We start from the raw sequence: 51174 nt of genomic DNA, 5'->3' as shown, positions 1-51174 counted from the left end.
GGCTCGAGCCAAAGGGTAGCGGAATTTGCGAAATCCAATATTGCCATTTTTAGGTGCACAGTATAGGTGGGACACTCCCTTGTGGAGTACGTTAAAGAACTTGATGATTGAACTAACACTATTTCTATAGCACGGTATGCATACATCGCGTACCCCTCACAGCCTTAGAGGGCTACAGTCGTTAACTCCAATCATTTCTATAATCAGTAGAGACATTGTCCTCTAAGCTGCTATATATTTTGGCCAATTTTGGTGTAAGTGAAGCCGATGAGTTTTAGTGGAGCTATTTTTTATTTTGCTTGCCGAAAGAGGGGTTATGCCGAAAGAGGGGACATTCCCTCGACACTCTTCGAGGTTATTCGACATCAGATGAGCCCAGAAGACGTCATTACACTGCTCAGCTTTCTGAATCTACCAAACAGGAACAGTTTATTTGCTCGGATACGCACAAAGCATATCCAAGCGGAGTATCCCGTTGACATCGTGGACATGACACACCACCTCGACAAGAATCGCCTTGGCAATATGATTGAAGACTTCAAATCTTTGAATGTGGAAGCGCCATCACATGAAAGTGAGAGTGAACCTGGAAACGATCAACCTGAAGTATAGTCGACCGTTCGTCGCCATTTGCCCTGCTCGGCGTGAAGTTTGCGCAAATGTTTGTCTGGACAATATGGAAATGCGTCGCGATAAGTATCACCATTACACCGCTTGCAAAGTCGGTCGCCGAGGCTGTAGCTGCAGTACTAATCAGCCCCGGCATGCGCATCATGATTATTCGCATACAAAATCACCGAAAAAGAGTGTTGACAAGTTTACTAGCCGTCTCTAAACTGGACCTCGCTTGGAAAGAGGCACTCGAGCCGCTCGACGGGATTCAGGAAGTTCTTAGTGGCTCACAAATTCTTGGGACGCGACCATGCTTAGGTGCGTTGGAAGTGGATCGTGAGGAGGATAATAATAATGACCTGGTGTTTACGTGATTGTTGGAAATGACCTAAACTAACCTACCAAGTTGATAGAGCCTTGGTCATAGGACCGATATGATAAGAGAGCGCTAGAGCCAATGCACGATCACGAGCGAGGCAGGTGGTCTCAAGTGGCAGAAGGGGCCTCATTAGTTACGTTTTCGATTGTATATTCACTTTAACTTCCGAAATTTAAGCTGTCATGACTCGTGCTGTTACCGACTATTTAGGTATTCTCGTCTGTGACCAAAACCGTGTTAATCCGCCGCCGCGGCCATCCAACTCATCCCCATTTCGCACATTCGATTTGACATGGACCTGTGGGAAACGATGTTGCTCGCTCATCTGACAGGTTTCTGGAGGATCCCTTCACAGTGGTCGTCAAAGTGGAGGTTGAAGTGCCTCACGCTGTGCATAAACTTCTCTGTCATGTCAAGCTTTTGGTCACGGCCAAAGAGAGTCTCGACGAATTCGACACCAGCATTCTCGCCAAGGCCAGCTTGGCTCCGCTTAGCAACCTTAAGCATGGGTGCTTCACAGATTTTGAGAAGGGAGCGGAGCTTCTCGGTAAGGCAGCAACCGGCCTCGATGAACTTCTCAACACGGTCACGGTCGGCGGCACTGTAAATGTGGCCCACTATTTTCTTTGCTCGCTTCACTTTATCGGCAAGTTGGATGAGGAGGAGCCACATATCACCGGCCATATCAGAAATAGGAGCGCTAGGACCATGACAATACGTGGTCCAGTCATAAATCCACTTCCCGAGATTGTTGGCATCAAAGACGCTGCCTAGGAGTAAGATAGGTTCCTCGCTAGGCTCCCAGTGCTTGAGCGAGTATCCGGAGGGGATGCGATGCTTGCAAGCATCGGCATCAGTGGCCTTAGGTGTATGGGATGAGGATAGGTGTCTACTATGGTAAGATTCAACGGAGCGTATATTCTGAATTTGAGTTCGAGAAATACTAGCGATTCGATGGTTGTCATTGCCAAAGCTCTTGTAAGGCAGATGTTGAAATGAATCGTATATGGAAGGTATCTGCTTTTTAGAGATAGACTTATTGCTGACGGTGAACGCAGCATCATGCAGATTCACGTTCTGGCCCCTACACTGTCCTCCGCCATTGTTGAATAATTGGCAATCAGTAGCGAATCGGGTACCAGTGCCTCTTCCATATGCGCCGGAATTCGAGCCATAGATGGATGCGACATGATATCCATGGCTGTTGTAACGAGGGGATCCCGTAGCAGGCATGCAGAGTTCATAGTCGTAAATTCTCATCTTGTTGACATAAGGATATGTTGTGGCAATCGACAACAGTTCTACCCTTAGGTACGTATAGTCGCAACGACTTAGTCAAGTTGAGAAGAACAGGAGGAAGATGAAGAGGAGTGTGGTATTGACAGAAAACTTATTACAGCGTCTTGCGGATTAACCAACGCAAGCCACCATCTGGTTACAACATACTAAAAATAAGAAACTCGACGTCGAGTAATTCGAGAGTTCAGAACATAGGATTAGGTCGAGGAGTGACGAGAATATAGTTGACTGATGCCACCAAACCGAAGTCAACTATTTGCCAAGTGTCGAGACAAGGGGCGACAATTGATGTGGCAGATTCTGCTCGGAGTCTGAAACCAGAGGAATATTGAGCCAGAAGCTAAAAACGAGGCGCTATGCCGCTCGTAAGCATGCAAAATTGTTGGGGTATCGTGTTTTCACTACTGTGCTCGATAGCGGTAGCAGATATGTGAATGGTAAATAGAGGGTACGCGATGCACAGAAACTGGCTGCTCGGCTTATCATTGGCGTGTGAGTTAGGGGGGTTGGTGGGGTGGGCGGCGCGCGGGCTTGTGAGTGAAACCAATACTGGGGTCAAGTCAACCGACTGAACCTTAACAAAATACCCCCGGCTCGTGCCGGTCCTGAAACCTCATGCCATGCCTCGTTCCGTCTCATCAACGTCCCGTTCTTGCTACCCTATGTCTATGTCGTCACGCCCAGAACAAAGTCCTGAAGGGGGAGCGGGATCAGGCCCAAGCATTCAGAATAAGCTTTTACAAATGCTTATGATGCAGACGAGGCACACCGTGTTGACCTGATACGGCATCAAATATGAATGGTGGCCACAGCGAGCCGTGGAGGTTATTGATTATCTGCAGACATCTATTCGGTGCCATGACGTCGAGTGTACGTATTTTTTACCTTAACAGAATAAAGTACGAAGCCACAAGGCTACTCTTGCACTCACCCTCCCCAGCGACGATGTAATCATTGTCTTGTCACCATGCCATTCCCGACTTTGGCTCTTTCCCATCACCGCCCGCTTTGACCCTTACTTCCGAATCTAGACCCACCCCAAGCATAAGCCCATGCCCCCGCCTCCCCGATGTGCTGGGCGGTTGAGAGCAGCAGTACAAAAAAGTTGATCGGTAGCATTTTTTGCCATACTTTGACTGCATTTCCAAATGGCATCGTGCTGTGTCAGGCTGAAGGCTGAGGTATGATAGAAAGCCACCCTGATGTTCGACGAAACCCTGATCTCCCATGATCAAATGATAAATAACGCCCATAGATGACCTCATCCATGGCCGTTAGTCCCATGGTCGATCAGGCTATAGAGAATTCGCAACCCCCTCCCGTCCCCTGGCGCCGATGCAGCCGCCTGGGTTAGCCCAACAGCATATCACGATCGAGATCCTCCCGTCGTAACTGAACACAGCAATGGGTGACTCCCAAAACTGCCATGCTCCCGAATGGGACCTAGCACCGTAATAAGATGGTAGTAGACGCCCTATCCTGTATTAGAGTTTAGGACGCAGGGAGGGCAGACGGGTGAAACCTAACGCTCGGGCATTCTTTTTGGTCCCCTCCCCACCCATTTTCCCCAACGCCCATTTAGGCTTATTTCCAGGACCTGGAGTCTGGAGGCTAAAACGAAGACCAAACGACAAATTCTACCCAACCATTCCAGGTCTACAGTACTAGATGAATACTGCTTCCCCAACGTCGCTAACTAAACATGAGCAAGGGTGCACGGAACTTTCGCGACAAGGCGTCACCCATACGACTTTGTAACGACATGAAATGGTAATGGCGAACTTTCTGAAACCAGCGCCTACCACAGCAAATACCTGGACGTTTGAGATTGGTTCAGCATCCTGGCTTGGTTGACCAGAGCAAGCTTCCTACCACCGTGCAGACACAACATTACATTGCAGCCGGCTCTATAAGGCAAAATCACTTAGCAATTCTTGAACTAGCGTTCACGTTTAGCGTAAATGGCAATGGCCACCCGCCAATTGAACTCAGTATTGCCTAATCAATACAGCCAAACCAATCGCACCCACAACGGTACAAGCTGGCGGATTTTGCCATCAGAATGACATCCGCTACACCTGTTGGGCCATTTGTTAATTTATAGACAGTATGTCACCCCTTCCGGCTGTGCTGCGTTGAAGGCTGTACTAGGAAGATTTCATACCCTGGCCCTGCGGATACTTGATCTCATTCTTTCTGATCCTTTTTACACCTTTCCTCTTCGTTCCCTTGGAGAATCCACATACAGTTAAGCTATCTTTGATCGATAATATTTTCCCTAAGATGACCAGCCCCTGTGCGAATTACTATGTAAGCTTCCATTCCTGACTCAAAACCTTAAGTATTGACCACGAACAGGGCTCTGCCAAGTGCCGCAACAGTGTCCTGATATTTGGTGCCTGGTGCGATTTCTGTCTGGTTTAGTCTTCCTAGGCGCAATTGTGTCGTTCTCACGCTAACCCTGAATATGGCATTAGACCGCAGGTGCTGGGATGCCTATGAACAATTTACTCCCTTACCCCTCGACTCCATCTAGCGAATATGTAAACCCGATGAATAAGAATGTACAGAAGAATAAGGCAGCTGCTAGTAAGGAGGGTGTGGCATGCTGGAATAGAACCTATGCCGCTCCTTGGTCCGTTCAGAAACTTGTATATCCGGATGAATTGGGGATTCTGAGACAACAATGATTGCATGTTCTTTCTGATATTTAGTGCTAGCAACAACCATTACCATCGCACTTCCAACAATGGGTCCCGAGCAACCTCATCCACTTGAAGCCCTCGAAATGTTGTATTGATAGATAGCCCCGATCCACGTCTAGTAAGGGGTGATATCGGAACTGGCCAGGCAGAGGATATTGAATTAGGGGGCCATGGTGGCCGTTTGAAATGTTTCTAGACCCATGTTAGAGTAAGTCACATTTAAATTTTACTGAAAACCGGTCACGAGGCCGGGAGAATCACGTCTTCAAACGCTCTAATGTAATATTCATGGTTGAATGCCATATGATTCTTCAGTGACGCGTATGTCTTCCGGGAGAAAAGGAATCCTTGCGCGGTCTATAGCCCATTCATTCGAAAATCGACCACATCAGGCTGTTGGGAAAATGAGGCTAGGGTGAGGGGAACTACCATAAATATTGAGGAACACAGTCTCTCCTATGGGGTGAAAATATCGGCATCCCCAACAACTCTCACTGTCACATTCTCATCCGTCACGACATCATAGAATAATTCCTGTCTTCAACTAAAGCAATGTGTGAGGGAAATTGCATTGATTTTGATTCAGTTCAACTGTTCCACTCTTTATTTCCCGATGGTTGCGAGCAGGTATATTTTCTTCCGAGTGTGTCACATTGCAAGGCTCGAGGCAAACTTGACCTCAATGTTCAGCTCGAAACGTCGGATCCTACATTTCAGTCATTGACAGACCGCTTGGAAGCAATTAAGCCAGCACGCAGTGCATAAGGGACAGCTACTAATGAATAGCTACCACTGGAGAAAGTCTTCAGCCCAGCGGGCTGACTCACTGATTCGTACACGGCTTATCGTCCTTTCCTTCTACCACGATAGCTTCATCTCCGGCCGGCCCTTCAATTCTATATCGTACTCTGCCTTCCGATGTCGTATTCGCTTGTCCAGCAATCACGCTCCTGAATGGTCTTCATAAGTGGCCTTCAACGTGAGGCCATTGAGAATCATGGCTTGACCATTGAGGGTTGATGCTTCTGCACATGTTCGACTATTTTTCTTTTTGTCTTCCTTCCTCCATTCTGTTCTTCTCTTTCTTTCTCTTTTTCTTCTTCCTTTTTTTAAAAGAATAAAAAAATAAAAGCATTCCTTTAGGGACTGGAATTCACCCTCTCATGAGCGGAGGGCTCAAATTTGCGTTACTTGTCGCTGGCTGGCCGCTCGAACGAGGAGACGGATTCCTAGAGCTCTGGTTACCGGCTCTCGACTTATAGACGCATTCGGGAACAAAGGAACCCTACAGAATCAGACAATAGCAAGTTGTCGTAGCAGTCAACGCACACATAAGCATGATTCTTCGTCGGTCAGCAAGGATGCTGTGAGGTGCGACGTTAGATTTGTAACTCACAGCACTTCGTGTCTTGTTTTTTTTTCCAGCTCGAAACGCCAACACCAGCGAGAAATACAGGTCTTGAAATACGGAAATGCCCCACATTTTGCGAGTCGAAGGTGACCGCAGCTTCTAAGCTTGTAATTGAGTATCTGACAATGGCTCGGTTTTATAAATGGAGGTGCTAACTAGGCATTCCAGGAGGAGCCGCTGTTCTCTATCTGAATAAGCGAAGAGAGCAAAAGACAACATGCGTCAGAATGATGACAGATTGCAGATTCGACTAGAGCGGGGTCTGTCATGGCGCAGACAGCAGCGAGCTTGGGCAGCTTTATATTTCAGTCCCTAAAATCACCAGCCCCATCCCCTTACCATATTTTCTTGGCATATGCTTTCCTCCCATCTGCTTTAAATCACCGACTTATTCACTTATGTTTGTCAATCTTGCCCCAGGACACCACTTGCATTGAACGACGTGCCTCACCATCATAGGCGATTGAACCTGCATCATCGGCAAGCCAGAATACGACATCGACTGTACAAAGAGATGAACTTAGATCAGCCCCTTCATCGAGACGAGGTGGATCCCCCTCCGTGCAAAACCAGCCGTCGCCTATATTCTATCTCAGTGAGCCTCTGAAATCACAGGTGCATTTGCCTCCGCCTTTCCCATCCGCTTCGTCGGAGTATTACTTAAAAACCACATGCTGTTTGGGGCCTTGGAATAAGCCGCCTAGCCGGCGGCATCGTCTTTGTGTAGTGACGTGTCATTATTTCCGGTGGGACAGTGCCAATGTGTACCCTAAAGTGCGCTCGAATAGGCCATAGTAGTACGCCATCAGAATCTCTAGGTTGGCACAATTCTCCGGTCCACACGGTATAGAAACTCAAGCTCCAGCAACTTCATTTCTGCGACCTGTGCCCCTAAATATGGCGCAAAGCCTTGCTCCAGAATGAGTCTGAATCCTTTCGATGAATATTAAGGCTGTTCAGGTACGGTATGAGCAGGCTATCATCGTGGGGGATGGAAGCTGCGCTGTAACTAACGTATTCCTCACCACTCCACACCTTGAGTTGTTTTTGCAAGATGCTTAGGTCTTTTTTTGGCATGTTGTTGGTATTGTGACATTTCCATAAGGTCATTCATGGCCTGGATGATGATCTCAGGAATATGAGAACTTATTATCGCGCCTCTTCCCAAGTTCTTGGTCGAGATGAAATCAATTTCGAGGTGCACAATGGCTGTTATCAGGATGAAATGAGGGAAAAGCGACGATGACCTGCGCAAGGAGTAGAGCTTGATCTGGCACCATCTCGCGTAGCTGCCGGATTGTATAAACATCTCCATCGGGGTTACGGATCCGGCGAAGCGTGCCGGTCCGGCGTGCCTCCAGTTCGAGTTTTTCCTTCTGTCATCTTACGATATCCTTCTGTGCCGATTTGGCGATAATTGCATAGTCTAAAGAAGACTCTACATCTTCTAAGATAGCTCTCGTTGGACTGCTGAGAATTTGAAGCTTGTCTCGTATCGAATTGAACTGTTTTTTGGCTTTTCCTGGAGTAACAGGATGAAGAAGGTTGGGAAATACAGGCTCGGTTTGCTCGTGAGCTGCTCCTCGTAGAGGTTCCAAAGGACCCAGAAAGTCGAGCAGCTGAGGGCTGCTGGTGTTGTTCGGGCAGCCAAAGCTGCAGTGGTCGGTCGAGGCAGTGTTAAACTGCAGGCGAAGGTGAGGGTGAGGGTGCAACGATCCTGAATGTCTAGCAGCAGGGTGCTGCGAATATCGTCTGGGCAGCCGAGGCGGTCTGTCGTACGGGGGAAAATCGAGGGCGCAGAGCCCGAAATGTCGAGGTAGAAAGAAGTCGCAGATAACACATAAGGAATGGCGCCCGGAGGCGATGTCAAGAGCTCGCGAAGCTCAGTGTCGTTGGACACTCGTCACGAAGGTCAACTCTCTGAATCCCTTTCTACCAGCGGCTGTTAGGGTTCCGTTAGCCCCACAGTTGCTTTTCCTGCCATTTTGGCTTGCAAAAATTCTTGACCCTAGCAAGACGCTAATAGCGGGTGCCAAGGAAAGTTTTTTACAGGAGACAGTTGACCAGATTTGTTGTATTTCGTCGACTGCGCATAGTAGGGTAATTGGTATAAATAAGACGATCAAAGATAGCTTCTCAGTCAGGATTTAGGAGATCTGGGGGGTTTGGTCTCCTTCATCAGATTAACTCATGTGAATTTCCCAGTGATGAAGTCCAGCAACGCCGCTTCAACCATGTCCTTTGATTGGATATCATGCACCATGTCGATATATCTACTAGAAAATGGCATTATCAGCCTATTGCCCTCCAGATATCCCTCGTCATATAGCTCCCACATGTCCTCCACAACTGTTGAACTTGACGTAGAGCCAGATCCCGGACTCGTTAGAGTTGAACCATCCCAACATGGCCGAACAATCCATTGCGACCGAATTACGTTTCCATTAGGGGCGGACACGCGCAGCCGAATACCGCCAGGCACACATTTGTAAACTGCTGACCATTGCATCCGCACCGTGAGCCCGGGGATCAGCGTGTACAGCTCATCTATGTGGTATGTGCGAACAGTGGCGTCCCAAGGCCCAATAAAAGGATCGTCTGCGATCGACGCCGGCAGAGTTGAGATCTCCACAAAGCTGAGTACGGAGAAATTGTGTTTCAGGGTCGTGGTGTATTTCTGTAGCCAGCCAATGAGGAATTGAGGCGGAAGGTTGCCGGGAAGGGGGACCGTGACAGAGAAATGGTGTTGTGCCCGCATTAGTGGACTTGGTTTTATAATGCGAGTGGTTCGATGGTTGGTAATGCCCGTGAGCCTCAAAATATCAGCCGCCGCAATGACGAGTTTGCTTTTGCCACAATGTGTAATGATTAATAAAATCAATGCGGGCTGACTGATGTGCGGGGTTTTTCGTATTTCTTGGCCTTTTAGCCGCAGCGACGAGGAGGTCAGCCCTGTCGAGATAAGATAAGAAGCAATTTGAATGAGCCAAGACAGACTGCCATATGGTGAGTAACATTTGGCGTTCGTTAACACCGCCTGATTGGCTGTTGGTTTGGTCGGATCTGTTTCGAGCTATCCTACGCTGATTGGGCAAGCTTAGCCCTTATTGTGTGGGGGGGGGGGGGGGAGGGCCGGCTAATTCACAAAACCAGCACCTTGTCTCGCAGGCCGGGCATCAATGATCCTCAGCAACAACAGCCCTTAGTAATCAAGCTGGATGATTTAAAGTAAAACCTGTGGGATGGAATACCCCACACAGAAGATAGATCCAATCAACTCACTACTGCTGCTCATTATGAATGACCCGACCTTCAACCCATTTTAAGCACATCCAGTGCGACATGAAGCTTTTGGTACCCCGCTTGTACTGGTGTGATGACAGGGATAAGGTGGGGCGGGTACGGATTGGAGCCCCTTGAGCTCTTAGGAGATAACACCACATACTTAACCTGCGGCTTATCGGTCGGAAACACGGAGGCGCCTTTAAACCGCAGGTGGGTGGTCTGGAATTTCATTGGCTGCTTTGCCATGTCCCGGGCTCCGTGAACAGTCCGGGCGTCGAGAGTTGCAGACGATTTGCCTCTGGGCGTAGACACGCGAGATGGGCAGTAAGAGTCCCCTATTCTTGATCGGCGCGATTTGTCTGTCCGGGCTGGATCGGAACCCGAAGGTTTTGCCTGGGTACATGGACATGATCCACTAACTCCTTACTGGCCGCTTGCAACGAATGCGGCCAGTGAGCGCCATGAAACTTTCCATTTCCGGGAGGTCTTCAGCTGAATCCTTCAACTGACGCAACCACGAGCAAGCACCGGCAATAACGTCGCAAGCAGCCTCTTTTCATCTCCGTCAAAAAGTGTCGCGACCACCCATATCGGATTGTTTAGAACGCTCAAAGCCACGTCTTCCAATTGTTGTTTATATTGCGCATGATAAAACGAATAGGCTCATTGTGTTGTTATTGTTCTAAGTTACATATGTCCGAGAGGAGCACAGCTCCTTACATAGTATCCACATCCCAGCCACCAGCAGATCGGACCACCTTCGCCGCACTGTCTCAACAGCGCAGTAGTGCTGGGTGAAAATATATATTAACGTTCGTCACCCACAGGCCGGCCACCCCCACAGACTGGCCACCTCATTTCTTAGCCAGCCACCCAATTTGTACACACTTTAAACGGCCACAACTCTACGAATTTAATTCCAATTAATTTCAAACCAACACCGATCAATTCAAAATGCCTTCTTTTACTGAAAAAGATATAAGTACCGCGCTCCAGATGGTTGCAGATGGAGTTTCAGTGAACAAAGCAGCCGAAGCTTGTGGCATCAACCGTTCCACTCTACAAGGTCGGGTCAAAGGAAGCACAACACCAAGAGAAGCCCAAAAATCACGGCAAAAGCTCTCTGATATTCAGAAAAAGCGCCTGTGAGATTGGATTATCGTCCAGGCTGATCTAGGATGCCCTGTATCGCATCAGCAAGTCAGAGAGTTCGCCAGTAAGATTGCCGTCCGCAACGGCTTCCCAGAAGGCGTCGGAAAAAACTGGTTACAGGGCTTTTCAAGTCGAAATACAGATATTAGGACTTTAAAAGGCAAGAAAATTGATTCTGAGCGATACAATGGAGCATCTTCTGAACTGATAAAGGCCTTTTTTATGCTGCTGATGATGCCGGCGATACGAATAATCAAGCAGAAGAACAGATACAACGTCGACGAAGTTGGAATGATGGAAGGAATAGGAATGAACGGTCTATTCCTCGGTCACAAGGGCAAGAAGTCAGTACTTATTCGTCAACCTGGTTCCAGGTCTTGGATTACAATACTCGAGTGTATCTCAGCAACCGGGAAAGTCCTGAGACCTGCAGTTATCTTCAAGGGGAAAACAGTTCAACAACAACATTTCCCTGAAGATTTGGACTCCCTAGATGACTGGGAGTTCAGCTGTAGTGAAAACGGTTGGACAAGCAATAAATTGGCGTTGGTTTGGTTGAAAAAAGTTTTTATTCCATCGACAAAGCCCGAGAATAAGAACGAACCCCGACTTCTTATTCTTGACGGTCATGGAAGTCATATGACTGAGGAATTCCTTTGGAAATGCTATAATAACAATATATATCTGTCATTTCTTCCTGCTCACGCTTCCCACGTCCTACAGCCACTGGATGTTGCTGTATTTGGACCGCTGAAGAGAGCATATCGTCGACTTCTTTCAGATCTCGCTTGTATCGCTGATAGCAGCCATATCGGCAAGATTACATTTCTATATACTTACGACAAAGCTCGGAAAGAAGCTATCACGAAGTCCAACGACCTCGCCGGCTTCAAAGCCACTGGACTGTGGCCTGTCAATCTGGCGAAGGTCCTGATGAACCCAATGGTCACTGAGACACCTTCTCCCGCTGCCACAGCGATTTCGCCCGCCAAAGAGCAGGATTCCAGTCTCTTGAAGACTCCCCGGTCGTCTGTACAGCTTCGGCGAGCTCTAGAGGCTGTCCCAGCGACTGCTACTCAAGATCCGACCGTCAGGCTGCTGTTCAGGAAGATTGGAAGGCAATTGGATAGTCAGAACTTCGAAATGGAAAAGCAGAATAGAGAAATATGTGTTCTGCAACGCGAAAGAGAAGAATATCTCCCGAAAAGGCGTAAAAAGGTTATCTATAACCCAAATGCCGAGTTCGCAAAGATTCCAGCGATAAAGAAGGCTCGTGAACAGATGTGGAGGACTTTGCAACCAGAAAGAACGGCAAATAGGGTCCAGAAATTAAAACTTGAGGATCTTTGTACTCAGTTTCATTTAAATATTCACTGACCAGACTTTTATTTAATATAAAAAGTGTGGTGTTGAGATAATTAATTAATTGATTACAATATCTGGTTCTTGGTGTTTTGGCCGAGGTGGCCAGTCTGTGGGAGTGGCCGGTCTGTGGGTGACGGACGTTATATGAAACTTGATTGTTCATTATTGAGCTGAGAGTTCTTCTCGGGTTTATATCTCTAGATGATGGTATCTAGGACTTTTGGACTTTAAATCTAGGACTTTCAGACTAACAGTCTGAATCCTGAAGATAAGGGGAATTCCCAGTTTCCCAACATATCCTCAGCCAGTATCTCGGCTGGCCTGCGATTTTCTGGTTCTGTGCCATTCTCGCGGCCACCTGGCTTGTCATCTTCACCCTCATGGTCCCCGAGTCGTGCCGCAAGGTGGTTGGCAATGGGAGTATCCCAGCACAGCGCTGGAACCGGCCCTTGATGGATTTCCTCCGCAAAAACAAAGGCGGGGCTCAGGAGGAAGTCGCCTCTTCGATCGCGAAGCTCCGGTTTCCCAACCCTCTTCGAACGATCAAAATTATCTTCGAACAAGAGATGTTTCTGGTATTGGTGTACAACTCTATCTTGTACCTCGACTTCATCACTGTGGCTGCGACTCTGTCGACCCTGTTCAAGGAGATCTACGGCTTCAACACCCTCGAGTTGGGCCTCTGCTACCTGCCATATGAAGCAGGTTGCTGTATAGCCAGTCTTGGGCAAGGGTATCTCGACTGGAATTACGCTCGCATCGCCCGCAAGATAGGCTTCTCCATCGATCGCCGTTGGATTGTGCATAACGGGGAGCTTCAGCATCATGAACACGCTGATCGTCGACCTAAACCCGAACTCGCCTGCCACTGCGACGGCAGCTAACAATCTTGTCAGGTGTCTGATGGGCGGCGTGGGCACTGCGATAGTCGACTACATGATCTCCAGGTTGGTAAGAGGATGGTCATTTACATTGCTGGCTGGTCTGCCTGTGGTTTTGTTTCCGAGGATGCTGGCCATTGAGAGGCGAGGGCCGGAGTGGAGGAAAAAGAGAGGCGGCAGGCAGAGCAAGCGCAGACAGCGTGATAGCTTACAGTAGACTGCCTGGATTTTCTTTCTAGTTTTTATAACTTCTTTTTTGTCCTCTACTGTACCCTACACTTCCGTTTTAATTGAACTTGGCATCATGGAAACGAAAAATGCCAGCGACATGAGGGTCGAGGGTGTGAATAGCGACGATGAGGGGGGCAAGGAGGGGAGACGAACGCATGGCGGCGATGAACCAATTCCCGCTGCGTTTCCCTCAGGTCTTGGAGGTATCGCCCGACCAGGGAGACTGGTCGCGGGACATTTCGCCTATAAGAACAATCTGCCGGCTGTCGGAAATGATATTATAACCTTTCGCGCCAGGCCTTGGATGCACCTTCCTGGCTCATCATCTAGAGGATCATTTATTAGTAGTCGTGGTCCACTCGCAGCCATCGACACAGTGGCCCAGGACCCTGCAATAGGTGCACCAACTCTCCTCATCCGTGTGAGCAAAAGGGCACCTTGTATCCTGGCGACAGCCTACACAACTGCATTTTCTCGTCTTCCACCATCTCATATCCCGGCCTGGGTTCCCCTCAGGACACTGCTGCCTTTGGCGCTGGTGACGGCGGTGGTCCTTCTCCGGGTCAGATCGTCTCACCGCCTCCCATCCGTTGTGGCCCCCAGGTCTGTCGTAGAGGCCTCCTCCCTCCACGTCTTTGGTTCCATCGCCAGGTTGCAGGTCCGCGTCCCCAGACCTGACGAATTCGTACCTAATGTAATGAATGGGCCAGGACCTTGTTGCTGTGGCTACGCCAATAGGCGCGAAGTGGGACTGGAAGAACAACAAAACTCTGATTACTGTGGCCTTTTCCTTCCTTCCTTCTTTCCTCAGCTTGAAAGTAAATGGCATCGGAATAGATACTTGGAATCCAATTACTATAAGCCATGCACAACCAACACGATGACGTCAAAAATCTTCACATTAAGGAATCGAACCATATGACGGTCGAAAGGTCCTTTATGATGCTGAAAGATAAAGTCTCGAGCGAAGCCATGCTGACGGGCAAAGTCACTGGATAACATCAGTGCACGTATGAAATGGCCGTTCGATACTGGTTCTACAGTTCATATCTGCAATAGGCGGAGTCTCCTCCGCGAATTACGATCTGCAACGCGAACTGTCCTTGTTACTGGTGGCGGGAAGGTTTTCCCATCCGGTAGAGGAACAGTAAATTTTACCTTTATAAGCAAGTGGCAAGAAGGAGTCACCATTAACCTCAAGGACACCTTGTATATCCCTGAGTTTCCAGTCAACGTCATGTAAGGCTCATATGGAAATATAAATAGGGCCTTCACGTTCATTAAAACAAATAATTACGGTACAATCAGTACAATATTAACCAACTTTCTATCAAGTGCACTCAGCATCACTGCGCAATCCAACAACAAAACGTCGCGGAACGCTGTATGTATTGCTCGCGTGCTGTTGAAGAGTAGCCTAAGATAGGAGCTCCTAATGCCCAGCCTCGATTTGGTGAATCGGATACTTGAGAGCGAATTAGCATATAGAGCGGGGGTTTCCCTCCTCTTTGGGGGATATGAAAGTGGTTCTCAACATTGTCTATGTCATTTATTGGTATGGTCTATGAACCCCTCTCAGTTGCCATGCTCGCTGAGATTCGTCGCGAGTTCCTGACTTGAAGAACAACGCCCATGACTTTATTCAAAAGGAGTTCCTGGCTCTGCCATAAAATCAGACGATAACACCGGGAGAAGAAGTAATCCGTCATCATCGGATGGCTATTTCAAACCAAGATTTCAGTGTAGTACTCAATCGGTCTTCCAGGCCTCGGTCAGCAGCTCCTCGACCTTGCGGACCTTGACTTCTGGGAAGTCATCCTGAATGGCGTGGCCATACTTCAGATCGAAAGCGCCCGTGCCAAACATGATGCCAAAGGTCGCCAAGATGGACTGAAGCATCGGCTTGGGAATGAACTTGTAGGCCTCGGGATGACCCGGGAGTTCGGCGACGGTATGCGTCTTGAGTGTATCCAGGGTGTCGTACGTGACCTTGAACTTTGTCTTCTTTACCTTCTCGCCAATGGCAATCATTTGGTCCCAGGTGATCTTTTCGGCGATGCAGTACGTCTCCGGCTCCCACTTCGGGAGGGTCAGGGCCTTGGCGACAAGCTTGGCCATGTCGACCGTGTGGGTGAGTGCGACGGGGATATCTCCGCGGATGGGGATGGCGGCGGTGTTATGGGCAAAATCGACAACGATGGAAAAAGGCTGCATATAAGTCTTGACACCGGGGTAGGTGAACCAATCCAAGAAATAGCCCGGAATCCAGATGCTGTACTCGAGGTTGCTCGCGGTCACCGCGTCAATGACATCAGTCTTGAACTTGGCGGGAGGAAAGATGTCGATGATCCTGGCACACTGATCAGCCTGCGGCTATAAATTATACAGCAAGAAGGAAATGGAAGACCGCCAATCCGAGAGCGATTGTGGTAAGAAATGCTTACTCTTGGCCGAACTTGATGCCCCAAATGGCGGGAATGTAGCGCTTGGTGACGCTGGAAGCCTCGGCGGCCTTGATGAGGCTCAGCTCTGGATCGGCGCCAGTGACGAGGTTGAGAGTTGAGATGACGACCTCAACTTTCTCATCCTCGAGAAGCTTCGTCAGAGCTTGCACGTTGCTGTAATCGACGGCAATGATACGAGCGCCGATCTTCTCCGACAGCGCGGCGTCCTCCTGCAGTGGCATGCCGTCAGCTTCGCCGCGGCAGTCAAGCGATTGGTGCCAGCCTACCTCGCGAGCTAGGATGATGGGCGTGAATTTTCCGTCTTCTAGAATGGCCTCGACGATGGTGCGGCCAAGGTTGCCACGGCCTCCGGGAACAGCGACGACGGGAAACATGATGGTGGTGATTGAAGTGTGATCAAAGGTGTTTAGCAAGCTATCAAGGAGGGTCAGTGGTCCAAGTTGTTCAGAGGGTGACGATGGGCTGTTTTAGCGATGGACTTTGCTCGAGGAATGGTTGTAGATTGCAAAGAGGCATCATGAAATTTGTTGCTCCAGCTTGGATTTTAAACAGCTGGCCTTATACCAATTCCCTCGAGAGTCGAGCAACGATTCTCGGAGTCGGGAACATCATAAAGTTTCAGTACTCTAGAAATCCGCCGCATTCGAGCGGAGTTTGGTAATCATCCCGGGCTTTACAAATCTGTAGCCAGTCCTTTTGGCTGAGACACGCCGGATACAGTGGAACAAAGCCGGGCCAACTCCATCATGCGGCTGTCGTCTGCATGGCACATGGGAGTCCAGGAAATCCAAGCTTACCTAAGCGGATGTTGGATGGCTGAGCCGTGTCCGACGCCAAGGGGCCTACAGTGGGGGGGGCAATAATTTTGAATCCAACATCACGTACCGCGCCTAGCCGGCCTAGGCCTAATTGAGCATTTTTCTGTGATGCTGCTGCAAGCAACCCAGATCAATTTCGTTAGTATTTAGTATCTCTGAGTTTGCGTACCGGACAGGGGGGTCTAGCCAACCAGAGGACATCAAATGAAAGGTACATTCAGCCCCACCTAATTTATGCGGTGATAGAAGTCCCAACAATTCCCGGATCTACATAGGGGTACTTTGCACTCCTGACAGCCATACCGTGACTGAACCCTTTTGCCCCTATTCCCATTGTTTGTATTAGCTTGTAAGGGCTGCGGTTGACCCTTTCCAACCCGTATTCCTTTACAAGCTTTACAAGGCGAGGCGTTTTTATTTCGGACCTAATTATGCATTGTTACAGGCGTAAATTCGTCTCCAGTACGAAATCTCTGCCTTGACTGACTGTCAGGTTGATACTTAGCAATGAGGCTATCCACAATGTGTTGCCGCCAGTCAGCTTGTGACTTTATATGTTTCCACTGTGGCTGCCCTTTAAGCTGTAAAATGAAGCTATTGATCAGGGCTATTTCTAGCAGGAAGTCCCAAGCTAGGGTCTTCCAGCTGCCCCTACGGACACGGTGGTCGGGGCTCCAATAGGCTCGCCTTTGGTCACCTTGGTCCACAGCATCCATCTGTTCATTGTAGATAGCAGCAATTGACGGGATAGAAATAACCTTCACAGGCTCGGCACCAAAAATACGCTTAATTGGCCGTGCTGGCGGTTGGTCTGTTGTCGGTCTCTTCCTCTTGCGGTCAACACGTTCAACGCCTGTGAAAACCGTAGATAAAAATAACATAAGAGCGTTGTCTTTCCAAATGATCTGATTAACCTAACCAAAGACATATTAGTAAGGGAAATCATAGAGGTCCTATCTTTCTAACTGACCAGGTTATCCTTCGTAGGGACTGCCGTAAGGTAGTTAAACTCAAGGTCAGCGGCTGCTGTGTTATTAACCTTCTTCAGCTTGACTAGGGGTTTATAGAAGCCACATTTCTGACAGGCTATGCCTGTGGCTCCGTGCCCTAGTTAATAAAGCCGGCGGAAGAGGTTAGGGTAGGAGAATAGGTTATCTAGGAATACGTGATACCTGGCTTTTGGCAGCAATTTTACTAGGGCAACAACCACAGCTTGGGTAGGATTTAGATGCTCTGCTCTCTCTGACTTCCTAACTGGCCGTCTTTGCCGCTGTTTCCGTACCTGTGGTGATTTTCGCCGGTAAGCAGGCCTGACCCCTACGGGCGCGTATTTTCGATGTGGCCGGTGCCAAAGCCACCGGAGGAAATAGCCTTCTTGGGCCACAACCCAAGCTTTGAAGCCTCGAGGGATAGGCTTGTTAGGTACGACTGTTGTCTCTAAGTCTCTCCCTAGGAAGCGGACCATACACTCATCTATAGCAATAGATGTGCCTGGTGAGTAGAAGTCTAAAAACGCCTGCTGTATATGGTCAGACCAGGACCTAACCCGGATGAAGGTTCGGCTATAATCCTCAATAGAAGCTTCCTTATCGATAGTTGTGTGGTCAAAAAGGCGAAGGTTCCGTGACAATAGCTGGAATCGTGTGTAAGTCATCCATTTTGTAATTGGATGAAGAGGGCGTTGCTTCCCTAGGGACGAAGCCTTCCAATAGTCCTTGATCTGCTTATCTGTGTGTAGTCTCATATAAATGAAGATTGCAATCCATATATAGATTTCTGCAGCAGAGGTTGATTTCCATTGGAATAGCCGTGACTGTGGCTTCAATGTACGACGGCCACAGCGAGCCTCTTCAAGCACGTGGCTAGCCCAACTATTCGTGTAACAGGCCCAGCTTTCTATTAGCGAAATAGGTACAAATTGCTGGAATAGCAACAGCGGCTCTTGGGGCAAGGCTGTGATCTTAGGGGCCCGAATTGGAAGCTTCAATGGCCGAAAACGGTAGCCGCGGGAGGGATCCGGAGCTTTGATTGGTCGGCAGGTATTATCAGCCTGCTGCTCGCGGCGGCTGTTAGCAACAACAATACAGCTATCGTCATACGCGTTGACCGCTAGGCCGGAGTCTTGTTGAGAAGCCATGAGGTCGTAAGGAATGAATAAGAAATGTATGATGAAATGGGCGGGGTTGATTCCTCTGGCCCTCCAGGTCACTCCATGTACATCAGCCAAAGTGGGGGTCATGCGGGGCTCGGTACGGAAGTGTAGGCTTATGACACTCATAGAGATATGCGGCAAGATGGGACATAATGCAAGGACATGTCAGGAGGATATTGAGGTATCCGGAGAAGAGGATAGTAGGTAATTTTAATTGATTGGCTAGTTTGTGGTGTTTTTGTTGTAACATTTAGTTTGAAGGCTAAGAAAAGTGGCTCACATACTAGTGATTCACGTTATACTTACGGAGGCAATTGTAATAGTGACGCAGTCTAGTAATATTAAGTTAAAGCGTGGCGTGAAACGTAAGATTTGCAAGATAGCCCCGCTGAAGTAGCTCTAGCCCCAAGTCGGCGCTAGCTAACCCTAAATGTGGGGTTGGGGCTATTTTAAGCCAATCAGCTACTCGGCTTCGCTCCAAGCGATTTGGCTCCAAAACGCAAGCGAGATAACCGAATTTGTTAGACGATTTGAGTCAAATCGCTTGCGAATGATACCTAGCCCAGCACGTCCTGTGCCCCAATAGGGGACTTTCACAAGCCTCATGGCCCCTCGGACGAAAAGTATACATGCATACATACATAGCTCGTATTTGATCTCAACGATTTGTACTTTTCCCAATCCTCCCAGCACGTGTCAGCGCTTACTGTGTGGTGCGGGGCAAAGTACGGCAACTTCCGATAAGTTGTGGCATCGCAATTGGCCAACACCTCGTAAGTTAGGAGGAGTATTACAGCTGTGACATGTGTGGTTGACATTGGTGAGGCGATGGTATAAAAGTTCCAAATCTGGTTGGACGGAGCGTATTCAGCCTGACAAGTTCTGTAAGGCCAAAATTTTAACTTTCCAGCTTTCAGCGGAGGGTTATGGTACAATATAAACTCCTGAACTCGCACAATACTACCTGCCCGTTCTATTCAGCCTTTTCTTGAACAATCTGACACCATGACCATTAGGCTGTTTTCGTTGATAGCGATATTGGCATCGCTGTCCAATGCAGCGGCTACTTCAAAGCCTCAACCCCCGATTTGTATTGTCGGCGCCGGCGTATCCGGCCTTACGGCGGCAAAGGCGCTCGAGGATAAGGGTTACAAGACGGTCATGTTTGAGAAGCGCGATACTGTTGGTGGCATGTGCCAGTCACATTATGAAGAGTAAGTCCACCCTTCTCGCACCCTGCGGGCTTGTGCCAGTAGGTGGTCGTCGTCTTGGAATTTGTCAACTGATGGACTGGTTTCTAAAGCGGTCAATACTTCCCCCTCGGCGCTGTGCTCTTCACGGAAAGCCCGAGCTTTGCAGAGACTTTCAGAGTCGTTAATTCCTCGGGAGTCGGCTTCGACACGTTTGACCCTGCATACACCTATGATTACGACCCAAAGACTGGATCTGCGGCTTTGACGCAGGCGTCAACTCCTGCTGCTATCCAGGCCTTACAGGAGGAGCTGACGCGATATGCTGGTCTTTGGCAGAACGACTTTGCTCCTATTGGAGTTCCCGGCTACAAGGCGAGTTCGTTGGTGTTGTTGCCCGCAGATTACAGCACGGTATTAACCTGAGCTTGCAGAATGGGGTCCCTAAAGAGTTTACTGTTCCTGCTAAAGAATGGCTTCTCTCGAACAATTTTCCCATCATAGCTTCTGTTATCAACCGCGGTGCTGGGAACTACGGATACGGCGACTATACTCAGATCCCAATAGTGAGCTACATATCCTGTCCACCTACTGCTTTGACTGCATAATTTACCAAAATCACAGCTCTACTTCCTGCAGTTCTTTGCGTCAGATATTATTGCGAGTTTTATTGGAACGATGCAGCCTTTCAAAACCGGTAACCTCCCACCTAGCAAGTGACATGCCGCATGCAATGGCTAACTCTACGCAGACTTTTTTGAGGTCTTCAAACATGTATCCAAGACCATCAAGGGATCAATTCTTCTTGGTGTCAAGATTCAGCGCATCAGTATGTGTTCCATTACCTAGTACTACAATAAAAGCTGATTCATATAGATCGAAGTCCCCAGCCAAGCATTCGATACCGCAGTACTAAAGGGCGGCATACAAAGACACAGCTCTGCTCGGACGTCATCATCGCGTTCCCTCCCACATCTCGAGCTCTAAAGAAATCAGAACTGGTGCTTTCGGCTGCTGAACGAACTCTTTTTGCACAAGTTGGCGTCAACAGCTATTTCGCATCAGTCGTCCGCATGAGCAACCTTGGCGACAACCTGACCGTCTCCCAAGAGCTTCCAGACCCTCTCGATCCTTTCAAAGCAGAAGGTCAACCTGTATACCTGACCCGGTTGCATCCAGAGTCCAGCATCGTCAACGTTTACTCGGCAGATGACCCTGCGCACCCCAGCGTCACCCGAGTCAAGAGGCATCTTATTCGTGATTTGAGCAAGATTAACAAAGACTTGGAAAACGTTTATGCTGATAGCACAAAGCTGGTTGCTGCAGACATACGCGCATTCAGTGGACAGATCGACTATTTCCCTCATCTGGGTCCCGAGGCGTTGGCGGATGGTTGGTATGAGAGGTTTAATGATCTCCAAGGAAAAGATCACACGTACTTCACTTCTGGACTAAACAGCTTTGAGACTGTTGAATATACGATTCGGGCTGCTAGGGATTTAGTGGCAACGCACTTCTGATAGGAAGTGATTACGGTGATCTAGTGCAGCGCCTTTTCGGGACTTCAGCGCCTTATTCTCTGAAGTGTCTAGTAGAGCGAGCCTTTAATCAGCAAGGCCGCATTCTTTGTCAATAGCTTCGAAGATGGTGCGCCTAAGGCTCAATACATGACGTTTCTACGCCTTCTGATCAAGAAGACAAATGGTCACGGTTGGCCAAGCTCTTCAGCACATGTATCCATTGCTGGTCCTGTCGATTTAGACACCTTCCATATCAAGGAGGATGTCTGGCCAGAGCGGCTGAGCAAGGCTTCGGTGTTCATAAAGCTGGGTTCTTACTTGGTGCCAGAAAACGACCGCCCTCCTCACAAAGGCGTACAATGCAGTACCCACCCACCAGTAACACCCACCTACCGGTAAGCAAAAAAAAGTCAACCCATACAAACTGCTACTTTTCAACCCCCTTACCAAGAGTCACCAAATTACGAAAAACAAATTGATTCCTTTCATTCAATTGGAATGCGAATGAATTTCAATATTCTTTTGGTTTTTTAACTGTGCGGCCTGCGCGGGTGCGTGCGACAGGTAACTCTTCCGCCTCCGAATTTGAGCCCTCATCCTCTTCCGCTCCTCCCACCTCGATCAGTTCCTCAACAGCCTCTGTCTCCTTAGTTGCCTGGGTTGGGCTAGAAATAGCTTCATCTGCCACTAGTGTCTCGGCTAATTTCATGAACTTCTTGTTGGGATTCGGTATCGCCTTTCTCTTCTTGCCTCTACTCAACCGCTCGACTTCCTCCTCTAGACTAGCTACTCTAGAGCTTAGCGAAGCGATCTTTGACTCTTGCGCTTCAAAACATTTCGATATTATAGAATACCGCCTTCTTGTTGTAGGGCTTTTGTTATTTCCTAGATCCCTAATATGACGGCTGGTCTTCGGCGTATTATCAGAGTCGACTTGCCCGTCTCTATGGCTGTCTGCTGCGGGCGTCATTTCCTTCTTGTCTGGCTGGATCTCAGGATGTATGAGGGCTTTCCGGCGTGAAATTGGCCAGTTTCCAGTCACTCTGCAGCCCGAAAAGATGTTTTTCTTCGTCATACCCACCTCCCTGGCTTTGGCATAAGCCTTGATGAAGTTGACCTTATCTACTGGGGCAGAATCAGCCAGGCTTGTCAACTTTCGGAGTTCTTTGTGATAGGCAGCCTTGGAGGCATTGAATACGCCATTGTCCAGCGGCTGTAGGCCGTGGGAGCAATGGTCTGGCAAGTAACAACAATATACGTTGCTCAAGAAACACATAGCCATCCACTCATCCTGGATTTAGGGTCAGCGGCACTTTTGGTTCAGGAGGTTCAGGACAGGCAGATACTCACAGACACATGGCTTCGATGACCATCTAATATAATGAGCCTCGCATCGGACTCATCTTCCGGTTGTGTTTGGGGAAGATACACCTCTCTGAGCCACTCAATTGCGATATGGTTGTCTGTCCAGCCGTTGTCGGACGTGATATAATACCAGTCGGCCACCTCCTTGAGCTCATCGATAAACCACTGTTGCTGAAATTCTTTACCTTTGAAGATAATCCCCGGTTTCAGAAGACGGCCAGTTGCCGTGACGGCCTCGATAAAGCTAGTCCAAGTGCGGGACTGGGAGCCTTTGAGGAAGACCTTCTTCCTGGGATCACTACTGCCGACAACCAAAGAATCCAAGCCTAGATTCGCAATAGATTAGCTGAACTCTTGGTCAAAACGATAGATACTCGCCAAATCCGGCCATTATACCGCCTTCATCAACGTTAACTGTGTTCTCGGGCTTGATCCAGCCATACTCTCTCTCCCGGATATCAAAGTACCAATTGACAGCGGTCGGGGTAAAGCAATTGAACCTCGACGCCTCCTGGCGTTTTCCTATCTTTGTCATTATGGATGGATGTCGTTTCATGAACCTGGCTAGCCAATGTATACCGACAGGCTTTACCCTTCCTTGTTGTCGTAGGAGGGCATTGACGGTGGCGCGAACTTGACTGTGAGAGGGAGCATAGCCCAAGGCCTCTTGCCGAAGTATCCATGCGACTAATCTAAACTCTTCAGTTTTGGATAACAGCTGGGCAGGCTGTGTGACCTCTGACCTTGACGGTAGGCCTCTTAATCGGTCCCCGAGAGTCGACCGAGGGATCTCACGTTTCTGGGCGGATTTGTTAAGCGAGAGGCCGTTATCCGTGACATCTAACATTGCTTCAGCAACTTCATCCTCTGTATAAGACACGTGTGGCAATTTTAAAGGCGATTATTAGGGGCTGGCATCGGGAACATTGGAAGGAGCGTCGGGGAGGCTGGGTGTCAAAGGAGATGTTTTGACAAATTTTACATTAGTCCCGTGCGACCATGCTGCATACGTAATCAAAAAAGCAATGTGACGATATCAGACTGAATGAATTTTCTGATACAACAGAAATTATTCTATACTAATAGCTTCAATTCTGGTCAAATACTGTGTAAGTGAAATTGGGCATTTTGTATGGGGAAACTTTTTTTTTGCTTGCCAGTAGGTGGGTGCTGCCGGTAGGTGGGTAATGCATGGTACTAATAGTCGCACGCGAGTACGGTCTGCCACGAACCGAGAGGCGTCTAAGAGTGACATCGTGGTCATCACAGCCTCATCCAAGCACTTATTAGGTACGAGGTGAAAATTTGTATACTCCTGATCTGTAGTTTTTGTGATGCATATCTCATTCTGTTTCTTATACCATGCACCACCACCCTTTCGCCACGCAAAAAAATAATTTCACCACCAAAGCTCACCACTTTCATTTATACACAATTTAGCCAAAACAATGGCTGTTTTACAAGAGATTGATCCAATCGGGTATAGAATTGATTGAAACTTTCGGCCTCAGTATTGTTTAGCTGACCAGGGCACTCGATGTATGCGCGGCAGGCTAAGGAAAATTCACCACTTAAATCTTTAATTTCCTCCCTCCCATCTCCGACACATCTGCTGCTAGCTTCTTGCAACTTGTTCAAAATATCTTTATCGCGGCCTCGTTGGGATTACACGGAAGATGACATGGCTAGGGCTATTTTGGATGTCACAGATAGTGGCTTTTCGCCCTGTCAAGCGGCTCAGCGACGGGGAGTGCCTCGAATGACCCTAATCGACAGACTCGACGGCCAGACGGCCGTAAGCGAGCAGGTTGAGCCTCACCAACGGCTTTCAAAGAATCAGGAGGACAAGCTGGCTTCCTGGATTCTTCGTCAAGAGTCTCTGGGATATGCTCCGTCCCACAGCTAGATTCGCGCTTGCGCCATGGGCTTGCTGAGACAGCAAGGCGACCAGCGCGAATTAGGACACAACTGGGTGGCCAGATTCATTCAGCAGCGCTCCTACCTTAAGCCCAAGATGGGTAGACGTCAGGAAGCCAGTAGGTTCGACTCTTTCATACCCAAAGCCGTTCATTGGTACTTTGATATCAGGGAAGGCCAATACGGCTGGATCAAGCCTGAGAACACCGTTCACGTCGACGAAGGAGGTATTATGTCCGCCTTCGGTAAGTCTCCGTTTCTCCTATAACTATATTATTCAAATTTGGCTCACTAAACCTTCTTCGTTAGGGCTGGACAGCCTGGTGATTGGAAGCGCGGATCCGAAGCGGAAGGCTCTTCTCAAGGGACCACAGACTCGAAATTAGACCTCATTTATCGAAGCCATCACAGCTGAAGGCCGCGTCTTGACTCCTGGGATAATATTCAAGGGGAAAGAACTCCAGAAACAGTGATTCTTGAAGAATTCAGGAAGATAGCAGACTGGTACTACATAACTTCGCCCCACAGGTGGACGGACAACCACATCGGCGTTGAATGGCTTGACAGGGTGTATTTACTCCAGACAAAGCCTGCTGACGAGTCTGATGCCAGATTAATCATCCTGGATGGCCACGGCAGCCATGCAACGGCATGTACTTTACTCGCTGCGGGAAAAAACTACTGCTAACCGAGAGAAGCATGAATGGATGGCCAAGTGCTTTTTGAACAGCGTTTACTGTTGCTATCTTCCAGCACACTGCTCCCACGGATTCCAACCATTAGACAATGGAGTATTTAACGCATACAAAGCTGCATATCGTCGAGAGCTGGCAAAGTTCGCTTGCTTGACCGATTCTGCTCCGATAGACAAGGTGAATTTCATCCGAGCCTACGCCAAAGCTCGTGAAATGGGAATGACAAAGAATAACATACTCTCCGGCTGGAGGGACACTGGAAATTGGCCCATCTCGCGATCTAAAGCACTGCGGCACCCGGAGATCCAAGAGGATAGACCAAAAAAAAGCCCGAGGAGGACGCCGGAGCGGGCCTCATATTTTGGGTCGGATGACACGCCAAAAACCAGCCGCCAGATTCGCGATCTGGGGCTGAACAAGACACCAAAGACGCGGAGGCGGTATAACATGATAGCAAAGGGGTTCGAGACCCAGCAGCAGGCATTAATGGCACATAGCATGAAGATTGCTAGCTTGGAGGAGGAACTGGCCCGTCTAAAGATAGGTAGGAAAAGGAAGGCTGTCCCCAATCCTAGCAAATGGTTTATGGCTCTCAATGAAGCTCTATCATCTGAAGAAGTGATTACAGGGACGGGAAGCGGAAAAAAGGATTTTGTGGTGAGTTATATCTCGTCGGAGGAGTCAGGGTCGGATTCGGAGGCTGGGTCGGTGATTGAAGTGAGAGAAGAAATCATACAGCCGCAGCGCAAGACGCGGTCAGAAAGGCTAGTAAAAAAAACCACTGAGGTAAAGGGGCATCATTTTTGTATTATAATACACGGGTTTTTATAGATTACGGTTATTCTGGCCAAACGCCGTGTAAGTAAAATAGTTGAGTTTTGGTGGTGTTTTTTTTTCTTTGCGTGGCGAAAGGGTGGTGGTGCATGGTAGGCCAAACCGCAGTCGAATACACTTCTCGGAGTACCTCGATGGTTCGAACAGTAATTGACGCAATGAAGCCTTTCCGAACTGATGCTATCTTGCTTCTAATCGCAAATCCCGTTGATCTACTGACATCTCTCGCTAAGGAGATCTCCGGGCTTCCAGCGTCACAAGTAATAGGTTCGGGAACTTCCTTAGATACTGCTCGACTCTGCGGAATGGTAGCGTCTTGAGGTTCGGTAAGTTCTTACGACAACAGCATTCACTCTTCACGCCCCGTTGTGTGCTAATCAATCCTCTTTAAGGTCGCCGCCTCGTCCATAGACGCTTTCATAGTTGGTGTTCATGGAGAAGACCAAGTCGTTGCATCGTCAGCAGCAACGGTTGGTGCATTGCCAACTTCCGAAGTAAATATGTTGAACAATGTTGATCGTATCAAAGTCGAGGGTATCTGCAAGCACCGATCTCAAAATATAATCATAGGTAAAGGATCGGCTCAGTTCGGAATTGGCTCCACCACGGCAAACATATGTTGCTCCATCCCCTTGGACAAACGTGAAGTCAGTCCTGTCAGCCATTTTCAGGGCCAGTTCAAGTGTTGTTTGAGCATGCCCGCGGTCGTTGGAAGAAAAGTGATTCTGCATACGATTCAATTGTCTCTGGATGATCAGGAGCAGGCCGCTATAGAGGCGTCAGCGAAACGATTGAGGGAGAGAGTCGATTCGACTAAAAGAAATAGGTGGTAGTGCAGATTGCGTCTCGATAGGCTGGAGCCTCTTCGTAGTTGGAAGTAGTCTATTTGAATATGATGTTAGTTCAGCTTGACAGTGGTTGACTGGCATTGAAGAATGAGGAGTCGTTGTATACCCAAGGACGCTGCAACTGAATAATAAGGTTGGTTGATGGCTGAGTCATAATGCAGGTTTAACGTGTCGAAACTGAGAGAAGAAGTTTTTTCCAGATATTATGCATGATACCTTATTATGCAGGAAATAGCGTTTTGTTTTTAAAACTGTAACCTTCATCTATCTCGACAACGTATTGGATAAAGTTATCAGATTATTTCAGCTTGACAACTTTTTGATCTGATTACATAGAGGTCCAGTGTTTAGCAATACAATCCAACCATACCGTTCAATCGATAGTAGCATGCAGAGATCAAGATCTCGTACGCTGGAAGAAGTCGCTGGGCAGTAATAAGCGTTGTGTTGCATCAAGGTTATGGCATGCAATTCATTAGATACAATCTTGTACAACCAGGCTGACTATTCAAAGATCCTCAAACAAATGTTTATTTTGCGTTTACAATAACATGGGCTCATTCTCTGATAACATGATAAAATTGAGCCGTTCATTTTACATTGGCAGTCAGGTGTTCTGACATGTGGCACACGTCATTCCAGGCTTTAGACGGATCATACAGTCTCGGCTACGTAGAGCTTTGAACGTAAGAAACAGCGGAACACTACAGTTAAATTACCTTAAATCAGGATGCGTGGATTCGGTTACGTGGCATCGGCAAGTCCTTGCAATCCAACAGTCGAAGTGACTGAAGGAATGACTTACATGTGATGCTACGCCTTGTATGCTGCTTCCGATAGTTAATATAAGAAGTTAATTTTGCATATCACACACGCAACTTCCGCACGAAGTGTATTATCGTCAAATGCAATCAGCGAATACAACACTCATTATACTGAGATGATCTGGTCATCTATTCATTTTCAGCTGTTGTTGCGGCCGAGACGATACATTTTTATGCGCGACTTTAATAATCTGATCATCATTGTGGCTTGATCGTTAAGGTGGCAATAAGTGACTAGACTTCCGAAGCTCGTGAGGGGAGCTACAACGGAGGATAAAACGTGTTTCTTTAGCTGTACTCTGCCAGTACGCAAATACGCTTCCAATACGACACAAACCAATGACACGAAACGGTCAAATCACCAAAGTTTTCTCACTTGGTAATGCTGATAGGCTGATTAGAGTCAGTTAGTTGATGATAGTATTTCCTTATGATCAAACTCAAGCATTGTCTCTTTGTTAATATGCAGACAGTATCCATGGAAAAAACGTCTATTGGCGAGTGAATTTTAGGGCAGCTCAGTGCAACTGCGTCGGCCGAGTTTCTCAGTCAACTTTTAATCGAGGAAAAACATTATCCGGCGACTAATGCATCCTCACTGCTCTTGGCTCAACGAGCTCGCATTCTTCTTCCATGTCACCTTCCACAGGAGGTGATTATCTCGCCGCAAGACTTGTGCAGATTGGCATCCGTCATCATTGTATCGTTCTAGGGACTTATAACCTCATCCTCCTTGAGAAACTTGAGGCTCATCCATCCCTGGCCGGAGTCGGCTGCACGAATGAGCTGAGCTGCTCCTTAGCTGCCGAAGGCTACGCTCGTGGCAAGGGACTTGGCGTTTGCATAACCAGCTATAGCGTAGGCGCCTTCTCAGCCTTCAATGGCGTTGGTAGTGCTTATGCAGAGAATGTCCCTGTTTCCCTCATCAGTGGATCACCCAATACTAACGATATAGGGCGTCTAATAAACCACAACCTCGGTTAATATGACACGACATACTTTGGAAAAACCGGGGGCCCTCAATTCCTTCAGGATTCAGACTGTTAGTCTGAATGTCCTAGAATTAGAGTTCAAAAGTCCTAGATGAAATAATTTAGATATATAAACCCGAGAAGAACATTTATCTCATAATTAACCACAAATTTAATATAACGTATATATATAACGTGGTTGATAAGCGGGTGTCACAAAGAACCCTCAATTTACATCATGTCCATTTGATCAGATACTTTTCAACCACCAAATATGTCACAACCCTCAGATGAAGCTAGAATTCTTCTTGCACTTCAGGCCCTTCAAAATGACCCCAAATTAAGTATCCGACGCGCTGCAACTATCTATAAAGTCCATTACCGTACCTTACATCGTCGTCAACATGGCATTCAATCACGACGCGATTCCATCCCAAACTCACGGAAACTATCTGATCTAGAAGAACAGATAATAATTCGATTCGTCCTTGGCCTAGATTCGCGAGGATTTCCTTCGCGATTGTGTTTTGTGGAAGAAATGGCCAATTCTCTGCTTATAGACCGCGACGCGTCACCTGTTGGCAAGCGCTGGGCTCATAACTTCATAAAGTGACAACCAGAGCTAAAGATGCGTATATTTCGGAGATATGACTCTCAGAGAGTCAAATGCGAAGATCCGACTATTATTCGTGGCTGGTTCAGGCTTATACAGAACACAATCGCGAAGTATGGTATCCGATCAGATGATATCTGGAACTTTGATGAGACAGGCTTTATGGTGGGCGTTATTATGGCCGGAATGGTTGTCACCGGTTCAGAAAGGCAAGGAAGACCAAAATCAGTGCAGCCTGGAAACCGGGAATGGATTACTGTGATCCAGGCGATTAATGCGGAAGGCCAATCGATCGCGCCGTCTATCATTGGTGCAGGCCAATATCACCTTGCGAATTGGTACCGAGAATGCAACCTCCCAGGTGATTGGGTTATTGCAACGAGCCAAAATGGATGGACAAATAACGAGCTGGGTCTTAATTGGCTAAAGCACTTTGATCGGTTTAAAACTAACCGATCAACTGGTCCCTATCGTCTTCTGATCCTTGACAGTCACAAAAGCCACCACTCTGCCGATTTCGAGAGGTATTATAAGGAGAACAAGATCATTACGCTATGTATTCCTGCTCATGCACCTCACTTACTTCAACCCATTGATGTTGGGTGCTTTGGGCCGCTAAAACAGGCTTATGGTCGAGAAATAGAGCATCTGATTAAATGCTCTATAACCCATATTTCTAAGAACGAGTTCTTTTCTGCCTTCTATACTGCATTTAAAGCTACTTTTACTGAAAGAAATATCCGGGGAGGTTTTAGAGGAGCTGGACTTGCTCCTTTTAACCCGGAAAATGTAATCTCAAAGCTTGATGTGCAGCTACGGACTCCAACGCCTCCCGGGGAGGCTGCTAAACCTTCGACCCCATGGGGTTCAAAGACCCCAAAGACAGCAACTGAGGCTCAATCTCAATCTGAATACCTCGAAAGGCGAATCGGAAGTCATAAAAGCAGCTCCCCAGAGTCAATAGTTGAAGCTTTAAACTCTAGTACTAAAGCAACAAAGGCCGCTCTACATCGGCTAGCCTTAGTAGAGGCTAGGTTAAAGGATCTTGAACAAGCAAATAAGATACTAAGCCGGCGCCGAAGGGCAAAAAGGACTAGACTACAGAAAGGAGGGGCAATGACGGTACAGGAAGCATCGCAAGTAATTGATCAGTTGGATGTTGATGCGCAGGTAGTGGCCGAATGATCTAGAAATGGTGCTCAAGGAAGGTCGGAGCGCCCGGGTGGTCGGCGTTGCGGTGTATGCGGCAAGGCCGGGCATAATGCAAGGACCTGTCGGGTAGTGATTGAGACCCCAAGAGAAGAGTATAGTGAGTAGTTTTAATTGATTAGATGGTTTATGGCGGTTTTAAAGCGATTTAAAGTCAAGAGGTTGAGATTTTTGTGACACTCGCTTATCGACCACGTTATATATATTCATTCAGTTCCCCTGCGCAATATAAACAACACCGAATGGCCCATTCCCATCTATAAATACAACCCCGGGAACAGCTCAAATGCAAAAATTACAATTCTTACGCTCGCCGATAGTAGTGACGACTTGCAAAACATTCCCTTGCATCCACTGCCCTTAGCTGAACGTCAAATAGATGTCTTCAGTACTGTTGACGGCTCCGCTGACACTACGACTCACTGGCCGGACGGCACAGCCGTCGTTGCAACGTATCAGGGTTCCAAGGAGGGCGCCTCAACACAGAATAGCAAATCCCCGAAAATCCCTGGTCAGAATACGTATATTAATCTCGGTCTCAACAAGCGTCCGACCTTCTTCGGTTGCAACACACACTCCAATAACTCAGGACCAATGATTGTTTACCAACCCCATGCGCTGTATATATATGGGTCCAACTTCGCAATCTTTGACCTCAAATACAGTGATACTGAGCGGAACTACATTGTTAGCAACGGCTACAAACATCGCAACCATGGGCAATGTCACGGTGGACTCAGACTGGCCCGCCTGCGTAGGCTGCGCGGTGTTGGCACGCAGCTTGGTACGCACAGGTACGAAGACACTATCCAAACGCGTAGACTGCTTCTCGAGGTCCTATTGGAATGGTGCGACAAACTCAACAATTCCGGGTACATACGAGCCGGAGCAAATCATTGTCAGTGGCGTAGGGCACTCAGCACCCGTTGTGGTGGCGGTAGGAGTTACCTGGTAGTCAATGTCATGTTGCTGTATGTTTTACTTGATTAATCAGAGATTAAAAAGAATCATATATGTTGTCACGATGGCTCTCGAGCTTATGATCTTCCTATGTCGGAGCCACCTCAGTATACTACGCTATTGATTCAACCTGCTGTACTCTCTACTCTTTTCAAAGTTTTGACTATGATCTGGTTATGGTATTATCCGCCAAACACAAAACAAACTTGGATGTTGCAGGTTGTTGCTCTTCTTGTGGGCGAATTCATCCGCGCGCTCTCACCCAGGCTAGACCGAAGTAGTAGGCATCATAATCTAGACATTGTTCGTCGCGCCATTCTCCTCTTCAGCTCTCTGGTTGTAGCCGTGCGCTCGAGAATCACCCCTTTAGTGCAGGAACCATTAGTCTACCGTCCAAATGCCACCACGTTTCAAGAGTACTTACTTGGTAAGTTTTTCAGCCTGACGCCTGATTTCGCGCTTTGTCTCATCGATCCTAATATAAGTACGGAAGACGTATACCCCCTAGAGATTGTTGCGTTAGGTTTTCCGAGTGTTTAAAAACAGGAACGAATTCATGGAAATGACCCACAAGGATCCCACTCAGAAGATGGAGGAACCATGCGATAAATGAAAAGGCCAGGACCGTCTTCCACGACCCGCAACCCGCCCCGTTGATGGTAACTGTCCCAATGGGCCCGACTCGCCAGAAACGACCCCAATAGTAGCCCCAATAGTCGTAATACCAACCTACAGAGCAAGCGTGACCACCAGTTCTCTATAAAATAAAACGAACATTGCGCATGATTAGTATATGGTCTTAGTTATGCGGTGATATGAAAATGGAAGAGGGGAGCCATACAGTCTGAAGCAGGCAGTATGCCACGAGCCACATCACAAACATTACAAAGTCAAAGGGAAATCCCAAGAACATATTCTTAAATGGCGGACAGAAAATGAAGGAGTAGATGATACCAAGGCACGCAACAACGATGCCATAGATGATCCGTCCATCGGCATACACCTCCGCGATGCTGATAAGGTAACAGAAGCGCGAGAGAATTCCTAGGACGATTATAGCGGAGGCAAGCTCGCCAAGACGGAGAAGAATGGAAATAACTTTATGTGCAACACCAGTTCCTACCATTTTGGAATGTAGCAGGAGTGATTGAGAAGATGATGTAGGTCACTTCAGTTTGCAACCGTTATGTGGTAGGTACAGCTAAATGAGTTTGCTGCTCAGATTAAGACGAAGTGCAAGGAGAACTGTGGTGTATATACTTACGAGGCAACTGGTTAATTTCTGCATCTGATATCATCATTACGCAACAGTGTCTCATGGTGGCCACATGTCCCCGGGGTTCCTACGAAGCAGAGGAGGAGTCTGTACATTATCGATATGGCAGACGGCAATAATCGCTACAGAATTGTACTTGACAGATTAGCGAGAGGAGTGGAATTAAAGTTTAGGACAGAAGTCAGCATGTTCTGATAACGGGTCTGGACTGTTCCTCAGCTAAAACTTTAAAGTGCCAGTGTTATGATGAGTCATTGACTGCTGGCAGCCGTAATTCAGGGTTGTTTGACTATTCCCTATTCTGGTGCAAAGAATCTTGGTTGGTGTGGCATGCAAAGACACACATAACATCACGCAACCGACAGATTCCTTTGCAACATGTTTTTGCTGTAATTCTGTCATCGGTATGTTCCTCCTTCCCTGTGCAATTCCCATTCCTTACCCGGCTTCTTTATGCGTATACGTTAAGAACCGAATTATATATACATTCCTTACAGCCTTTGAGAGTTGTATAGAGGAATAGGTCCCCGCATGGTGGGTGATTATGTAGAGCGTACTCACGGGCCAGGTCAGTAGCTTAGCATCCATCCAGGAATTGTTTGTCAAGTACCTAGAACTTGCAAATAGTTCCTCGAGTGCAGGTGAGGCGTTTTCGTTCGCAAGATGTACTTGATGGTGGGCCATCACGATCACAAGCAAAGATGACACTCGACGACGCGGGACAAATGAAGCAATACTAACAGTCAATGAAGGAAAAGCATAACACACCCTTTGGCTTGGGCTCAACAGGCTCTGCTGAAAATGATCGGGTCATGTTCGCTGGGTATCATGAGGCAGTAGAGGCAGGCCGACTACTATCGGAAACATTGTCTGCAGGCGGTTCCAAGGGGATCGAGATATGCTAATTTTCTAGTTTAGTCTCTTGTTCAGCCTCTTTGCGTGGTTATTCTTTTCAACTTGTGAAATCACCCGCCATCAGGAGTTGACTAACAGCAGTCTATAGTCTGTCTACAAGACAGGTTTGCGAGTGGGAGAGTGCGACTTCAACATATTCCAGAAACCCTTTCTTGACCTCTCTCTTCACTATACAGTATCTTCTTTCAAGCGCAAAATACAAGGAAGCTGGGGTGTTCGTCGTGATCATGACGTGCTTTTTCAAATTGACTAGCTATCGGACCTCCCTCCGAGCAGTTTTACTGGACGCCACCCTTGCAATTCGCCAGGGATAACGCCACATGGATCTCGCGCGTTTTTTATTGGTCAACTTGTTTTGTTAGTTGTTGTCACCCGACGATACGCTCAAGTTGATACCACTTTATGTAGAGATTACGGCACTTTGTATATTTGGCTTGTGTCCATAAGTATGTGGCTTCTTATAATTTTATCAACACATTCGGGTCATCCGGACTTTCTGATTTATTGCAAGCCCATTGCTCTGTGGCCTGCCAACCAAGTCTTGAGATGAACCTTCACTATATCTGCCACGAGGCTGACACAGAGCCTCCGAGGAGAGAGCCGAATGGGCCTTTGACTCGTCCTGAGGAGGCGAGCAACCCATCGAATCAACAACCCCTTAGCAAGAATATTTCACTTCATGTTCCCGACGTTCAACTTCAACGTCAACTTCGATCAGCATCGCGCAAATCAAAGAACCGAAAACGTTGTAGCGCAGCTCCCAGCAATCAAGAACACGCCCGAAAAAGCCATAACTTTGTCGAGAAACATTACCGTGCCCGACTCAAGGCGCAGTTTGAAAGGCTCCTCGAAGTTCTGCCAGCGGCACAGGCACGGAGCCTTGCTGACAGGGATATCGCAGCCAATCTTGGCCAGGTTCTAAGCAGAGGACAAATATTGGATATGGCAAGAAATCGAATCCTTGAGTTGGAAGGAAAGATTGAGGTTATACTGAAAAAGAGAAGAGATGGCTATCACGTATCATGACGGACATAAGGCGAGCGATTTATAGTAAGGGTACAGCATGAAAATCTTATTATCGTAATCGTATGGTCTTAGAAGGAATTTGATTTTATTCGGGACTATCAGATGGTTTTAAGAGCAATTAGTCCACGACATTAAGCATATATAATAATATAAAATATGGAAAAAAAAAAAAGGCTGCTCTTCAAAGCGCGATCTATGGTCTTGCAAGAGGTAGACTATCGTTGATCGTGAGAAGGTAACCAATAAACTCATATCTACAGCTTCAATATACGTATATATATAACTTATAGAGTAACGTACATGATAAGCGTGCGGGATAAACATTTCTCAACATTACATCTAACGTATATAATAAGCGAGTGCACCAACCAAGCGAGTGCACCAGAAATTCCCACTATCAAGACAGAATAGAGCTTAAAATCACAGCAAAGCATCTAAGTAATTGAAACTAATCTCTATACTCTTCTTCAGATATTCGTACAGCTATCTGACTTGTTCTTGTATTATGTCCAGTCTTTCCACAGGTTCTACAGCGCCTTTCTCTCGCCAGCTCTGTCCTTCCCCTACCACCACTTCTCGATAATTCGGCCACCATCTGCGTATCAACGTCTTTCTGATCAATTACATCCATACCCTCACCTACAGTCATCTTTCCTCCATTACGTAGGCGGCTTTTTTTTTTTGCTCTGCGCCTTTTGCTAAGAGTCTCATTTGCCTGTCGAAGGATCTGATTCTCACACTCTAATAATGCTATCTGATGCATTATCGCCTTCGTTCCCTTAGAAGATGACTTGAGCGCGTTAACAATAGATGCTGGAGAGCTGTACTGGTGCCTTCTGATTCGTCTTTCAAGGTATTCAGACTGAGAAGTGGCCTCGAGGACAGTCTTTGCCGTCTTGGGCACCCAAAGGTCGGGAAGGCTAGCCTCCTCCTCGATTGGCGTTGGAGTTCGTAGCTGCACATCAAGCTTCGATATAACACTTTCCGGGTCTAAAGGAACAAGCCCGGACCCTCTAAGCCCCCCCCCCGATATTACTTTCAGTTATAGCGGCTTGGTGGGCGGCATAAAATGCCGGAAAGAAGTCCGTCTTTGGAACATGGGTTAGAGAGCACCTAATCAGATGCTCTATTTCTCGACCATATGCCCTTTTGAGCGGCCCAAAGCACCCGACATCAAGAGGTTGAAGTAGATGAGATGAATGAGGCGGCATACATAGCGTAATGATGTGGTTCTCTTCGCAATATTTTTCAAAGTCAACCGAGTGGTGACTTTCGTGTCCATCGAGGATTAGAAGACGATAGCGACCAGTTGATCGGGTTTTTGTGCATTGATCAAAGTGCTTGAGCCACTCAAGACCAGTCTCATTATCGGTCCAGCCATTTTGAGTTGTCGCAATAGCCCAATCCCCGGGGAGATTGCTTTCTTGGTACCAGCTGGCGAGGTGATATTGGCCCGCAACGACGATAAACGGCGCGATGGCCCAGCCTTCCGCATTGATCGCCTGAATCACTGTAACCCACTCTCGGTTTCCAGGCTGCACTGAATTCACCTTTCCACGTTTTTCTACGCCTGTGATAACCATTCCGCTTGCAATAACGCCCATCATAAAGCCGGTCTCGTCAAAGTTATAGATATCAGCGAGGCTGATACCATATTTCGCGATTGTATTCTCCACGAGCCTAAACCAATCGCGGATAATAGTTGGATCTTCGCATTTGGCCCTCTGATAATCGTATTTACGAAAAGAACGCGCCTTGAGGTCTAGTTGTCGCCTGACGAAGTTGGAAGCCCAGCGCTTGCCAACAGGTGACGCGTCGCGGTCGGCGAGCAGTCGGTTGGCCATTTCTTCAACACCACGCAGTCGCGGGGGGAAATCCTCGTGAATCCAGGTCAAGAATGAACTGAACAATGATCTGCTCTTCTAGATCAGATAATCTGCGTGAGTTAGGAATGGTATCGCGTCGAGACTGGATGCCTTTCTGTCGGCGACGAAGGGCATAATAATCCACCTGGTACAACCTTGCGGCGGGTCGGAGACCCAGTTTCGGGTCATTTTGAAGGGCTCGAAGAGCGAGAAGCATGTTAGCTTCATTATTTGATTGTGGCATATTTAATGGTTGAGGAGTAGTTAATTAGATGTGAAGAGGAGAGATTGGGAGATTTTTGGTGCACTCGCTTGGTTGGTGCACTCGCTTATCATATACGTTACGACCTAATTGAAAAGGAACTCACAGAATCATCTAATCTTCGACATCCTTCTCAAGGTCATTGAGCTGTAAATGTGCTTTACTCAGCCAACGATCATGAATCTGTTCAAGCTCTGGAAGTACTGCTGATTGACCTCTGCGCTCTTTAAGTATTCTTACTCGAGGATTTATTAAGGGACCTGACGTGCCGGCAAGTATGAAGGATAAGAGGACCGATGGAGAATAGACTATAATAATGGATCTAAAGAAATAATCTCTATAGTATCTATGCGCAAATGAGGCAGGGCTTGCTGCTCTTTAAGTAATAGCGTTTCATATTCTCTTCTAGCATCTTCCTAAGTAAAACAAATTCCAATATTAGGTATATATCCTGGCATCATATGCCCTATTGTCTTGTTACAATTTTACTAGAGGTGAGACTCCTGTCAGACATTGCGTGTATTCAGTCCATTGATCCAGATTGGTACATTCATGTCGTGTTCTGTTTTTATTCTGCCCCTTCAAGGTTTTACCTTTTTGGATGTAATCTTAAAGTACCCCAGCTTGCACGTAACACCTATTGCCTGTTCAACAACTCCACATAAATCGTCGATATCGTAACCTGCTAGGATATCATTATTTTACCGCCTAGCCAGCCAACTTACTATAACCACATCAAGCGAAGATACTGAACGTCCTAATATATTAAAATATAGTTATATTTCCGACTGCTTCAAACCTTTTATAGGAATCTCATTCTCCACCATGCATTGCCCGAAAGACCTTTGCATTGGCATCGCCAACGGCCTGTTCAAAAGCATTCCTATCGGCTTTGCAAACCATGCCGAGCTTCGGAAGCTCATCCTTTTCAAAATACCTCTGCACAACTTCGTTCGTGCACTTGGATACTCCATTCTGGAACCCATGCTATATGGTGTTAGTTTGAGAGCAGGAAGGGAGGGAGTTTCAACTTACGCCGGCACCCTCGTGGACCAGAAGTCTGCTTTCACCGAAGCGCGAAGATACGTCCCAAGCACCACTCAGAGGCGTGACAGGATCCCATTTGCCATTCACAAGAAGAATGGGGTTCTTAGTATTAATTTGGTCAAAGCTGCCACCGTATGTTTCGGCCGCGGTGAAAGGCCACTGCGCACAAGGCCAGAACTTGCCGCTGATAGAATCCGCGAAAGAGCCCTGTGCCACCTGAGCCTGAAGCAGTGAGTACATATCTTCGGGTTTCTCTGCTCTATACTTGGAATCGGAACATGCGATTGCGTGGAAAGCGTCGACACCTAGGTTCCATGGTAATCCATCCTCTTTCTGCTTCTCTGGTGCCTCTTTGGCGGCTTGAGCTTGGATTTCGATAGCTTCAGGTCCAATCAGGCTGCTAAAGTTCCCAACAAGTACCGGGCCAAGTATCGAGCTGAGACGTAAGAACTTGGCGGGGCTATACAAATTGGCTTGGATCACACTTTTAATGAAGAGTGATAGATCCCACTTTCCAGGGCTAAACCAGAAGACCCGCGGGGCCTGGAGCTCTTTTGGCACCATGATAGGATCATCCTTAAGCTTCTGAAGAACATCGGAAAGTTGGCTCATCAGGCTCTCGGCCGTGGTTTTAGTGCCGGTGAAGTTAGCCAGCGGGCAAACTTCTACATCAGCGTCAATACACTGCTCGAAAAAGTGGAACAGTGCAGATTCCGTATCGCGTGTAGCACTAGCCCAATTACCGCGGTAGTATCCATCAGGCTCGACGACAGAATCCAGGAGCAAATGACCAATGCGTTCAGGGAACATGGCTGCAAAGGTCTGTCCGAGAATGGTGCTATACGAGCGGCCCCAGAATCGTAGGAGACCATCCTCTTTTAAGGCATCGACGATGGCGAGCAGATCTTTAGCAACAAAGGTGGTTCCATAAAAGCGGCCGGTGTCTTTATGGTTCTCATAGCAACCCTTAAAGTACTCTTTGGCACCGTGCCAAGTCTGATGTTTGAGAATATTGTAGGCATCAACCTGAGGGTTAGGTAATTGTGAATAGGGGTTGCGCCGGGACAGGCTGCCCGAGTCTGAGTCGGCGGTCTTGTTTCTGACTGCGCAGGAGAAGGGGATCGTACGTCCTGTGCCTCTGGATCTTTATGAGCTTACTGTTGCTTGCTGAAGACGACTAGAACCTACCGTGCATCAAAGCCAATAACGTTGAAGCTGCCACCTAGAATACTACAGACATTAGAATTATGTAGCACAATAAAGTGCTTAAGCAACTTACTCTCGATACATAGGACCAAGAACTGCGACCTCTTCAATACCAGAAGACCCAGGACCACCGGGGTTAAAGATAACACTAGCCCTAGCAGGCTGCCTGGTTGCATTAACCTTGATCAGCTGGAGATCAATCTCTCCGCCGGACTTTGGATTCGTGTAGTCGAGGGGAACTTTGATTGTCGCGCAGTCGATGGCTTCTTTGATCTGCTCTTGGCGCGACTTGGGGAAGGGCAGGTCGCACGGCTTCCAGTCCAGGCCATCGACATTGTCGTTGCGTGGTAGCACGATTGCTAGGCTTAGTGGTATAAGAAGGAGAAAGCTTATTGCAGTGAGTCGAAGCATGATAAGATTGTTGTAAAGGTTTGATGTAGAAGAAATGGCTCTGGAGAGACTATGTCAAAATGTAGGGGAAATCGCAAGCTCTTTAAGCTTCATTTCTGAACTCAGTGGCTATGCACAGCCTAGCTCAAGCAGCCGTTGAACTATCCTTGGCGGGAGGAGAATGACGCAGCATCTTCACCGGTTTTCCAGTAACTGAAATGAAGTGACGCTGATCTGGTAGTATGGAAACTTGGAATAGATCTCATGTCAATGTTTTAGTGAGGCCGTGATATTCACACAGCGGCCTATTATACTTAATTTAGGAAGTAGATGAACGATCGTTTGGAGGGCTATATGTACCGGCCAATGAATGAGCTGCCTTGGATAGGGTGGGGTTCATATGCTTGGCTAGCTGGGCTAAGTCCTACCTTCACCAGACCATGCCCTTTTCTTGCTAGATGCGCCGCGCTTTAAAGCTTGGGAAGAACCAGAAGCGGTTAGATACGCACGAATACAATGGAGTGAGTGTATCCAAGTGTGGACCAGAATGTTGTGATGTTATTGATCGTCGACTTGATTCTTTGATCAGTCTGCCAAAGAGGGGTGAAACCCCTCTTTGGATACAAGAATAATATTGCAATAAGAGAAGTGGAGCCCATTCCTGTTGGGTTAGTGATAGTGCCTCGATAAAAGAAACATGTATTTTGTGGGTCCCCGGATATATCAATACCGGGTAGCGGGGAAAACACGTAAGAGAAGAAGAACAGAAAAAGAAGAACAGAGACAGAAGCTCCTGGGGACTAGATTGATCCTCAAGTGTGAAAATTAACCCTATTTTAATTGGATATTAACCCTACTCGCGTATCTGACAATTCCCAGCCGCCAATCTAACAGAAGCCAACCCCGCTTAGCCAACCTATCAGAGTATTGGTACCTAGTCTGGGCAAGGCGGTAAGAGGGTTAGACTGGGGTTTGTTCCATCTTCCTGACCAAGGTGGGACACTCTTGGAGCAGCAGGGAAATAACTTAGCGCAGCCACTGGCCTCGTGAGATTAATCGTCCAGTCATTTTGAATAATACCACCACTACTTAAATATCTGCATGACAATTATAAGAGTAATATTAAATAGAATTCTTGATTTTGAATCCAAACCCAGTTCCTGTTGCAGGGTGCAGCTCAAGCCCAAAACAAATGCCAAGAACTGAAATCAGGATTTCCGTGTCCTCGAGTGACGCAATTTTGCTATGCGCCTAACGCTAATGCTTTAGCTGCTATCGGCAAGACACAAGGCTTACAAATGCATAGCCGAACAAACGATCCTTCCAACTATCCACTCCATGTTTGGTTGGTAGCTGGCTGCTGTGCCTCAGGCCACCGAGATAGCTATTGGCTTCGCGACGACCGTAAACTCACCTCTATCCAAGGATACTTTCGTCACGTATCCACAAATGTGCTTTACAGCACAAACTATGTATAGCGCGAATGCGGCGAATTAAGGCGCTCCAGTGACTACCTAATAGCATAATTTCAAACTAGATAAATTGCTGCCGGAACGTACGACTAACGTCTCTCACCTTGGGTTTTTAAGAAACATTTAACTCAAAGTCTCTTCACAATGGCTGTTGAAACATCGAATTTGTTTGCTAAGCTGAAGGCTCACTTAGCTCATACACAAGCCAAGTTTTACCAACCCGACTCATCTGACTACAAACAAGTTGAACAATGCTTCATTGAGAAGCCAGTTAAAACTCTCGGTATCGTTAAACCGCAAAATGCAGATGAAGTTGCCGCAGTGCTTCAATTCTGCATTAGGAATAATGTCAAGTTCAGTGTACGATCGGGGGGGCATGATTGCGCAGCCCGCACGCTTGTCAATAAAACACTTGTGATCGATATGCGAGATATTAATGGGGTTGCCATCTCTAAAGATAAACAGAGCGCAAAGGTTGGAGGAGGTATCCTGACTGGCCAGGTGGCCAAAGTTTTAGGCGAAGAGGGATTAACTACGCCGGTGTGAGTACCTAGACTGCTAACAAGCTGCCTCTCTTGCCAATGCTAATTAAATAATCAAGGGGGACTATCGCCTCTGTAGGATACACTGGATGGAGTACTCTTGGTGGCTATGGACCATTGACGTCACATTACGGCCTGGGAGTTGATCAGATCACTGGTGCTAAGATCGTCAAGGCTCGCGGAGAGATCCAGACTGCTGATGGAGAGTTGCTTGTTGGCATCAGAGGCGGGGGTGGATCACTCGGCATTATTGTCGAGCTCACTATCAAGGTTTATCCAATTGACAAAGTGAGTCATTCAACTGTGTAAATAGGGTCCCTTGCTAACTCGATTCGGCTCAGATTCTTTCTTCTACTATTATATATGAATCGAGTAATTTGGAAGCTGCCCTGACTTCATACACTCAACATTACGAAGGGCTGCTCTCCACTCAAATGCTTCCAATTTGCCTTCAGCTCCAGCCAGCGATTATGCAAATGCCAGGCCAAGGAGTGGTTTTTGGAATAATCGCCAACTGGCACGGAAAGAACAAAGAAGAGGGGCGCTTCTGGATTAAGAATATCGCAGGAGCGGGGAAATGCGTCATGGAGGCTACCCAGGAAACCACAGTTGCCAAGATGCTCCAAAACAATGAAAAATTAGTTACTTGGCCATCATATGGTCGGGTCTTCACCCTAAATGTCAAGAAACTAACAACGAAAACGATAAAAGTTCTTGCCAGACACTGTTCTGATGCACTTGGAGGTGGCTTGATCTTCTCATATCACACGTGACATTCTTGACAAGAGCCGATACAACAATCAGTCTTCGGTACAAGAGCAAGGCATCATATGCTCGAGATTTACGCCGTTGTTCCAGATAGCAGCATTGTGGAAGAGCGAGTGCGATGGGCTGCGCAAGTCAAAGCCGATCTCGAGATGGCGGATGCTAGTGTTCAGCAGCACTGCCAATGAATCAAATCCAATCAAACAAGCGGTCAACAAATCCAGCATCGCGGACTATCAAATTTCTGAAATATGACCCCGGATTTGATTTGTTTGATTTGAGGGCAGCGCTGCTGCTCAGGAAGACTAGTGCCCAATTGGACAGCCAAGGCAGCCGGAAGCTAAGGGCATAGTAGACGAGCTGTAGGTCGTGTGGTTAGCGAGAAACTTTGCGGCGCAAGGATTCACAGGGTCGACGAACGAAGGCGAGGCTGAAGCAGGCCATAATAGCCCAGAGCCAGTCAGAGCCTTCCTCGGAGAGGTGAGATTGGCCGCCCTGAGGGTTGACGTGGAGAGCGTCATTGCGGGAGTAGATTAAATCTATAACTGCCAAGGTGATGAAGTTACTAAATGTTGTTTTGAAGTTGGTATGGCCTTATTAGGGCCGTGTTAACCCGAATAAAATGGTATCGAGTTTCGCGTGAGTTGCAAGTAGATAGCATATGACCGGGGGAAGATTGAGCGGAAGCGGATGATACCAGTCCTTCTCTAATAAACCCAAGTCCCTCGTCGTGGCCTGCTTGTCGATGTCACGAGCCCTGATTTGCTAATGTGTCTTATGGAATGCGTATATATTCTTGGTTGAGCTGTTTCCCCGCTCTAAGTCCCAGGAATCTCTTTATACTTGGTCCGACTGCAGTATCACTGCTATAACGATCGCACGCCTCATTATGTACAATACATAACTGACATCGACGTGGCATTTGCATCTGCCAAGATTAGACTCACACCAAGCTCATCACACCGTCATAAATTCGTGCGTAGCCATCAGTCAATCGACAAAACCAGTCTAGGACATAGGCAGTGTCTTGTTGCATTAACCAATTATTTACTATTCAAGTTGCATATCAGTGATAATTCACGTGTCAGGTCTGGCTGAGTGCTGCAAGTACAGTGTCCTGCTGCGTAAGTATGATCACACTTATGCCGCTGAAAGCTCTGACCTGGCGACATTCGATATGTGGCGTTCAGCCTCTGGAATGATGAACGGTTAATGACCGACTGATTATGTTGTTGGATCACGCATGGATGCTGATGCAGTTGATAATTAAGTGTTATTATTCTCTCCTTGCAGTCGGAAGGACCTTTGAGGCCTTATATCTTCGACTGATTCTTTCTAGGACTTGAGTCCTTGAGTCCTAGATCCTACGATTTGAGTTTTAGGACATCAAACTTTAATTTTAATCTTGAACCTTAATCCTGAAGTTCAGGGGGAACCATCAAGTCTTCCAACACTGCCTCCTCTCATGTATATGTCTGTCCCTTCCATGTTAAAAACACCTTGTTCGTACAGCCGCCATTCTGCTGACTCTGGACAACCCCACCAACTACCCGAACCGTACCACTCGCACTAGCGTCACCAACAGCACTCGTCCTATCTTAAAGGGATCGTCTCGAGACGTCATATTTCAGCCATCTTTCTCCTCAAATTATCCCCATTTTTCATCTAGTGCCAGCTCCCTCGACATGATTTCTTTTGTGGAATTCCGGAAGCCGGCCGACGATCATGAACCTTCGAACCGCCAATCGCTTCCTCCGGTCCCTGAGGCCATTCAGGGAACCAAACCAGGCCATTATCCTCCTAGACCTCCGTCTAGCATTCAGCTGGGGCTCAGTCTTCCATCGCCTTTCGGTCCCGCTTCTAGATCGTTCCCCGAGGCTGAGAAGCACTTCTCTCTGCAGCCACGGCACACGGTTTCACCTTTTCCTCCCCGACAGGATGCTCTTCCCGCCTTCTCGCATACCCCTGGGCCTCCTTTCACCAACCGGCCGCTACCGTCTCCTGTTTCTGACCGCCGCCAGAGGTTCTCAGCTAAGCCAGAGATCCTTACTCAACACCGCCGTCCTGAACAGCAGAAGCCTCCTGAGCTTCATCATTCCCTCAACGGAGTGTATGCGCATTCTCCTCCGCCACTTCCGCCTCCGGCTCCAGCTGCCTACCAACCCGGTCAACTATCTCCTCGCCAGATGCCTCTGCCCGCTTGTATGAGCTATCCCAGGCACGCGGTTCCTACTCATGTCCCAGGTCTTTGTGATCCAAGGGCACCTCCTCACGCTGAAGAAGCCGATTATGCTACCCGAGCTCTATATGATGCTACGGTCAGGATATACTTTGAGAACTGGAGCTATCAAGATTCCTTGAGCCGAGTAAGTCGAACTAAGCGAGTATGCACGGTCGTTAATGCTGACTATCATTAGATTGGGTCCTCATCCCGCATGCTTTTTAACTTTGTCGAAGCGTACAGCCGAACTGCTGGTGAGCAGCACGGAGCTCACCTCATCCCCGAAAGACTGCCGACGGAACAGGAAGTTAGCGACATGCTCAGCAACATTGACATCATTAAGCGTTCTCTGGAACAAGTGAGAGACTTGGTGCAAACATCAATTCAGAACGAGCGAACTTGTGAAGGAGCCAAGTTGAAGGGCCCCAACGAAGAGGAGCACGACGTGCCTAGTCACAGAGATGCAATGAAGCCCCAGTATGGTATGACGGAGGTCAAGAAGCGACAAAGGGTAAGGCCCGTCACGCGAGGAAAACAAGACAAAGCTCACGTGAACGTTGGCAGCGTGCGGTTCCACCTGGCGGATGCCATAGCTGCGACCGAATCGACACCCCTGAATGGCGACGCGGACCTGATGGAGGGAGGACGTTGTGCAATGCATGCGGCCTCCACTATGCAAAATTGTTAAGGAAACTATAACTTGAAGCGATGTCGATCCGCTCGAAACCCGAAGAAGCATATCAACCATGAGGCTCACACACGGTCCCCAAAGACTTGACCCATGAGCAGTCCAGCTACATCTACTGTACCAGTTACCAGCAGTAGTTTGACGACGTACACAGTTTTCGTCCGTGCGGGGTATGAAGCTCTTCGCCTTAACAACTCTAAACTAAACCATCCGTGCTTGGTCTTCAAAATGACACCGACAGCATGGGGTTGAAGCCTGTAGTCTGAGAATCATCTCCACAAGAAAGAAACTTGTGATAGAGTACGCGAGAACAATCTTGGCCGCCAATCGAGCACATCAACTGATCTCAACTAGATTTGAATCCCCAGAGCAGGCCACGTTCTTCCCAGTTCTGGTGTTTCTCGGGGCCTACGCAACTCTGCCGTTGCCAGGTAAACAATACAGCCTCTCGTTCAGCGCGGTAAATACGGAATCCAGAGCTTTTGAAATCCCTTGGGCTCTGGGTCGAGCCTGGGGTGCGCGTCCTGATTTGCTGCCCATGACGAGCACAGGTACGCTCTCTCGCTTGATGTGTCGCGTCCTACGACACACCCCGGGGATGATCACAAGCTCTCTTTGAATCTAGAAAGGGACCCACGAAACTCCTTCGGACCCTTGAATTGCGGAATCCAGATCATGTTCTTCACACAACTCGGCCACTTCACCACGATACAGAATCATGGTGGGGAATCTATCTACCGATGTAGACGAAATGTAGATAGACGCCAAGATGAAGACGGAAAGGAGAGGGACTTTTTTTATTACGCAATTCCCTTCTAAAGCAAGGTACCGGTGCTCCCACCTTACTACCATCCAAGACCACCTAATGCATAAACAAAATTTCGCTCCTCCCATACAACATCCAAATTTTAATATCTACAAAAATAGGCCCCATTCTCAATTATTAAATTAGGTTTTGGAGAAAGTTTCTAGAAAATTCTTCAAATTTTACTGTCTGCGTGGTTTGTTTTAGCCTCTCAATCGCTCCGTGTGCGCTGCCAGTGCTTTGTTACGACCATAAAGTCATCACTTTCGTCCTCTGATCCGACACCCACGCCAATCACCGACTCGACCTCCTCGTCTACACCCAACTCTATTTCTGCCTCTGTTGAATCAGGAAGAGCTTCCCCAGTCGCTAGAGCTTCTGCTAGAGTCATAAATCGTCGGTTCCGGTTCGGTATCGCCTTCCTTTTACTACCTCGCCGCACCTGGGCCACCTGCTTTTCGAGGCCAGCAATTCGCTCATTCTGAACGTCCACCTTCATCTCTGAAGCTTCTAAGCCCTTTTTGATCTTACTGTGCTTCCACCTGGTCGGTCGGCTTCGGTGTTTGGCCATATCCCTCACTTGCCGGCTCGTTTTCGGGGTATCATCTGAGTGCAGTGGAGGAGGGCTTGGTGTCTGGAACTGTTCCTGCAGTTTTTCTTTGTCCGGTTGAATTTCCGGATGTGTTAAAGCTTTTTGACGGCTGAGAGGCGAATTTCCAGTATATCTCCAGCCGGATAAGATAATCTCCTTCCTCATGGCCGCCTCCCTGGCTTTCGGATATGCCCGAATAAAGTTGACTTTGTCAACCGGCACAGAATCGGTCAAACTAGCCAGCATTTGGAGTTCTTTCCGATACGCACCTTTGATGACATTAAAAATTCCATTGTATAACGGTTCTAAACCATGGGAACAATGTGCTGATAGGTAACAGCAGTAGACGTTGTTTAGAAAGCACGTAGCCATCCATTCATCCCGGATGCTTGTCAGCGATCTTATAGCTGTTGGAAGATCCGGGAGTCCCCCTCTCCTTCAGGATTCAGACTGTTAGTCTGAAAGTCTTAGATTAAAAATTCAAAGTCCTAGATACAATCATCTAGAGATATTAACCCGTGAATAATTCTCAGCTCAATAAAGTTTTACAAAAATATATTTTCACCAAGCACTACCGCGCAATATAAACAATACAATGAGGTCTTTAGGAACACTAGATGTGTTGACTGTGCAGAACACCGGTGCTGGAGTTGCCGATCGGGCCGCAGACGAAGAGTGACTGGACATGCTAGTGGACGTTATCCTGGCTGCGTCTGTATACGATTGAACTGACGACCGTGGTGTCTCAGTCTTGCTCAGCATGCCTAGCTATAGTTAAGTCTGCTCCAGCTCGCCGCAAACCTGGGTGAGCTGGTCTCGGATTTGCGATAATTCTTGTGCCATCTGGGCCGTGGCCCTGGTCGCTTCCTCAGTCATGTGATCTCTAAGCTTGGTGAACTTAAGCTCAAATTCGGCCTTCATTGCTTCGACTTTCTTATTGAAGTCCTGCTCAAGCTCTAGACTGCCTCTACTGTACCCCTGGATGACTTAGGGGCAGTTTGCTTCTGAGCTCGGTTTTATCCTAGAGCTCCCTCACTAGTCTCACATTCCTCCTGCCATTCTATATTACCGTTTTAATTCTCTATCTCTAATACCTTTATTATCCTGACCCTCTTCTGCTGAGGGCAATAATATCCCCCGCCCGAACCATCCGGATTATCTCCCATGACGTGTTGTTTATATTGCGCAGTAGTGCTGGGTGAAAATGTATTTTATGAAACTTGGTTATTCATTAGTGAGATGAGAGTTCTTCTCAGGTTTATATCTCTAAATGATTTCGTCTAGGACTTTAAACTTTAAATCTAGGACTTTCAGACTGTTAGTCTGAATCCTGAAGGGAAGGGGGATCCCCGGATTTTCCAACAGTAGGCACAAGTTTAGATATTTTCTGTCGGTTGCAGCGGTTGCAATCAGGGTGGGGAATCTATCTACCAATATAGACGAAATGTAGATGTAGATAGATGTAGATCTACATCTATCTATCTACCAGGGGGCCATGTGGGTCATCTATCTATCTATCTTACCGTCGGATATGTAGGCGAAATGTAGATAGACGCCAAGATGAACACGGAAAGTAGAGGGACTTTTTTTGGTGCGCAATTCCCTTCCAGAGCAAGGTACCGGTACCCTCACCTTACTACCTACCAACACCCCCTGTCGGATCATTTCCCTTCCACCTTTTCCTCAAGCTCATCGCAAATTTTGGTCAATCTCTTGATACAGCTCCCCCTTTTCAAATGTCAAGTGGCATACCATATAGTCGACTCACAGTATAGAGCATCTGCCACAATGCCAACTCCAAGCGACTTGTTCAGTCAATCGGTAACGTGTTTGATAAGTGAGTGGGTCATCCAAGTGAGTGAGTCAATCTTATTTCCACCTTAAATCCGGGGTTTAAAAAATTCTTTAAAAATTCAAACTAAGCCTAAATTGGCTGTAGTTTTAGTAGCATATATATAAGTCTTAAAATATATTATATACATTTTTTAAGATTTTTAGAAAAATTCTATATAGCTATAAACCTTAAAAGCTATTTATACTGTATTTTATACTGTATAATTAAGCTTTACTATATAAAATAAAATAGCAAAAAATCTTAAAGAAATATTTTATAATAAGGTTAATTATACTATTCTTAAAAATATTTTCTTTAAATTTTTATCTATTTTATTTAGAATAAAAAGATACTATAGGGTAGGTTTTTTAATACTATACAGTGCAGTGACTCACTCACTTGGATGACCCACTCACTTATCAAACACGTTAAACTTAAAGTTATAAGTATTTTTATAAATATTTTTATTTTTATTTTAAAACTTTAAAATTTATATATAATTTAAGAATTAAATATTAACGTGTATGATAAGCGAGTGGGCCAGACAAGCGAGTGAGTCACTACATTTCTCACCTTAAAAGCCCTTTTTTAAACTTTTCTTAAAAGGTCAATTTAACTCTGAAATAGCTAAAGAATATAATATAATATATTTAACTACTAAATCTTTATATATTACTTTTATAAAAACTATAACTATTTTCTTTATAAAGTTATATAGCAAAGTCTATTTACACTGTGAAATACACTGTATTTTAAGGTTTTATATAGAAAATAAAATAGATAAAAATCTTTTAAAAATATCAATTATTGTAATTAACTATACTAAGTATAAAAATATTCTTTTAAGATTTTTAGATATTTTATTTACGAGTTAGAACTCTATAGGGTAGGCTGTTTTTATACTATACAGTATAGTGGCTCACTCGCTTGTCTAGCTCACTCGCTTATCATATACGTTAAATTAAATTAAAATAATTATTAAAGTATTTTAATACTCCTTATAATATATAAAGCCAAAATAAATTAATTAAAATACTATAAAAATTAAACCTATTTTATAATAATTAAAAAAAGCCTATTATATTTAATTTTTCAACTTTTATCTTAAGGCTATTATATATATCTATAATAAAAGGTTATATTTTAATAATATAAATAAAAAAAAGTTATATTTATATAATTTAATTCTTAACTAGCTTAAATAAGAAAAAGCTAAAATTTGAGATTTTATCTTATATTTTTAAACCTTTTTAAAAAAGCTGAATTTTGGTGAGGAAAGTGTGCGGGGTCTAGGGGTGTAAGGGGTGTGTCACGGGTCAGGCTCGGGAATACAGGTGAACAGGGAACGCTTTAGGCGGATAGGTTCTATTGCTACGGATAGGCACTGCCGGCAGGTCAGGCTCTATTGACAAGACGTAGCTCGAGGAGCTACGTTCGGGAGCTATCTGGCGGTCGGTCAAGATCTTCTGCGATAACGTATCGCCACGTGACTGAGATCCACTTGGCCTATCGGTCTAGGGTAACCTGGTCTGGTCTTACGCTGTGACAGGGTGGTGGGGAAATACGTTAGTCGGTAACGGGGGCCCGTTACTGTTAGATTGGCGGCTGGGAATTGTTGGATAAGTGATAGCGCCTCGATAAAAGAAACATTTATTTTGTGGGTCCCCGGATATATCAATACCGGGTAGCGGGGAAAACACCTAAAAGGACAGAACAGAGACAGAAGCTCCTGGGGACTAGATCGATGCTCAAGTGTGAAAATAAACCCCATTTTAATTGGGCATCAACCCTACTCGCGTATCCAACAATTCCCAGCCACCAATTTAACAGTGACCTCCTGAAGGGCTGTGGCACTCAAAGGGAGAGGAAGAATTGCAAGCCACAAGCATAAAAACTTCAGCCGCTAACAAAGAACGCAGTATTTAGTAATCTATGACGTTAACATACCAACCCCTTCTACAAAGTGAACTTTGTTTTAACATCATTTCAATCCTCCCTTAAAGCAATGCAAGGCTTGCCAACCAGGACTGTCAGGTGGTTGCTCTTTAGTGACCTTCATTTTAAGCATCATGACTTGAATCGAGTCTGGCAGACAGCGAAGTGGATTGTTGCTGAGGCGGAGCGACATCAGGTCAGGAGGGTAGTAGTATGCGGCGATCTGCTAATGAGCCGCACCATGCAGCCAACGCATGTTTTGTCTACATGTTATCGCTTCATTGGCTTGCTCAGTGATATCATACCCCAAGTCCATATCTTACTTGGGAACCATGACCTTGCCTACCGTCGTGACTACCAAACCACAGCCCTCGACGCCTTCAACATTAATCGCCTAGCCCCCTACGTCTCTATTCATAAAGATATTGCCCAACACGAGTGGGATGGCCGACGTGTTATAGTTTTGCCATTTCGTGAAGAGCAGAGTGAGTTGACAGATGCTGTGGCTTCTCTGAGTCCTATAGAGGCGAGCAAAACCGTTGCCTTTGCCCATCTTGCGATCAACAAGGCCATCACACAGCGGTACGTGGTCGGTGCTGACTTCAAAAACCTATCGGCGGCGAAATCTATCA

The 51174-nt window shown here is 47.0% G+C and overlaps 10 protein-coding genes across 10 annotated transcripts; 6 read left to right on the top strand and 4 right to left on the bottom strand.

The window, feature by feature from the left end:
• Positions 1-8423: 8423 nt before the first annotated feature.
• On the bottom strand, positions 8424-9542 carry FOXG_06481 (uncharacterized protein). The gene has a single exon (XM_018385171.1). It carries the CDS (start codon positions 9162-9164, stop codon positions 8595-8597), a length of 570 nt encoding a protein of 189 aa, XP_018242392.1. The 5' UTR covers positions 9165-9542; the 3' UTR covers positions 8424-8594.
• A 3046-nt stretch (positions 9543-12588) lies between these two features.
• On the top strand, positions 12589-13092 carry FOXG_06480 (uncharacterized protein; the record flags this gene model as incomplete). Its single annotated transcript, XM_018385170.1, has 1 exon — positions 12589-13092. One exon carries the CDS (start codon positions 12589-12591, stop codon positions 13090-13092), a length of 504 nt encoding a protein of 167 aa, XP_018242391.1.
• A 301-nt stretch (positions 13093-13393) lies between these two features.
• FOXG_06479 (uncharacterized protein) lies at positions 13394-14242 on the top strand (the record flags this gene model as incomplete). The annotated part of the gene is made up of 1 exon (XM_018385169.1): positions 13394-14242. One exon carries the CDS (start codon positions 13394-13396, stop codon positions 14240-14242), a length of 849 nt encoding a protein of 282 aa, XP_018242390.1.
• Positions 14243-14752: 510 nt separating this feature from the next.
• FOXG_06478 (uncharacterized protein) lies at positions 14753-16303 on the bottom strand. Its single transcript, XM_018385168.1, has 2 exons — positions 15765-16303; positions 14753-15670 (listed from the first exon to the last, which is right to left on the bottom strand). The coding sequence occupies exons 1-2, from the start codon at positions 16157-16159 to the stop codon at positions 15070-15072; spliced, it is 996 nt and encodes a 331-aa protein (XP_018242389.1). The 5' UTR covers positions 16160-16303; the 3' UTR covers positions 14753-15069.
• Positions 16304-19760: 3457 nt separating this feature from the next.
• FOXG_06477 (uncharacterized protein) lies at positions 19761-22214 on the top strand (the record flags this gene model as incomplete). Its single annotated transcript, XM_018385167.1, has 6 exons — positions 19761-19969; positions 20059-20332; positions 20380-20511; positions 20570-20642; positions 20697-20774; positions 20822-22214. The coding sequence occupies 6 exons, from the start codon at positions 19761-19763 to the stop codon at positions 21463-21465; spliced, it is 1410 nt and encodes a 469-aa protein (XP_018242388.1). The 3' UTR covers positions 21466-22214.
• A 9781-nt stretch (positions 22215-31995) lies between these two features.
• Positions 31996-32827, bottom strand: FOXG_19272 (uncharacterized protein; the record flags this gene model as incomplete). Its single annotated transcript, XM_018399468.1, has 4 exons — positions 31996-32065; positions 32126-32205; positions 32273-32458; positions 32543-32827. The coding sequence occupies 4 exons, from the start codon at positions 32825-32827 to the stop codon at positions 31996-31998; spliced, it is 621 nt and encodes a 206-aa protein (XP_018242387.1).
• Positions 32828-34092: 1265 nt separating this feature from the next.
• On the top strand, positions 34093-34959 carry FOXG_19271 (uncharacterized protein). Its single transcript, XM_018399467.1, has one exon. It carries the CDS (start codon positions 34439-34441, stop codon positions 34916-34918), a length of 480 nt encoding a protein of 159 aa, XP_018242386.1. The 5' UTR covers positions 34093-34438; the 3' UTR covers positions 34919-34959.
• Positions 34960-37494: 2535 nt separating this feature from the next.
• On the bottom strand, positions 37495-40233 carry FOXG_06476 (uncharacterized protein). The gene is made up of 4 exons (XM_018385166.1): positions 39372-40233; positions 39281-39322; positions 38081-39230; positions 37495-38032 (listed from the first exon to the last, which is right to left on the bottom strand). The coding sequence occupies exons 1-4, from the start codon at positions 39707-39709 to the stop codon at positions 37859-37861; spliced, it is 1704 nt and encodes a 567-aa protein (XP_018242385.1). The 5' UTR covers positions 39710-40233; the 3' UTR covers positions 37495-37858.
• Positions 40234-41304: 1071 nt separating this feature from the next.
• Positions 41305-42655, top strand: FOXG_06475 (uncharacterized protein; the record flags this gene model as incomplete). Its single annotated transcript, XM_018385165.1, has 4 exons — positions 41305-41702; positions 41762-41990; positions 42044-42446; positions 42507-42655. The coding sequence occupies 4 exons, from the start codon at positions 41305-41307 to the stop codon at positions 42653-42655; spliced, it is 1179 nt and encodes a 392-aa protein (XP_018242384.1).
• A 1497-nt stretch (positions 42656-44152) lies between these two features.
• On the top strand, positions 44153-45376 carry FOXG_06474 (uncharacterized protein; the record flags this gene model as incomplete). The annotated part of the gene is made up of 2 exons (XM_018385164.1): positions 44153-44833; positions 44885-45376. The coding sequence occupies 2 exons, from the start codon at positions 44153-44155 to the stop codon at positions 45374-45376; spliced, it is 1173 nt and encodes a 390-aa protein (XP_018242383.1).
• Positions 45377-51174: the final 5798 nt, after the last annotated feature.

This window comes from Fusarium oxysporum, chromosome 3 (assembly GCF_000149955.1).
Source record: "Fusarium oxysporum f. sp. lycopersici 4287 chromosome 3, whole genome shotgun sequence".
Lineage (NCBI taxonomy): Eukaryota > Fungi > Ascomycota > Sordariomycetes > Hypocreales > Nectriaceae > Fusarium > Fusarium oxysporum.
This window is presented reverse-complemented; position numbering and strand designations above follow the sequence as displayed.

Excerpts from the sequence above, each read along its gene's own strand:
- FOXG_06481 (XM_018385171.1), bottom strand. The coding sequence starts at position 9,164 with ATGCGGGCACAACACCATTTCTCTGTCACGGTCCCCCTTCCCGGCAAC.
- FOXG_06478 (XM_018385168.1), bottom strand. The coding sequence starts at position 16,159 with ATGTTTCCCGTCGTCGCTGTTCCCGGAGGCCGTGGCAACCTTGGCCGC. Across the intron at positions 15,671-15,764 it reads GGCATCAAGTTCGGCCAAGA|GATCATCGACATCTTTCCTC; the intron begins GTAAGCATTTCT and ends TCAGTGTGCCAG.
- FOXG_19271 (XM_018399467.1), top strand. The coding sequence starts at position 34,439 with ATGAACCTTCACTATATCTGCCACGAGGCTGACACAGAGCCTCCGAGG.
- FOXG_06476 (XM_018385166.1), bottom strand. The coding sequence starts at position 39,709 with ATGCTTCGACTCACTGCAATAAGCTTTCTCCTTCTTATACCACTAAGC. Across the intron at positions 39,231-39,280 it reads GTTATTGGCTTTGATGCACG|AGGCACAGGACGTACGATCC; the intron begins GTAGGTTCTAGT and ends ATAAAGATCCAG. Across the intron at positions 38,033-38,080 it reads TGGTCCACGAGGGTGCCGGC|CATGGGTTCCAGAATGGAGT; the intron begins GTAAGTTGAAAC and ends AACACCATATAG.